This window comes from Talpa occidentalis, unplaced genomic scaffold, assembly GCF_014898055.3.
Source record: "Talpa occidentalis isolate TD23 unplaced genomic scaffold, MPIMG_talOcc4v2.1 talOcc4.19, whole genome shotgun sequence".
Taxonomy (NCBI): Eukaryota; Metazoa; Chordata; class Mammalia; order Eulipotyphla; family Talpidae; genus Talpa; species Talpa occidentalis.
In genome coordinates, this window is record NW_023601962.1 from 3,540,594 (window position 1) to 3,610,823 (window position 70,230).

A 70,230-nucleotide genomic window follows, 5' to 3' on the forward strand; every position below is an offset into this window, starting at 1 on the left:
CTCATCTGTCAATCACAGGAATGGCTTTCCCAGGTCTGGGAGAGCGAAGGTTCATGTCAGAGAGCTTTGCCTGGATAAAACAGAGAAAACAGTGTGCAGAAACAAAGAAAATCATAATCATGATCACTGGGCCTGCTAGGGGCAGGATCCATGATGTCCTGGCCCCTCGTTCAGCTGATGAAGTAGCGATCAGAGGGGGCTTTGCTGGTCAGATGAGCAAGCCCATGAATGTGTTGGAGGTGGGGGAGACACCTGAGTACACATGATTTCTCACAAAAATCTCTCTCTCAGACCTTCAACACTTTCTTTTGCTTGCTTTCATTCTAATGCCATTTCATTTTACCCATCCGGCTTTACATAATCTTAAGGCCCTTTCAGAATATCCCTCTTCCATACATTTCTTTTTTCAAACACACATACCTCACCTCACTTGCATTTACCAGACTTAGCAAAACCTTAGTTTTAGAAGGGAATTGAACACCATCTAAACAATGATGAAAAAACACAAATTTAAGGTAGATAGCCCCTGTAGCTTTTCGTTCATGTCCCAGTGATTTAATTGGCAGAGAATGGTGTCGAAAGCCTGCATCTGTTGGGCGATATTAATGTTTCCAATTTGGCTAAGGTCACCCTGCGGGGTTTGAATCCAGGGAGGAGGAGGGGTGGGTGGCCGTCTGGAGAGGATTTTTAAAAGGGGAAATTCCAGCTGGGCTGACACTGTGTAAGAATCCCAAGCTGCAAAATTTTGAGGTGACAATGCCCACTGCGGGACTGAGATTGATCATAGCCTAGGGCTTCCTGGTGTAGGAAGATGTGCAGATTTTCCAGCTGAGCAGGTCGTGTGGAGTAGGGCTGGTCTATGAATAAACTCTGTCCAGCTTGAAGAGTCCTGTTTGGATTCTAATATACTGGTCCCCGAGTCTTTCTTAAGGGGAGCTAGAGACCCTCTCTATCTGCTCCTTGCAATCTGCACATTTTACCACCTGGGCCCAAGCCTTTGCAAGAGCTCCTGCATCCTCTATGACATCCCTGTGCTCAGGATAGAGCAGCAGGTCTCTCCCAGCAAGGGGGGCAGTATGGTTCTCAGGGAACTGAGCCTATGATGGGGGAGAGAGGTCCAGGGTTTCCTGCCTCTGGCCCTGGGGCCTCTGACCCTGGGGCCACCCACACAGCCTCATACCCCTCCTGGGCCCTGTACCTGCTCAGCTCTCCCCAGCCCCTCCACACCCCACCACTCACCCGTTCTGCTCCCCTCCAGGTGTTTCACCAGTTCCGTGGCCCTCCTGGCCCTTCACCTGCTCTGCTCCAGGGACATCTGTGCTCCAGGGACATCGGTTTTGCCCAGATTTCTGTGCTGCAGTCCCGTGGGTCTCATGCTGCTCCTGGCCCCTGTACTGGGCCCAGTCCCTGAGCCTCTCCAGAGCCTCAACCTTCCCTGGTGTACTCCTGTTCATCATGGCCACTGAGTGGTTGTGCTTTGGGGGTGGGAGGCTTTTGTCTGGTGTGGTGCTATTTTTAGTCTTTGTTGCTCTGCAATTCGAATGCTGTACAGCACAACAAAATTCTAGGATAATATCTAATACCCTATCTCTGGCCCTGATGATTGCTGAAGGGGCCACTGCACTGGAAGGCCAGCCACGTCTTGGGGGAGGTCTTAGGGTGGTGCTGGAGGGCTTGGGAGCTGGACAGATTGTGTTGGCCCTGCTTTCCTGGTCCCTCTCCAGCTGGGGGCCTGTCTCAGTGGTGCTGCCGTGCTCCCCAGCGTCCCCAGCTGGAGGACTGACACAAAGGTGCTGCTGTGCTCCCTGGTGTCCTCCTGCTGGGGTCTGGCCACAGAGGTGCTGGTGTCCCTCCCAGGCGTCCTCCAGCACCGGGCCTAGCGCAGAGGCCTTCGGGGCGTCCTCTAACAGGGAGCCTGGCCCTGCGGCGGTGGTGTGCTTCTGGGCGTCCTCCAGCTCAGGGACTCCAGCGGAGATGACCCTGTTGCCTGGGGTGGCATCCTTTCCCCTCTTTTGGACTTCCTGCTTTCGCAGGATACCCGGCCTTGGGGTATTCCCCGAAACCTCAGGCTGCGGGAGGCAGTCCTTGGAATTGGGGTCACCAGGCTCCCGGAAGGTGACGCGCTTTGGCACCCGGAAGGTGACATGCCTGGGCCACTCCTCCCCCTCCTCCTCATAGTCCTCCTCCCCCTCCTGCTTCCTGGAGCGGAGGATCAGGTAGGTGGCCATGACCTCGTCGTACTTGTCAGCGTCAATGGCCTTCCGAATTTCCTGCCTCTGGTAGCCCAGGCGCTCCATAGCTTTGGTTATGGCCGGGTCCTGGGGGCTGAGCGATGGCTCGCCGAAGGGCAGGAGTCCCTCGCTCGTTTCTGCTACCCAGGCATGCTGCCGGATGCTCTCCAGGGTGCTGCGCCTCCAGGGGTCTGGTGACAGCATTTTGGACAGTAGGTCCTGGCACTGCTCCGTGAGGTAGTCGGGCAGCTGGACCCACCTGCCCAGGACGCGCACCCTGATTGCCCCGAGGTTTGGGCCCCTGAAGGGCAGTGTGCCGGTCATCATTTTATAGAACACGACGCCCAGGATCCACACGTCCACCTTGGGGCCGTTGTACTGCTGGCCAAGATAGACCTCTGGGGCCCTGTATTCTGGGCAACAGCAGCACGTGCTCAGCACCCAGTTGAAGCCCTGGACGCTGAGCCCAAAGTCCACCAGCTTGACTTTTCCCTATCGGGTCAGCAGAATGTTCTCGGGCCTCACATCCAGGTGCACGATGCCTTTGGCATGGCAGTGGCTGAGGGCCGCGAGGATCTGCTGAAAGAGCAGTCGAGCCTCGCTCTCGTCCAGGCGCCCACGCCTGCTCAGGAAGTCCTGCATGTCCTCCCCCTGCACGTACTCCATGACGAGCTGCAGCTCCGGCCCGGTGTCCACCACCTGGAAGAGCTCCACGATGTTCGGGTGGTGAAGGGCCTTCAGGCACCCCATCTCGCGGGCCAGAAGGTGGAGGTCGGGCAGCTCAGACTTGCGGACGCCCCTGATGAGCACCTTCGTGCCCGTGAGCGCGTGCAGCGCCAGCGTCACCTTTGCGTGGGAGCCTCGCCCCAGCTCCCGCAGCGCCAGGTAGCTTTTCCCTTGACGTCCCTGGACATAGCGCCTATGCACTTGACTACGCTGACTACCCTCACCAGCCCTGACTGTGCTCCCAGCCCTTGCGCTACCTCCGCTGACAACTGACTCTCCTACGATATTAACAAATGTACTATTAATCTAGTATTAATAGTACTCAAAAAGTATTCACTAACCTCACTAAATACTAACAATGCTAACTTAACTCCACCAACAATACTAACTTCACTCACCTTACTAGCAATATTAACTACACTACAAATGAATGAAACTACACAAACAAAAAATGATGAATGAGATGTAAATGTAAAAATATGATTAAAAACAAACTAATTTAAAACTAACCACTAAATTTAAGAATAAAACAGAACAACAAATCCCAATAGAACAAACAACAGAACAAACAACAATTAGAAACTAAAACCTGAAACAAAAAAACAAACCAAAATAAAATCCCAGAGAAACGACAAAGGGGAAGAAAGAACAAACAACGAAACAAGAACAGAAGGGAAAATGGGGGAGACCACTCGAAAAATAAAAATAAAAAAAACTAAAAACTGAAGTAAGAAAGTAAAGAATAAAGATAAAAATAAAAGCCAATAACAAAACAATAAAGGAAAATAAAAAACAAAGAAATAAAAGGAAAAAAAAGTAGAAAATACTATAAGCAAATACAAAAAAAAAGAAAATAAGGAAAAAACAAAGAAAGAAAAATAAAATAACTAAAGTAAATAGCCTAAACAAATAATTAAATAAATAAACCAATAAATAAACCAAAAGAAAACCAAATACCCCAAAACACACTCTCACTCTCTCTGTCAGCGTCCGGAGTGCACAGGTCACTGTCCAAAGCTTCCCGGCTCCTGAGGACACAGGCGCAGTCCGGGCGGGCCTGATGTAGGCGGTGCCGGTGCCGTCACAATGGCTCTTTGTGGCGTCAGAGCCAGAGGCCACAGCCATTGGCAGAGGGAACCCCCAGCGGTTTCTCAGCCTTAACGAAAAAGCTGCCGCTTAACGACAACCCTTGGAATGCCTGAGAGGCCCTTTCATTTGTCCTGAGCAATCCCGTCCTGGGTTTTGGCTTTTCAAGGCGTCCCCATCCTGGCCCTGCCTTGTGCAGATGCTTTACTGTCGCGCTCACACTGTGGAGAGAACAGCAAACAGGGGGCGCAGGCGGTTTGGCCTGTGCTGGGGAGCTGTCCACAGCCTCTGCCGGGCCCGGAGAGGGACCCACGTGGCGAGCAGACCTCTCCTGCCGTGCCCGCTGCTCCCCTCAGCAGTGGATTTCAGTCAGTCTGCCTGTTCTGTTCCCGGCTCTGTCTCTGGTGAATCCTCTCACCCTCCCGCGCATCTGGCCTGCACCCCGGTGCTTGTATAAATAAAATAAACCTTTAAAAAAAATTTTATTTTTAAAAAGGAGGCACAGTTACTAGTGTTGGAATGAACTAGTAAGGTTTAAATTCTAAATTTTTAAGTGGTAATTTCAGGATTATTTTTCAGCCTGTCTTTCTTTTTGGGGCTATAATTGTGTCATGGACTCTAGCTTAGTAGGAAAATAACATTAAATAATAATACTATATACCCAATAGTTCTTTTGAGAAGGAATAAACTAACAAATCCAATAGGTCATAACAATACCAATGTGCTTAAAAACGAAACAAAAATATTAGGAAATTCAGAACACTTTTTTTTTAGGTTGCTTTTCACACTTTAGCCAAAATAAAGTGATTTCATAGCGATAAATAACAGGAAGTATAAGTATCATTGTTTTAATTCTATGTATATTACATATATCAATATGTGCACTTACAAATATATTAATAAGTATCTGAAGAAGGAGATTTAGAGAAGAGAGGTTAATCATTTTTTCCAAGGTTACCTATATATGATATTCACTCAAAAGAAACAATGACTAATAATTGAGAAACTACACTGTACTTTTGTACAATTGATAGTGTTCTAGTGATCAGGATATAGAGAGAATGTTGTGGTAAAACTGACTTTTCAGTGGCAGGGAATAAAAGCAATATAAATAAGTTTTAAAATAATCCAACAGAGAAATAACAAATGGTGATAGGATCTGTACAAAGGATCGAAACAAACCAATTGAATTTTCAATACCATTTAGGATAACATCAAAATATGAAACCCTTCAGGATATTTTTAATAAAATGTATGCATCTGTAAAGCTATGAAAACATTATTCTTTAATGGAAATTATAATACTTAAATAAATGACAATATGAACTCTATTTACAGACCAGGATGCATACAACAAAGTTTGGGAGAAAGCACAATTGCAGAGGGGAGCACGGACAGACAGAAATGACTGAATCACCCTTCAGTAAGAAAAAGGAGGGCAGTGTTTCATGTGGACAAAGGAGAAGGGATTGTGAGATAAGGTCAAAGATATTCACAGAAACTAGTCACTCAGAACTTCCTAATTCAGGGTGATGGCCTGACCTTCATGATAATTGTGAAAACGGAGAGAGGTGTTGGCGAGTGGGGTGAATTGAATAGTTTGTGTTTGAGAAAATTCTCTTTGCATTGGGGAAACTAAATTGTAGGAGAACAAGAATGCAACAGGAAAACAACTGAGAAACTTGCAGTAGACAAAGAGAGAGGAGTGGGTCAGAGTGGTAAGTTGCTTAGGATGTTAGCTAATAGGGCTGATTTGGATGGATATAGAAAGTGAGGGAAAGACAGAAATTAAAGATGCTGCTAAAATTTCTATCCTGAGAAACTTGGTAGATGTAATTGCTATTTGCTTCCTTTTTTTTAAAATTTATTTATTTATTTATACAAGCACTGGGTACAGCCAGAAGTGTGGGAGGGTGAGAGAATTCACCAGAGCCAGAGCGGAAACAAAATAGGCAGAGTGACGAAATACACTGCTGAGGGGAGCAGCGGGCACGACAGGAGAGGTCAGTCACGCCATATGGCACCCTCGCTGGTGGCCGGGATCGAACCGGCTCTACAGACGCTGCGGGCAGCTTCGCAGCCCAGTGCTCATCCACTGCGCCACCAGGGGAGGCCCGATATTTCTATTCTTAATTTTGTTTGGGATTGCCACATTATTTTCCACGATTGCAACAATTGAAATTCCTAACAACAATCTACAAAGATATTTTTCTCTCCACACTTTACCATCACTTGTTTCTTGTCTATTTTGATAACCCTCTTAACAGATAAGAGATGATAGCTCATTTTGCTTCTGATTTGCTTTCTGAATAGGAGAGGAGAAACAAACGTTCATGGGCCTGCTGCCATCTCTGTCTCCTGTGGACAAGTCGCTCTTCAACATCTCTGTCCACTTTTTAATGGAGGTGTTTGTTCTTTTTGTGACGATTTTAATGAGTTCTTTATAAAATTTCTATATTAAGAACTTGTATGACATATATTAGTATTTTCTCCAAGTCATTAGCTTGTGTTTTGCTAATAGTGGTTTCTTTCACTCTATAGAAACTTTTTACTGAAATATTGTCCCATTTGGGGCCTCCCCGGTGGCGCAGTGGTTGAGCACTGGATTGAAAATCTGCCTCCAGCCTCTGCAGTGCCGGTTCGATCCCCGGCCACCAGACAAGGGTCCCATATGGTGCCCTTCTGCGCATGCGCAAAGGTGCAGTTCTCAGGGCCGCTGGTAGGGGGCGCTGGTGAGCGGGGGGGTTTTTCGGGGACCATCAGCTCCTTTGAGGGTGGGGTCACCTGTACCCACATGGGGAATGGGGACCCTCTTCCCCCTCGGGGAAACGGTCACTCTTCCCCATGAGGGACACCTGCACCCTCCTCTCGCACTCACACCAAAGGGTCGGGGTCAGTGTCAAGGGCGGGCAACCCCTGTTCGGCCCAGAGAACCGGCGACCGCGGCCTCTTCCCAAACTGCAGGCAGACTCGCTGACGCGGAAAGCCCGGGATAAACCAGCCGCAATCAAAGGGGAAGCTTCCTCACCTGGCCCAGCAGGGCTGATGAGCTCCAGGCTCGGCCCCGGGCCGGAGCCTGACACGGCCCACCAGTCTGTGCATGCGCAAAGGTGCAGTTCTCAGGGCGGCCGGCAGGGGGAGCTGGTGAGCGGGATGGTGTTTCGGGGACCCTCAGCCCCCTTGGGCGTGGGGGGACCAGTCAATCTTCACCCTAGGGGACAATTGCACCCTCCTCTCGAACTCACAACCCCAGGGGCCGGCCCCGGGCCCAAACACGCCCTAGACGAAGGGGCAGGGTCACTGTAAGGGGAGGGCACACCCTGTAAGCCACGGACAAGCGGCCTCCGCGGCCTCTTCCCAAACTGCAGGCAGACAGGCTGGCGCGGAAAGCCCCGGGCAAGCCACCACCACTCAAAGGGTAAGGGTCCTCACCTGGCCCAGCAGCGCTGATAAGCACCCGGCACTGGCCCTGGCCTGAGCCAGACCACGCTCACCCGTGTCTGTGCATGCGCAAAGTGCAGTTCTCAGGGCCGCCGGCAGGGGTCGCTTGTGAGCGGGGGATGGTTCGGGGACCCTCAGCTCCTTTGAGGTTGGGGGCACCTGTACCCCGATGGGGAATGGGGACCCTCTTCCCCCTCGGGGAAACGGTCAATCTTCCCCCTGGGGTCACCTGCACCCTCCTCTCGCACTCACACCCCAAGGGTCCGGCCGCACGACCGAACACGCCCTAGAGAGGGGGCGGGGTCAGTATAAAGGGCGGGCACCCCCCGTTCGGCCTAGAGAACCGGCGACCACGGCCTCTTCGCAAACTGCAGGCAGACTCGCCGACGCGGAAAGCCCGGGACAACCCAGCCCCTATCAAAGGGGAAACGTCCTCATCAGGCCCAGCAGGGCTGAAGAGCTCCAGGCTCGGCCCCGGGCCGGAGCCTGACCCCGCCCACCCGTCTGCGCATGCGCAAATGTGAAGTACTCAGGGCCGCCGGAAGGGGGCGCTGGTGAGCGGGTGGTGGTTCGGGGTCCCTCAGCCACCTTGGGCGTAGGGGCACCTCTACCCCCATAGGGAATGGGGACCCTCTTCCCCCTCGGGGGAACGGTCAATCTTCCCCCTAGGGGACACCTGCACCCTCCTCTCGCACTCCAAACCCAGGGGCCCAAACACGCCTTAGACGGAGGGGCGGGGTCACTGTCAGGGGAGGGCATCCTCTGTAAGCCACGGACAAGCGGATACCGCGGCCCCTACCCAAACTGCAGGCAGACAGGCCGGCGAGGAACGCCCCGGGCAAGCCATCACCACTCAAAGGGGAAGCGTTCTCACCTGGCCCAGCAGGGCTGTTTGGCCGGAGCCAAACACCGCCCATCCGTCTGCACATGCGCAAAGGTACAGTTCTCAGGAACGCCGGCAGGGGCCGCTGTTGAGCGGGGGGGTGTTTCGGGGACCCGCAGTCCCTTTGAGGTTGGGGGCACCTGTACCCCCATTGGGAATGGGGACCCTCTTCCCCCTCGGGGAAATGGTCAATCTTCCCCCTGGGGACGCCTGAACCCTCATCTCGCACTCATCCCCCAGGGTCCGAACACGCCCAAGAGAGAGGGGCGGGGTCAGAGTCAAGTGCGGGCAACCCCTGTTGGGCCCAGATAACCAGCGACTACGGCCTCTTTCCAAACTGCAGGCAGACTCGCCTACACGGAATGCCCGCGACAACCCAGCCCCAATCAATGGGGAAGTGTCCTCACCTGGCCCAGCAGGGCTGAGGAGCTCCAGGCTCCGCCCCTTTCTGGGGCCTGACCCCGCCCACCCATCTGCGCATGCGCAAAGGTGCAGTTCTCAGGGCAGCCGACAGGGGGCGCTGGTGAGCGGGGTGGTGGTTCGGGGACCCTCAGCCACCTTGGGCATAGGGGAACCTCTACCCCCATGGGGAATGAGGACCCTCTTCCCCCTCAGGGGAACAGTCAATCTTCACCCTATGGGACACCTGCACCCTCCTCTCGCACTCACACCCCCAGGGTCCAGCCGCGCGACCGAACAAGCCCTAGAGGGAGGGGAAGGGTCACTGTCAGGGGAGGGCACACCCTGAAAGCCTCGGACAAGTGGCGACCTCGGCCTCTTTCCAAACGGCAGGCAGACAGTCCAGCGCAGAAAGCCCTGGGCAAGCCAGCACCACTCAAAGGGGAAGGGTCCTCACCTGGCCCAGCAGCGCTGATGAGCCACCGGCACCGGCCCCGGCCGGAGACAGACCCCATCCACCCGTCTGTGCATGCGCAAAGGTGCAGTTCTCAGGGCCGCCGGCAGGGGGCGCTGGAGAGCGGGGGTGTGGTTCAGGGACACTCAGCTCCCTTGTGGGTGGGGGCACCTGTACCCCCATGGGGTATGGGGTCCTCTTCCCCCTCGGGGAAACTGTCAATCTTCCCCATGGGGGACACATGCACCCTCTTCTCGCAGTCACACCCCCAGGGTCCGTCCGCGCGTTCGAACACGCCCTAGAGAGAGGGGCCGGGTCAGTGTCCAGGGCGGGCACCCTCTGTAGGGCCCTGAGAACCGGCGACGGCGGCCTCTTCCCAAATTGCAGGCAGACTCGCCGACTCGGATAGCCCGGGACAACCCAGCCCCAATCAAAGGGGAAGCTTCCTCACCTGGCCCAGAGGGGCTGATGAGCTCCAGGCTCCGCCCCGGGCCGGAGCCTGACCCCACCGACCCATCTGCCCATGCGCAAAGGTGCAGTTCACAGGGCGGCCGCCAGGGAGCCCTGGTGAGTGGGGGGGATGTTTCAGGGACCCTCAGACGCCTTGGGCGAAGGGGGACCTCTACCCCCATGGGGAATGGGGACCCTCTTCCCCCTCGGGGGATCGGTCAATCTTCCCCCTAGGGGACACCTGAACCCTCCTCTCGCACTCACACAACCAGGGGCCGTCCCCGGACCCGAACAAGCCCTACGCGGAGGGGCGGGTTCACTGTCAGGGTAGGGCACCCCCGGTAAGCCACGGACAAGCGGCTACCGCGGCCTCTTCCAAACTGCATGCAGACAGGCCGGTGTTTCCCCGGGCAAGCCACCACCACTCAAAGGGGAAGAGTCCTCACCTGGCCCAGCAGGGCTGATGAGCCACCGGCACTCGCCCCGGCCAGAGCCAGACCCCGCCCACCCGTCTGCGCATGCGCAAAGGTGCAGTTCTCAGGGCCGCCGGCATGGGGCGCTGGTGAGCGGGGGTGTGGTTCGGGTACCCTCAGATCCTTTGAGGGTGGGGGCTCCTGTACCCCCATGGGGTATGGGGTCCTCTTCCCCCGCGGGGAACCGGTCAATCTTCCCCCTGGGGGACACAGCACCCTCCTCTCGCACTCACAGCCCCAGGGTCCTGCCGCGCGACCGAAAAAGCCCTAGAGAGAGGGGCGGGGTCAGTGTCAAGGGCGGGCACCCTTGTTGGGCCCAGAGAACCGGCGACCGCGGCCTCTTCCCAAACAGCACGAAGACTCGCAGACGCGGAAAGCCCGGGACAACCCAGCCCCAATCAAAGGGGAAGCATCCTCACCTGGCCCAGCAGGGCTGATGAGCTCCAGGCTCCGCCCCGGGCCCGAGCATGACCCCGCACACCCGTCTGCACATGTGCAAAGGTGCAGTACTCAGGGCCGCCGGCAGGGGGCACTGGTGAGCGGGGGGGTGGATCCGGGACCCTCAGCCCCCTTGGGCGAGGGGGACCTGTACCCCCATGGGAAATTGGGTCCCACTTCCCCTCGGAGTAACGGTTAATCTTCCCCCTTGAGGACACCTGCACCCTCCCCTCCCACTCACACCCCCAGGGGCCGGCCTTGCGACTGAATAAGCCCTAGATGGAGGGGAGGGGTCACTGTCCGGGGGGAGGGCACCCCTGAAAGCCACGGACATGCGGCGACTCCGGCCCCTTTCCAAACTGCAAGCAGTCAGGCCGACGCGGAATGCCCCGGGCAAGCCAGCACCACTCAAAGGGGAAGGGTCCTCACCTGGCCCAGCAGCGCTGATGAGCCACCGGCTCCGCCCCGGGCCAGAGCCAGACCCTGCCCACCCGAGTCTGCGCATGCGCAAAGGTGTAGTTCCCAGGGCCGCCTTAGGGGACGCTGGTGAGAGGGGGGTGCTTCAGGGACACTCAGCCCCTTTGAGCGTGAGGGCACCTGAACCCCCATGGGGAATTGGGACCCTCTTCCTCCTCTGGAAAACGGTCTATCTTCCCCCTGTGGGACACCTGCACCTCCTCTCGCATTCACACCCCCAGGGGCCTACAGCGTGACCAAACACGACCCAGAGAGAAGGGCGGGGTCAGTGTCAAGGGCGGGCACCCCCTGTTCGGCCCAGAGAACCGCCAACCACAGGCTCTTCCAAAAGTGCAGGCAGACTCGCCGACGCGGAAAGCCCGGGACAACTCAGCTTCAATCAAAGGGGAAGCGTCCTCACCTGGCCCAGCAGGGCTGATGAGCTCCAGCATCCGCCCAGGGCTAGAGCCTGACCCCGCCCACCCGTCAGCACATGCGCAAAGGGGCAGTTCTCAGGGCCGCCGGCAGGGGGCGCTGGTGAGTGGGGGGGGTGGTTCGGGGACCTCAGTCCCCTGGGGCGTACGGGGACCTGTACCCCCATGGGTTATCGGGACCCTCTTCCCCCTCGGTGGAATGGTCAATCTTCCCCCAAGGGGACACCTGCACCCTCCTGTAGCACTCACACCCCCAGGGGCTGGCCCCGGGCCCAAACACGCCCTGGAGGGAGGGGCGGGTTCACTGTCAGGGGAGGGCACCCCCTGTTAGCCACGGACAAGCGTCGACCGCGGCCTCTTCCCAAACTGCAGGCAGACAGGCCGGCGTGGAAAGCCCCGGGCAAGCCAGCACCACTCAAAGGGGAAGTGTCCTCACCTGGCGCAGCAGCTCTAATGAGCCCCGGGCTCCGCCCCTGGCCGGAGCCAGACCCCGACCACCTGAGTCTCCGCTTGCGCAAAGATGCAGTTCCCAGGGCCGCCGGCAGGGGGCGCTGGTGAGCGGGGGGTGGTGTGGGGACCCTCCGCCCCTTTGAGGGTGGGGGCACCTGTACCCCCATGGGGAATGGGGACCCTCTTCCTCCTCGGGGAAACGGTCAATCTTCCCCCTGGGGTACACCTGCACCCTCTCGCACTCACACCCCCTGGGGCCGCACGCCCGACCGAACACGCCCTAGAGAGAGGGGCGGGGTCATTGTCAAGGGCGGGCACCCACTGTTCGGCTCCGAGAATCGCCGACAGCGGCCTCTTCCAAAACTGCAGGCAGACTCGCCAACGCGGATAGCCCGGGACAACCCAGCCCCAATCAAATGGGAAGGGTCCTCACCTGCCCAGCAGAGCTGATGCACTCCAGGCTCTGACCCGGGGCAGAGCCTGACCCCGCCCATCCTTCTGCGCATACCGAAAGGTGCAGTTCTCAGGGCCGCCGGCAGGGGGCACTGGTGATCGCGGGGGTTGTTCGGGGACCCTCAGCCCCCTTGGGCGAGGGGTACCAGTACCCCCATTGGGAATCAGGAACCTCCTCCCCCTCGGGGAAACGGTCAATGTTCCCCATGGGTGACACCTGCACCCTCTCGCAATCACAACCCCAGGGGCCGGCCGAGCGACCGAACAAGCCCTAGAGGGAGGGGAGTGGTCACTGTCAGGGGAGGGCACCCCCTAAAAACCACGGACAAGCAGCGACCGCGGCCCCTTCCCAAAGTGCAGGCAGACAGGCCGGCGCGGAAAGGCCGGGCAAGCCAGCACCACTCAAAGGGGAAGGGTCCTCACCTGGCCCAGCAGCGCTGATGAGTCCCCGGCTCCACCACGGGCCGGAGCCGACTCGGCCACCCTAGTCTGCGCATGCGCAAAGGGGCAGTTCACAGGACCGCCGGTGGGGGGCGGTGGTAAGCGGGGGTGTGGTTCGGGGACCCTCAGCCCCTTTGAGGGTGAGGGCACCTGTACCCCCATGGGGAATTGGGACCCTCTTCCCCTCGGGGAAACGGTCAATCTTCCCCCTGGGGGACACCTGCAACCTCCTCTCGCACTCATACACCCAGGGGCCGGCCACGCGAAAGAACACGACCTAGAGAGAGGGGCGGGGTCAGTGTCAAGGGGCGGGCATCCCTGTTCGGCCCCGAGAACCGCCGACCACGGCCTCTTCCAAAACTGCAGGCAGACTCGCCAAGGCAGAAAGCCCGGGACAACCCAGCCCCAATCAAAGGGAAAGCGTCCTCACCTGGCCCAGCAGAGCTGATGAGCTCCAGGCTCCACCCCGGGCCACAGCCTGACCCCGCCCACCCGTCTGCCTATGCCCAAAGGTGCAGTTCTCAGTGCCGCCGGCAGGGGGCGCTGGTGTGCGGGGGGTGGTTCGGGGACCCACAGGCCCTTGTGCGAGAGGGAACTGTATCCCCATGGGGAATCGGGACCCTCTTCCCCTCAGGGGAAAGGCCAATCTTGCCCTGGGGGACACCTGCACCCTCCTCTGGCACTCACACCCCCAGGGGAGGGCCACGCGACCGAACAAGCCCTAGAGAGAGGGGAGTGGTCACTGTAAGGGGAGGGCACCCCCTGTAAGCCACGGACAAGTGGTGACCGCGCTGCTGGGCCAGGTGAGGTCACTTCCCCTTTGAGTGGTGCTGGCTTGCCCTGGGCTTTCCGCGCCGGCCTGGCCTGTCTGCCTGCAGTTTGGGAAGAGGCCCTGGTAGCAGCTTGTCCATGGCTTACAGGGTGTGCCCTCCCCTGACAGTGACCCCGCCCCTCCGTCTAGGGCGTGTTTGGGCCCGGTGCGGGACCCTGGGGCTGTGAGTGCGAGAGGAGGGTGCAGTTGTCCGCCAGGGAGACGATTGACCATTTCCTCGTGGGGGAAGAGGGTCCACATTCCCCATGGGGCTACAGGTGCCCCCACCCTCAAAGGGGCTGAGGGTCCTGGAACCACCCTGCTGCTCACCAGCGCCCCCTGCCGGCGGCCCTGAGAACTGCACCTTTGCGCAAGTCAGACAAGGGTGGGCAGGGTCTGGCTCGGGCCTGGGCCTGTGGCCCTCCCCTGGGGGTGTGAGTGCCAGAGGAGGGTGCAGGTGTCCCCCAGGGTGAAGATTGACCGTTCCCCCGAGGGGTAAGAGGATACACATTCCCCATGGGGGCAGAGGTCCCCCTACTCCCAAGGGGGCTGAGGGTCCCCGAACAAACCCCCGGTCATCAGCGACCCCTGCCGGCGGCCCTGAGAACTGCACCTTTGCCCATGTGCAGGAGGGTGGGCGGGGTCAGGCTCCGTTTCGGGGCGGAGTCTGGAGCTCATCAGCCCTGCTGGGCCAGGTGAGGACGCTTCCCCTTGGATTGGGTCTGGGTGGTCCCCGGCTTTCCGCGTAGACAAGTCTGCCTGCAGTTTGGGAAGAGGCCACGGTCGCCGGTACTCTGGGCCGAACAGGGGGTCCCCGCCCTTGAGACTGACCCCGCACCTCTCTCTATGGCGTTTTCAGTCGCGCGAACGGACCCTGGGGCTGTGAGTGCGAGAGGAGGGTGCGGGTGTCCCCCAGGGGGAAGATTGACCGTTTCCCCGAGGGGGAAGAGGGTCCCCATTCCTCATGGTGGTACAGGTGCCCCACCCTCAAAGGGGATGGGGGTCCCCGAGCCACCACCCGCTCACCAGCGCCCCCTGCCGGCGGCTCTGAGAACTGCACCTTTGCGCATGCGCAGACTCGGGTGGGCGGGGCCTGACTCCGGCTGGGGCCAGAGCCGGGGGCTCATCAGCGCTGCTGGGCCAGTTGAGGACCCTTCCCCTTTGAGTGGTGCTGGCTTGCCCGGGGCTTTCCGCGCCGGCCTGTCTGCCTGCAGTTTGGGAAGAGGCCGCAGTCGCTGCTTGTCCGTGGCTTACATGGGGTGCGCCCCCCGACAGTGACCCCGCCCCTCCGTTTAGGGCGTGTTCGCTCCCAGGGCCAGCCCTTGTGTCTGTGAGTGGGAGAGGAACGAGCAGGTGTCCCCTAGGGTGAAGATTGACCATTCCCCGGAGGGGGAAGAGGGTCCCCTTTCCCCATGGGGGTAGAGGGCCACCTACGCCCAGGGGGCTGAGGGACCCCGAACCACCCCACCGCTCACCAGCGCCCCCTGCCCGCGGCCCTGAGAACTGCACCTTTGCGCATGCGCAGTGGGTGGGCGGGGTCAGGCTACGGTCCGGGCCGGAGCCAGGGGCTCATCAGCGCTGCTGGGCCAGGTGAGAATCCTTCCCCTTTGAGTGGTGCTGGTTGCCCGGGGCTTTCCCCGCCGGCCTGTCTGCCTGCAGTTTGGGAAGAAGCCGAGGACGCCGCTTGTCCGTGGCTTACAGGAGGTGTCCTCCCCTGACAGTGACCCCGCCCCTCCGTCTAGGGAGTGTTCGGGCCGGGGGCCGGCCCCAGGGGGTGTGACTGCGAGTGGAGGGTGCAGGTGTCCCCTAGGGGGAAGATTGACCGTTTCCCCGAGGGGGAAGAGTGTCCCCATTCCCCATGGGGGTAGAGGTCCCCCTACGCCCAAGGGGGCTGAGGGACCCCGAACCACCCCCCCACCGCTCACCAGCGCCCCCTGCCCGCGGCCCTGAGAACTGCACCTTTGCGCATGCGCAGAGGGGTGGGCGGGGTCAGGTTCCAGTCCGGGGCGGAGCCTGGAGCTCATCAGCCCTGATGGGCCAGGTGAGGACGCTTCCCCTTTGATTGGAGCTGGGTTGTCCCGGGCTTTCTCTGTCGACGAGTCTGCCTGCACTTTGGGAAGAGGCCGCGGAGGCCGATTCTCTGGGCAGAACAGGGGGTGCGGGTCCTAGACACTGACCCCGCCCCTCTCTCTAAGGCGTGTTCGGTCGCGCGGCCGGACCCCGGGGTTGTGAGTGCAAGAGGAGGGTTCACGTGTCCCCCAGGGGGAAGATTGACCGTTTCCCCGAGGGGGAAGAGGATCCCCATTCCCCATGGGGGTCGAGGTCCCCTTACGCCCAAGGGGGCTGAGGGTCCCCGAACCAGACCCCGCTGAACAGCACCCCCGCCCGGCGGTCCTGAAAAACTGCACCTTTGCGCATGCGCAGAAGGGTGGGCGGGGTCTGGCTCCCACCGGGGCCGGAGTCGGAGCCAGGGTCTCATCAGCGCTGCTGGGCCAGGTGAGGACCCTTCCTGTTTGAGTGGTACTGGCTTGCCCGGGGCTTTCCGCGCCGGCCTGTCTGCCTGCAGTTTGGGAAGAGGCCGCGGTCGCCGCTTATCCCTGGCTAACAGGGAGTGCCCTCCCCTGACAGTGACCCCGCCCCTCCGTCTAGGGCGTGTTCGGGCCCGGGGCCGGCCCCAGAGGGTGTGAGTTGGAGAGGAGGGTGCAGGTGTCCCCTAGGGGGAAGATTGACCGTTCCCCCGAGGAGGAAGAGGATCCCCATTCCCCATGGAGGTGGAGGTCCCCCTACGCCCAAGGGGGCTGTGGGACCCTGAACCACACCCCCGCTCACCAGCGCCCCCTGTCCGCGGCCCTGAGAACCGCACCTTTGCGCATGCGCAGATGGGTGGGCGGGGTCAGGCTGCGGGGTCAGGCCGCCCCTCTCTCTGAGGCATGTTCGGTCGCGGGGCCGGACATTGGGGGTGTGAATGCGAGAGGAGGTTTCAGGTGTCTCCCAGGGGGAAGATTGACCGTTTCCCAGAGGGGGAAGAAGGTCCCCATTCCTCATAGGGGTAGAGGTCCCCCTACGCCCAAGGGGGCTGAGCATCCCCAAACCAGCCCCCGCTCAAAAGCGCTCCCGGCCGGCGGCCCTGAGAACTGCACCTTTGCGCATGCGCAGACGGGTTGGCGGGGTCAGGCTCCGGTCCTGGGCGGAGCCAGGAGCTCATCAGCCCTGCTGGGCCAGGTGAGGATGCTACCCCTTTCATTGGGGCTGGGTTCACCCGGTCCTTCCGCCTTGGCGAGTCTGCCTGCAGTTTGGGAATAGGCCGCAGTTGCCAGTTCTCGGGGCCAAACAGGGGGTGCCCGACCTTGACACTGACCCCGCCCCTCTCTCTAGGGCGTTTTCGGTCGCGCGGACGGACCCTGGGGCTGTGAGTGCGAGAGGAGGGTGCGGGTGTCCTCCAGGGGGAAGATTGACCGTTTCCCCGAGGGGGAAGAGGGTCCCCATTCCCCATGGGGGTACAGGTGCCCCCACCGTCAAAGCGGCTGGGGGTCGCTGAACCACCAACCGCTCACCAGCGCCCCCTGCGGCGGCTCTGAGAACTGCACCTTTGCTCATGCACAGACTCGGTTGGGCGGGGTCTGGCTCCCGCCAGGGCCTGAGCTAGAGCCGGGGGCTCACAGTGCTGCTGGGCCAAGTGAGGACCCTTCCCCTTTGAGTAGTGCTGACTTCCCCGGGGATTTCCGCGCAGGCCTGTCTGCCTGCATTTGGGAAGAGGCCATGTTCGCCACTTGTCCGTGGCTTACAGGTGGTGCCCTTCCCTGACCGTGACCCCGCCCCTCCATCTAGGGCGTGTTCGGGCCCGGGGCCGGCCCCAGGGTGTGTGAGTGCGAGAGGAGGGTGCAGGTGTCCTCTAGGGGGAAGATTGACCGTTTCCCAGAGGGGGAAGAGGGTCCCCATTGCCCATGGGGTAGAGGTCCCACTACGCCCAAGGGGGCTGAGGGACCCCGAACCACCCACCCGCTCACCAGCGCCCCCTGCCCTCGGCCCTGAGAGCTGCACCTTTGCGCATGCGCAGATGGGTGGGCGGGTCAGGCTGCGGTCCGGGGCGGAGCCTGGAGCTCATCTGCCCTGCTGGGCCAGGTGAGGACGCTTCCCCTTTGATTGGGGCTGGGTTGTCCAGGGCTTTCCGCGTCGACGAGTCTGCCTGCAGTTTGGGAAGAACCGCGGTCGCAGGTTCTCTGGGCCGAACAGGGGGTGCCGGCCATAGACACTGACCCCGTCCCTCTCGCTAAGGCGTGTTCGGTCGCGCGGCCAGACCCTGGGGGTGTGAGTGCCAGAGGAGGTTTCAGGTGTCCCCCATGGGGAAGATTGACTGTTTCCCCGAGGGGAAGAGGGTCCCCATTCCCCATGGGGGTCGAGTTCCCCCACGCCCAAGTGGGCTGGGGGTCCCCGAACCAGCCCCCGCTCAACAGCGCCCCCGGCGGGCGCCCTGAGTACTGCACCTTTGCGCATGCGCAGGAGGGTGGGCGGGGTCAGGCTCCGGTCCGGGGCGGAGCCTGGAGCTCATCATCCCTGCTGGGCCAGGTGAGGATGCTTCCCCTTTGATTGGGGCTGGGTTGTCCGGGGCTTTCCGAATCGTCGAGTCTGCCTGCAGTTTGGGAAGAGGCCGCGGTCGCCGGTTCTCTGGGCCGTGCAGGGTGTGTCGGCCCTAGACATTGACCCCGCCCCTCTCTCTAAGGCATGTTCGGTCGCGGGGCCGGACCTTGGGGGTGTGAGTGCGAGAGGAGGGTTCAGGTGTCTCCCAGGCGGAAGATTGACCGTTTCCCCGAGGGGGAAGAGAGTCCCCATTCCCCAAGGGGGTAGAGGTCCCCCTCCGCCCAAGGGGGCTGAGGGACCCCAAACAACCCCCCCCGCTCACCAGCGCCCCCTGCCCGCGGCCCTGAGAACTGCACTTTTGCGCATGCGCAGATGGGTGGGCGGGGTCAGGCTCCGGGGCGGAGCCTGGAGCTCATCAGCCCTGCTGGGCCAGGTGAGGACGCTACCCCTTTGATTGGGGCTGGGTTGTCCCGGGTCTTCCGCCCTGGGAGTCTGCCTGCTGTTTGGGAAGAGGCCGCAGTTGCCAGTTCTCTGGGCCGAACAGGGGGTGCCCGACCTTGACACTGAACCCGCCCCTCTCTCTAGGGAGTTTCTGGTCGCACAGATGGACCCTGGGGCTGTGAGTGCGAGAGGAGGGTGCGGGTGTCTCCCAGGGGGAAGATTGACCGTTTCCCCGAGGGGGAAGAGGGTCCCCATTCCCCATGGGGGTACAGGTGCCCCCACCCTCAAAGCGGCTGGGGGTCCCCGAACCAGCCCCCGCTCACCAGCACCCCCGGCCGTCGGCCCTGAGGACTGCGCCTTTGCGCCTGCGCAGGCGGGTGGGCGGGGTCACGCTCCGCTCCGGGGCGGAGCCTGGAGCTCTTCAGCCCTGCTGGGCCAGGTGAGGACACTTCCCCTTTGATTGGGGCTGGGTTGTCCAGGGCTTTCCGCGTCGATGAGTCTGCCTGCAGTTTGGGAAGAACCGCGGTCGCCAGTTCTCTGGGCCGAACAGGGGGTGCCGGCCATAGACACTGACCCCGTCCCTCTCGCTAAGGCGTGTTCGGTCGCGCCGGACCCTGGGGGTGTGAGTGCTAGAGGAGGTTTCAGGTGTCCCCCATGGGGAAGATTGACTGTTTCCCCGAGGGGGAAGAGGGTCCCCATTCCCCATGGGGGTCGAGTTCCCCCTACGCCCAAGGGGGCTTGGGGTCCCCGAACCAGCCCCCGCTCACCAGCGCCCCCGGCGGGCGCCCTGAGTACTGCACCTTTGCGCATGCACAGGAGGGTGGGCGGGGTCAGGCTGCGGTCCGGGGCGGAGCCTGGAGCTCATCATCCCTGCTGGGCCAGGTGAGGACGCTTCCCCTTTGATTGGGGCTGGGTTGTCCGGGGCTTTCCGCATCCTCGAGTCTCCCTGCAGTTTGGGAAGAGGCCGCGGTCGCCGGTTCTCTGAGCCGTACAGGGTGTGCCGGCTCTAGACATTGACCCCGCCCCTCTCTCTAAGGCATGTTCGGTCGCGGGGCTGGACCTTGGGGGTGTGAGTGCGAGAGGAGGGTTCAGGTGTCCCTCAGGGGGAAGATTGACCATTTCCCCGAGGGGGAAGAGGGTCCCCATTCCCCATGGGGGTAGAGGTCCCCCTACGCCCAAGGGGGCTGAGGGACCCCAAACAAACCCCCCCCCGTCACCAGCGCCCCCTGCCCGCGGCCCTGAGAACTGCACTTTTGCGCATGCGCAGATGGGTGGGCGGGGTCAGGCTCCGGTCCGGGGCGGAGCCTGGAGCTCATCAGCCCTGCTGGTCCAGGTGAGGATTCTTCCACTTTGATTGAGGCTGAGTTGTCCCGGGCTTTCCGCGTTGGCGAGTCTGCCTACAGTTTGGAAGAGGCCGCGGTGGCTGGTTCTCGGGGCCAAACAGGGGGTGCCCGCCCTTGACACTGACCCCGCCCCTCTCTCTAGGGCGTGTTCAGTGGCATGGCCGGCCCCTTTGGGTTTGAGTGCGAGAGGAGGGTGCAGGTGTCCCCCAGGGGGAAGATTGACCGTTTCCACGAGGGGGAAGAGGGTCCCCATTCCCCATGGGGGTACAGGTGCCCCCACCCTCAAAGGGGCTCAGGGTCCCCGAACCACCCCCGCCCCGCTCACCTGCGCCCCCTGCCGGCGGCCCTGAGAACTGCACCTTTGCGCATGCCTGGACGGGTGGGCGGGGTCAGGCTCTGGTCGGGGGCGGAGCCGGGGGCTCATCAGCGCTGCTGGTCCAAGTGAGGACCCTTCCCCTTTGAGTGGTGCTGGCTTGCCCGGGCCTTTCCGCGCCGGCCTGTCTGCCTGCAGTTTGGGAAGAGGCCGCGGTCACATCTTGTCTGTGGCTTACAGAGGGTGCCCTCCACTCACAGTGACCCCGCCCCTCCGCCTAGGGCGTTTTCTGGCCCGGGACCGGCCCCTGGGGGTGTGAGTGCTAGAGGAGTCTTCAGGTGTCCCCTAGGGGGAAGATAGACCGTTCCCCCGAGGGGGAACAGTGTCCCGATACCCCATGGGGGTACAGGTCCCCCTACGCCCAAGGGGGCTGAGAGTCCCCGAACCACCCCCCTGCTCACCAGCGCCCCCTGCCGGCGTCCCTGAGAACTGCACCATTGCCCATGTGCAGACGGGTGGGCGGTGTCAGTCTCCTGCCAGTGGTGTAGCCTGTGGCTCTTCAGCTCTGCTGGGCCAGGTGAGGTCTCTTCTTCTTGATTGAAGCTGCGTTGACTGGGGCTTTCTGTGTCAGCCTGTGTGTCTGCAAGTTTGGAAGTGGCTGAACTGGCAGCTTTTCTGTGGCTTACAGGGAGTCCCCTCCCTGACAGTGACCCCGCCCCTCTGTCTATCGCGTCTTCCTGCGCACGGCTTGCCCCTTGGTGTTTTAGTTCATGGGGTGGGTGCAGGTGTCCCCTAGGGGGCATAGGGCCCCGTTCCCCCAACGGGCTTGATGTCCCTGTTCCCCCTAGGTTGCTTAGGGCCCCGTAACCCCATGGGTGCACAGGGCCCTTGACCCCCCAACCACGGTTTCTAGACCTTTATTCCTTAAAAATAGAAAAGGGGAGGGCCTCCCTGGTGTCGCTGCGCTTGAGTGCTGGGCTTGAAGCTGTCCGGAGTCACTGCAGCACCGTTTAGATCCCCAGCCACCAGTGAGGGTCCCATATGGCGCGCAGACTTCTCCTGCCCCGCCCTCTGCTCATCTCAGCTGTGTGTTTTATCAGTCTGCCTGTACTGCTCCCACCTCTGGCTCTCGTGAATTGTCTCACCCTCCTGCACTGCTGACTGTACCCAGTACTTGTATAAATAAAAAAATTAAATCTTAAAAAAAATAGGAAAGATGCTTAAATCCTGTTCTTCAGAGGGGCGGAACAACATGGCGGCAAGGAAACGCTGCAAGTAAGATCTCACATTAAAAAAAAGTTAATAGGGAGGAAAAGCGGCAGGTCCCAGTAAGAGCTGGGAAACGAAGATAAACGGACGACTCCAGCAAACTACCCGAAGAAAAAAGTTACCATCAATGAGAACTAGAAGGGAGGAAAGCTCAAACCCTGCTACCCTCCCCTACCCACAAATTCAGCACTCTCCGATCAACAGAAATGAGAATAAATACAAAAAGACTAAAACAATTTATTATTTATTTATTTATACAAGCACTGGGTGCAGTCAGAAGCACGGGAGGGTGAGAGAATTCACCAGAGCCAGAGCAGGGAGCAGAGCAGGCAGAAGGACCGAAGTACACTGCTGAGGGGAGCAGCGGGCAGGAGAGTTCTGCGCGCCACGCGGGACCCTCCTCCGGTGGCCGGGGAGCAGCCGGGGATCGAACCTGCGCTGCAGAGGCTGCGGGCAGCTTCGCAACCCAGCGCTCAACCGCTGCGCCACCGGGGAGGCCCAATAGAACAATTATTGATGAAATTCTTATGGAATCACCAAAAACCCCTAATAGCCAAAGCTCAACTGAAATAAAAAGAAGGGAATGGAGGCATCACACTCCCAGACTTCAAACTATACTACAAAACCATAATCATCAAAACTGCATGGTATTGTAACAAGAACAGATACACAGACCAATGGAATCGAATAGAAAATCCAGAAATAAACCCACAGATTTATGGTCAACTAATCTTTGACAAAGGAGCAAAGAATATGCATTGGAGCAAGAAAGTTTGTTCAATAAATGGTGCTGGGAAAACTGGGTCGCTACATGCAAAAGAATGAAGCTTGACCACCATCTCACACCATACACAAAAACCAACTCAAAATGGATTAAAGAACTAGACATAAGACCTGAAAACATACAATACATAGAAGGAAATACAGGCAAAACAATACATGATATGTACATCAAAGACATCTTTACAGACATATCACCCAAAGCAGTGATAGTGAAGGCTCAGATAAACAGCTGGGACTACATCAAATTAAAGAGCTTCTGCACAGCACAAGAGACAATAACAAAAACAAAGAGAAACCCCACCGACTGGGAGAACATTTTTGCATACAACACTAATGATAAAGGACTGATCACAAAAATCTGCAAAGAGCTGATGAGACTCAACAACAACAAAAAAAATAATCCACTCAAAAAATGGGCAGAAGAGCTAAAAAGAAACTTCTCTGAAGAGGAAATGCAAATGGCCAACAGGCATATGAAAAAATGTTCAACATCACTTGTAATCAGGGAAATGCAAATCAAAACTACCATGAGATACCGTCTTACACCAGTGAGAATGGCACATATATTAAGAAAACTAGCAACAACAAATGTTGGCGAGGTTGTGGAGAAAAAGGAAATCTCCTGCACTGTTGGTGGGAGTGCAAACTGGTCCAACCACTATGGAGATCTGTGTGGAGATTTCTGGACCTACTAAACATAGAGCATCCATATGATCCAGCAATTCCACTCCTAGGTATTTACCCAAAGGGCACAGAAACATCAATTCCAAAGAGCACCTGCACCGCTATGTTTATAGCAGCACTATTTACCATAGCTAAGCTTTGGAAACAACCCAAAAGCCCAAAAATAGATGACTGGATCAAGAAGATGTGATACATATACACCATGGAATATTACTCAGCATTCAAAAAAAGATAAACACATGCAATTTGCAGCAACATGGATGGAGCTGGAAGGGATCATGCTCAGTGAAATAAGTCAGAAAGAAAAAGAAAAACTCATAGCAGGAATGTAGAAAACTTAAATAAGGAACCAGGAAAAAGAATAACTATAGGAAAGAAAATATTAAAATCAGCAAACAACTATGAACCAAAGTCACACTATGGGGGATGGGGGGCAGGGAAAGGAGGGATTGGGGTCAAAATAAGGGAGTTGCAATTGTATGGGGAATATAAAAATACAATTTAAATTAAAAAAATAGGAAAGGCGATATTATCATGGGTTACACAACTCCTTTTTGTACTAACAGGAAATGCAAAAGGTCCCTCTCATTTACCGCGTTCTTTAAGCATTTTTTAAATATTTATTTATGGAAGAAATAAATATTTATTTATTTATTTATTTACGGGGTATAGGCCAGATGTGCAGGATGGTGTGAGGATTCACCAGAGACAGAGCGGGGAACAGAACAGGCAGACTGACAATATACACTGCTGAGGGGAGCAGCAGTGTATATCCTCGCCCGCCAGTCGGGATCAAACCAACACAGAGGGTGTAGACAGACTCACATTGCGGCACTCAACCGCCTGCACCACCAGGGAGGCCCTTCTTTAAGCATTTTTTTAAACTAAGTTTTGCTGACAAGAATCTTGAGACACTGGCGGATTAGAATGAGTGGCAAAAGACTGAAATGCTCTAAGAATTTCTTGAAGCTTATTAGAGAGTGCAGGTGGAGGGTGCTGTAGCATCCTCTACTTGATTAAAAAATTCCCCACCACTAACCTCTGAAGAGGCCTTGCGATCAGGGTCAGACTCAGAAGAGTCCAGTAAATGTTTTTTAACACCCTCGTGTAAAGGGAGCACCAAGTTGTTCTTTATAATTGTTTTGAGGGGAAGTAGGATTATTACCCACAGGATGAAGAGCTTATTGTTTTAGAAAAGTTTTTTACAGGATTAACAAACTTACTTACTTATACTAACATAACATACTTACTTATTTATACTAACAAAGATTTTTAAGAGTGGGTTCGTCTTTCTGTAAAGGAAATTTAGTTAATTACCGGTGTTTGTTGAACAACACAATTTTTACCTTTTAAGAAAACACATTTAAACATTAAATATTAATACCCAATCTTAAAACCTAAAGACATGTATCTTTTAAATTAAACCATTGAATTTACACTAGTTTACCAAATTTAGATCATGATCAAAATTGGGGAGTTTGTATAGGTGCCATTTATAGTTCATCCTCCGGAGGTAGAAGACAAGGATAAACAGATATCTCTTGATTTTTATTTAAAATTTTGGCCATGTGTTAATTTTAAGAAGTCAAATTATTTATTTTTAAAGTTTTTTTATCTATTTATATACATAAGAACTAGGGTGTAAGCCAGATGTGTGGGGGTGAAAAGACCAACCTGAGAGTGGTGAGAACAGATGATCTACCAAAACATGCTGTTGAGGGGAGAAGCCGGCTGAGGCAGGAGAGGCTGGCTGTGTAATGTGGGCCAACTCCCCTGCCAGGATCTAACCCTTAATGTACTGGTCTGAGATAGCTCAACAGTGTTGAGACTTCAACCCCTGCATTACCAGGGAGGCCCCATATGTCAAGATTTTTTAACGAGATAGAAGTTAAAATCCTTATATAGATAAAGTGTTTAATTTTAACCATCACTTAAGACTGGGGGCCCAAGGTCACCAAAATTTTAAAGACAGGCAGTTGTTACTAAATTTGAGATGCTAAAATATTTTAGAGTTTGTATTTTTAAGAAATAATCCTTTGGATTTATATTGTTTTTGCTTTATTTTATTGAGACCAAACATTTTTAAGATAATGGAACACTTTTTATGGACCATGCATGGGGAAAACATGAGAAGAGAGGTTAAGATCTTTGATCTGAAGGGGTGTGAGATTACCACTCATGTTTCTAAGAGAGAGAGTAAAGATTTAACTGAAAAACTCACTGAAGAAAGTTAACATCACAGACTCAGTGTCTTTGGGCCTTTCACCAGGCTGATTATCATCACAGAGTCCGGCTCTGTGGGCCTTTTACCTGGCTGATTTAGAAGAAAGTAACATCACAGACTCAGAATCTGTGGGCCTTTTACCAGGCTGATTTGGAAGAAAAAGATAGGAAAGACATGACTGAAAACATCTTACCGCTTCGTTGCAGACTCTGGGTCTGTGAAGCCTTTTGGCCAGGCTTGAGAGGATGTCCAATTCCCATCTCCGGGCTTGAGAAGCAGGGTGTGGGGTCCCTGTTTGGGAGCCATTTGTTGCATCAGGCAACATCACACTGATAAAGAAATGGGAGTCGTGGAGCAGGCTTCATAATGCAGGATATTGCTGAAGAGCAAGATCCTGGCCCTTTTATTGGCCCACGGTATTGGTTGTGAGGGGGAAGAGCAAAAGGAGATTAAGGGCATGGAGATGATAGAAAGGGGAAGGGTGGGTGTAGAAGATTAGGGATTGTGAATCTGCCCTCCAGGCACTTTTTATCTACTTCATGACACACCCTAATCCCCAGCCATTGTTCTAATCTTATCGACAAGGCATTCCACTGATCAGCTTCTGGGGTCCCTTGTCAGTACATCGGTCCTCGGCCAGGGCGTTCCCGGCCATATTTCGTGATGTGTAAGTCGGGAGACCTGTTATGCTTCATTTTATTTTATTTTTTTGCAGATTTATTTACTTATGAGTACAAGAGCTCGGGTGCAGGGCAGGGATGCGGGGGTGGGGTAAGGGAATTCACCAGAGACAGCTCAGGGAACAGAACAGGTGGACTGACTGAAATCCACTGCTGAAGGGAGCAGCGGGAAGACAGGAGAGGTCTGTGGCTCCCCGTGGGTCACCTTCCTGGCTGGGGATGGAACTGGGGCTCCAGAGGCTGGGGATGGCTTCACAGTGTGGTGCTTAACCCCTTCCCCACCAGGGTGTTCCCTAGTCATGCCTATATGTCAGCTTCAGGTAAGGGGATTTTTAAGAATGGTTTAAAATAATCATCCTTCCCAGAAATTCAAGCCACTTTGTTTGCCCTTTTAATGACTAGAGGATAACGTAGGGTCACAGTATTTGGAGCGAGGAGAAGGCATTTGTCTGCATCTCAGTGTTTATTTGGGAGCCGCCCCTCCAGGGCCTGCATCCGGGGCCATTGCCTCAGGGAGTTCCTGCGTGCCCAGCCCTGCCCAGCGCACCTGGCTGCACCTGCGCTGCTACAGCACGTGCACGCTCGTTCAGGCCCTGCTGGCCCCTGACTCGGGGTGAGGTTCGGCTGGGGTAAGCCTGGTCCTTCAGGAACCCCGTAGGGGCGCCGCTGCCCCATTACCTGGGGAGCCGGCGGCGGGGAGCAGACAGGTGAGGCCCAGGGAGGGAAGGCGCTAGAGCTCTGGTTGGCGCATCTGGCCTGCACCCCGGTTCTTGTATAAATAAATAAATCTTTTTTTTTAATTAGCCTTTTTTAATGATTCCCAGGCAGCAGGCTTAATTACTGCACTTACCAGAGAAAATTCCTGGAGATCTAGAACAATTGGTGAGGAGAGGATGCCTCGGCAGTGCCTGCAGCATTGTTCAGGTGAGACCCGCCTTTAGGACCATTTATTTATTTATATTGTCTTAGGGTCTTCCCTTTCCCCAAGCTCATCTTTTTTTTTTTTTTCCTTTTCTTGCATCGTTGTTCATTTTTTTAGGTATTGGATTCTCCCTTCAGGGGTGGTCCCCATAGTGCTCCCACCAGAATAGCACCCGTGACCCATCACCATAATCCCTTGTGCTCTTCCCTCCCCTCTGTTCACCCCCTCCCCCCTCGGCGCTGGGGGCCTCAGCTCTTGGTCATCCTGCTGGGGTTGTCTTTTTCTCTACCTTTTGTTCAGTTTCTCTATATTTCCCACGTAAGAAACCACCTGATATTTCTCTTTCTCCTGCCTTACTGTGGCTAGCATCATCCCTTCCAGCTCCATCCGTATCACCACAAACAGCATGAATTTGTCTTTTTTGATCATGAGCAATACCCCGCGGTGTAACTGTACCACAACTCCTTGATCCATTCATCTGTTTTGTGGCATTTGAGTTGTTTCCATGTCATGGCTACTGTAAATAGTGCTGCAATAAGCACAGGAGTTCAGGTTTCCTGTTTTTGTTTTTGTTTTTGTTTTTTTTTTTTTGTCCCTTGGGTAGATTCCTAGGAGTGGAACTCTGGATCATGTGTAGACCCGTTTTCAGTGTTCTGAGGAACCTCCACACAGCTGCCCATAGTGGCTGGACCAGTTTGTGCTCCCACCAGCAGCGTCAGAGCCTCCTTTGTCTCCTCTGCTTCTCCAGCATTTGTTATTGCCAGTTTTGTTTTTGTTTTTTTTAATAAGGAGCATTCTCACTGGAGTGAGGTGGTCCCTCATTGTGGTTTTGATTTGCATTTCCCTGATATTAGCGATGCTGAACATTTTTTTCTATGCCTGTTGGCCATTTGCATTTCTTCTTCGGAGAAGTGTCCCTTAGCTGTCATGTGGTGTGCTGATATTTTCTCCCATTCAGGGGGTGTCTCTTTGCTTTGATCATTGTCTCTTGCTGTAGCCCCAACTGTTTACATTCTCCCTGGTTTTCCTTGCTTCTGGAGAAGAATCCTCAAAGATGTTTCTGAGGATCATGTCATTGAGTGTTGTCCTGTGTTTCCTTCTGTATATTCGATGGTGCCAGGTTTCACATGCAAGTCTTTCATCCACTTGAGTTGGTTTGTGTATGGTGTGATATAGCGGTCTAGTTCATTCTTTTGCATGTTGCAATCCAGTTTCCCCAGCACCATTTATGGAAGAGGCGATTTTTTTCCAATGTATATTCTTTGCTCCTGTGTCATAGGTTAGCTCACCATATATGTGTGCTTTTATTTCTGGGCTTAACTTTGATTCCATTGGTCTCTGTGTCTGTTTTTGTCCCAACACAGTTTTTATTATAACAGCTTTGTCATATTGTTGGATGTCTGGGAGTGTCAGACCTCCATTATTCCTCCCTTTTAGTCACAAATTTCGCTGCTCGAGGTTTTGTGATTCCATATGAATTTGAACAGTATTGGTTCCATTTTGTTGAGGAACACCATTGAAATTTTCATTGAAATTGCACTGAATCTGTAAATTGCTTACAAATAGGAAGTCCCATCTAGGATTGTTACTTTTTTCCAGTTATGGAACATTCATAAAACAGAGTGTTAACAAAAAATGTATGTGTTGGGCCTCCCCAGTGGCGCAGCGGTTGAGCGCTGGGTTGCGAAGCTGCCCGCAGCCTCTGCAGCGCCGGTTCGATCCCCCGCTGCTCCCGGGCCACCAGAGGAGTGGCCCACATGGCGCGCAGACCTCTCCTGCCCGCCCGCTGCTCCCCTCAGCAGTGTACTTCGTTCCTTCTACCTGCTCTGCTCCCCGCTCTGGCTCTGGTGAATTCTCTCACCCTCCTGCGCTCCCGACTGTACCAAGTACTTGTATAAATAAATAAATAAATCTTTTTAAAAAATGTATGCGTTATTTTCTGTAATGTCTAAAAAGGTGTTATTTTCTGGGGTGGAAATGTTGGTGAGGATATCCATTTTGTGGGGCCTGTGTGCAGTTCCATTTCAACATTGCTCAAATGGGTTGATACTAGAACATCTGTTGCCATTTTTGCTACCTTGAAAGTCACCATGTCACAAACAATAAAGGTCACAGATAGACATGGCAATAGCCGTCTGCTCTGTGTCAGTGACTTCCTTTCATTGACAGTGGACAAAATTCATTTAAAGGGTATGTTTTTAGCCAAACAGAAAATCCCCTTTTTAAAAAATGGGAGTTAAATATTGTTGGCATTCTTTGGTTCCTTGAATGCCTCTTGCTATTCCCAGTGTTTTTTTTTTTTTCTTTCTTCCTTTTCTTTGCACCCTCTTCATTTATGATACTTCTGACCTTGTGTAACAGAGTGGTCCCCAGGAAAGGGGGAGGTTCCATGTTTCCTGGCCCACCCAAGGGAGGGTGGAGCTGAGCAGGGAGAGAAGAAGCTGCAGAGGAGACTGAGGAAGGAAGCAGAATGGAGCCAGAAGGAGACCTGGAGGAGGCACATGGAGCCTAGAGACACGTGAAGAAACTGTGCTTGTCTTTTGGTCGTGGACGGGGTGACACAGATGTGGGTGAGACCCGTAGGGAGGTGACAATGGCAGCTTTTATCTTGATTTTGATTTTGCTCTTTTCCTTCCGGGCTTGTCTGGTTGTTTCTGACCCTTTTCTGTGGGTCCCCCAGGGAGATGCTTTAGACTTGTGGCAGGCTTTGGGGCCTTACTCTGGGCCAATCCCATTTGAAGGGAGTTTTACCCACGAGGGAACGGATAACTTTGGGTGCTTGATTTAGAAACCAGATTCTTTGCCTTTCCTGTATTGTTTCCTAATTGTATTAAAGTTCCTTCCCATTAAAGTCTCATGTTTTGTGTTAATGCGGTGGATGGCAGAACCCTATATAGAATAGGCAGGTTTGCAGGGTTTGGGCTGCCCCTCTCTCTGTCCTGTAACACTTGTACGGTTTACAAGTTTACCGAGAAATAAAACTGAGACACAGGGCAAGTTAGGGTAATTAGGCAGTTTTAGGGACACTGCAGGAGGGGACCTCGGAGAGTTGAGGAAGGCTTCAGAGATAAGGGAAGCAAGAGGAACGTAACTAATTCCACTAGGAAAAACAAACATCCCAGGACTAAGGACAACATTGTTAATGCTGGCCTTGGTTTCCTTCAAGTGATAAAGGGAGGCAGAGATTGGGGAAATGGAGAGTGGTTTAATTTATGGACAAATTAGAAGGGCAGCTGATTAACTTCAATGCAGGGATGCCCATCTGGAGGACTGGGCCATAAAGATAAAGATGCAACAAATGGGGAAAGACAAACCTGTTAGATAAGGAATGTGAAGATCCCCGCTAAGTAGCAAATTAAGTGAGACAGCCGAGAACTAACCAATCACAAAGAGACTGGTGGAGCTTTAGAATAATTAGGGAAAGAAGGTATATATTCTCTGAGACACAACTCCACTTGGGCTTCCTTGCCCCTCCCTGGCCTGGTTTCCTGGCCTGGGAGTCCCACTTTATTTCTGTTCCTTTTCTCCTCAATAAACTTTTTCTTTCTCTAAACAAACCTGCCTCTTCTCACTTGCTTGCCTGAGAGTCTGCGAAGTTCCTGCTGTGCCTTCGTGAGACACCAACCCGTGGGGGTCTAGTGGCTGGGACTCAGCGCTGCCCCTGCAGCCTGGGATCTGTTCCTGGCTGGGAGACTAGGCCTGACAATTCCGGTATCAAAACCACTGTTGAACTACCACAAGTGAATCAATAAAAATCTTGATACTGCCAGCTTTCCTGTCAATGATGGAACCTCTGCTGAAATAACCATGTTTTCACTTGTAGGATGAGACAGAAAATAAAAGTGTTCTGTTAGGCAGGACACTCGATTTATATCGATCTGTGACAAGTTGACTTGGAATACAGGATTTTCAGTCTATTATGTTCTATATTTCTTTTTGCAAAGGCAATGAAATAATCACAGGAAGGTTTTATCAGTTATTTCAAATTTTGTTTTATGGAATGTCATTGATCCATTCAAAATTTTGTCTTTTTCTTCCCATAGTTATGCACAACTTTCAGGCCTCTTGTATTTATTTTGTAAAATTTTTATTTATTTATGCATACAAGACTGGGGTTGTAGGCCAGAGATGCAGTGAAACTCTTCTGAGGGGAGCAGCAGGCGAGACAGGAGAGGTCTGCTGCACCATGTGGGCCAGCTCCCAGGCTGGGGATGGAACCTGTACCACAGTGGCTGCCAGTAGCTTGATAGTGCTGAGACTTATCGCGAGTGGGATTAATTGGCTTCAGTCAGAAGTTGGCTCTCAAAGAGAATTTTATTACTGTATTGTTCACATACACACACATTCACATAGGCAAGGCAACCCGAAGTTCCCAGAGTAGCTCTGACTGAAGACAGTAGCCACGACGTGTCTTAGCCGGGCCTTCCACCCAGGGGAAAGTCCTCCGGCTGTGGAAGTCTCTAGGCTTGAGGGCCCAAAGTCCGGATGGTCCCTAGGATGTTGAGCCGGTCTGCAGCATGTGCTGCTGTCAGAGAGCAGGCCGCCGGTTTGTGGGAGGAAGAACCGGGGAGTGAGGCTTGGTTCATGGTGTGCCAAACTGAGGATTGAGGAGAGGTTCTGGCTGGAGAACAGTCTGAGTCCAAAGAGGAGCAGCAAGCTGGACTCGGAAGAGGAGCTTCTGGAAAGTCCTTAGCTCAGAGCCAGGTTTGGGACTGCTCAGAGACTGCTTCATGAATCCACTCCTTTTATGCATCCTTATCAGGTTCAGGCTCAGGCACCATCTATTTTCATCATCTTTAACATTCAGGATGTGGAGGCAGCCCCATGCACTCACGGCGCTCGCAGACACCTTAGCCTACTCTTAGTTTCACTCTTAGCCTATGTATTTATAGTGCTTGTAAGCTTTTTATGTTGATTACATGCTTAACCCCTTGCACTCGGAGGGAGATCCCAGACCTCTTGTATTTGAGGCTGGAAGGGTCTGGGCTTTGAATCAGTGCCTTATTATTTTCACTGTTTTTTTTATTTTTACCTATAACTAGATGAAACTTGTTGATTAAAACAATAAATATTGTAAAAATTGAAAAAGGGTAAAATGTGCTCATTTGGACTGACAAATTAGTTCAAGCTAAAAATTGAAAAACTATTGATGGAATTCAGGTGATGGGGTTCAGTGTGGGGGGAATTCTTGGATCCTCTGACAAATCATTCAGTAATGTTCCCTTTCATCAGCACATGGCAAGGTGATTGAGGAAAAGAGAGCAGGAGAGAGAGAAGTCTGCACAGACTCAGATAGGCTCTGAAAGAACAAAAGCTGCATTTTGCCAGGGTAAGGGGTGTTCTTTCATAATGTTCTGTGATGGAATGAGTGTGGAAATTATTGCCTTGGGGTCAGAATGGGTGGGTCTTCTAAGTTTGATAATCCTCTCTGCCCCCACCTCTGGCTGGTCATCTTTTCTGACGACACCTTAGATTGCTGGAACCTTCCACAGGTGGGTTAATAAAGATTTATATAGATTGCCCTTATGATATCTCCCTCAGTAAAAACAAAAAACAACAACAAGGTGAACTTGACATTAACTGATATGCTGCTGCTCTTCCCACACCTGCTTTACTATCAGGAAGACAATATTTTCACCCTTAGAAATTTTTCTATAACTGCAACAGAATTTTTAAGGCTTTCTTTAAAAAAATTCTATGGTGGGCCGCCCTGGTGGCGCAGCAGTTGGTTGAGCGCTGGGCTGCGAGGCCTGCAGCGAGGGTTGGATCCCCAGCCATCGGGCGAGGGTCCCACATGGCACGCAGACCTCTCCTGCCATGCCGGCTGTGCCCCTCAGCAGTGTATTACATCGGTCTGCCTGTTCTACTCCCCGCTCTGGTTCTGGTGAATTCTCTCACCCTCCCCCGCTTCTGACTGTACCCAGTGCTTGTATAAATAAATCTTTTTTAAAAATTCAACTATTTCTTTTAATACAGACACACACATATATGTAATATCCCAAATGCTAGTATCTAAATCCAGAGTCCCCGCAGAAGGGCGATACCGACTTGTTCTCTTCTCCGAATGAGCGAGAATCCCTATTTCAGCGGGTTCTTGCCTCCACGTCATTCTATCTCCCCATCTTCAGGGCTCTGACGTCACACACTCCCGCTCCCTGCTCCCCCTCTGAGCGGCCCCCCACGGCTCTCGGCTCTCCGGGCTGCGTTCCCTCCTCGCCCGGCCGACCGCCCCTCGGTCCCCCCTGCGCCTCCCGCCGGCCCTCGCGCCTCCGCCCGCCAGTGTCCCGCCTCGGCCGCGCGCGCCGCTGCCCCGCCCCTGGGCACCCCCGCGAGCCTCTCCTTCTCGGCCTTGCCCCGCCCCCTGCGCGTGACGTCCCGTCCCTACGCGCTGACGCGGGAACGGCGGCGGGAGCGGAAGTGGCTGAGCCGCGGCCTCCAGCCGCGCCCACCCAGGCGGAGCGGGCCCGCTGGCCGTGGAAGGAGAAGCCCCGGGGGCAGAGTACAGGAGGCGGGGAAGTGCGGGGAGAAGCTGGGCAGGTCAGGGGAGGGTGAGGACGCCTCCCTGCCCGCGGCTGACGGCCGAGCGGTGAGTCAGGGGACCCGGGGCGGGGCGGGCTGTGGAGAGCTCTGCGCGGGTCATTGGGGTCCTGGAGGAACATGGGGGTCAGGACATTCCCGAGTGTGACCCTGAGGGTGCGCGGCGCCCCTGAATGAAAGCGCATCCCCCGTGTTTGCTCCCAGCGCCGCCCTGCTGCACCGATCAACCCCCGGATGGGTTTTCTGGGCTCTCCGTTCTGTTCCATTGATCTGTGTGTTTTATCTCTGTGGACTTAGGACATAATTTGGAGAATGTAAACTTTTCTGGGGCTGACATCCCCCTCCCCACGCCAGGTCCAGCAGGCGGGAGGGCAGAGCCGAGTCCCAGTCTCCCGGGGTGCAGGTTCTTACCCAGTAGGTTGCGTGGTGCCTGGGGCTCTGCATTTCTCACGGGGTCTGAGATGCTGCCCGTGCTGGGCCTGGGCCCACGTCTGAAGGGTGAGGCATCACTTACCTGTTGTGCAGCTGATGTGGCCAATCAGAGCCTGGAAGAGGGAACTTTGACACCTAGAAACTGCCTCATGAGGCGACTTCAGACTCCCCTTGAATAGAACCAGGCTTTCCTGAGCCTTGAGTGACCAAGAGCCACACGGCTGCCACACTCTGGCTACAATGTCTGCTTTTCCAAAATGGGTTTGTAGTCACCATTTCAGTGTATTGAAACCTGTGACCATCTCTTTATCACTAAAGGACACCCCCGAGATTCCCACAGCAGGGATAGCTGGATGCTATCACCAATGGGGATGGAAGGTCCTTCATGGGAAATCATCTGAGACACTGAAGGGCCCGTTCCTAAGCTCTTGAGGTCTTTTCTCTACTGATACCTGGCCCTAAGAGGATCCCTCCTGTATTAGAGCGTGAATAAGCCACAATCACTCATTCTCCTGGGAAGTGGATAATTTTGTCGATAATTTTGTCGATAATCTACTTTTTAATATTTATAATCTGTTAAACTGATATTACCTCCTCCATCATAAATCCTGTTATGCTTGCTTTGGAGAGAGTTGAACAGGTCAGGGAAGGGGAAAGAAATCGATGTTTATTGAGCACCTGCTGGAGATTACCTGACCCTGTGCAACAAGTTCATTACTTAAGTTATGTGATCTCACTGATGGCACTGTACAGACATTATTCCTGCTCCGTAGTTGACAATCTGAAGGTCCAAAGGAGACAAGGAACTTGTGTTAAGATCATACAAATAAGGACAAAAGTTGGGGATTTTTGGACTACATATTTTTGGCTAAATCAGAGAGTGTCAAATGAGGCTAAACTATAAACCCCCTGAAGGCCAGCAGGAGGGGAGGAGTGTGGGCAACCCTGTCCATCCTCAGAGCAGCTCCGTGGGTGTTGGGCTTCCTCCTTCATAAGGAAAGAGCCTCAGGTTAAAATAAAAGTTTAATGTATAATTGCGTTACATGCAGATGCTGTCTTTAATGTTGCACATGATTTCCTTAATAGTTTTAGAAATAGCTCTAATCCCAAATGTGATTGCTACTCATAGGAGACTGCATTTCAAAATAGTGTTTTCTGTAATTATTCCCATACAGCAGGCTTAGCTGCTGTACCTCCCGGAGGGAATTCCTGGAGATCTACAACAATTGATAAGAAAGCAATGCCTCAGCAGTGCCTGCAGTATTATTCGGGATAAGACCCCCCCCTTTGATTGTTAATGATTTGATCTATCTCATCTATATAAGAGGGAAACACAGTAGAAGCAGTGACTGGTGTCCTCAGGATGTTGGTTTTCATGGTGATTGTTTTATTGTTCATGTTTCCTCTGTTGACAAGTTTTTCAGTGAACTTGTGTCATTTTGTGATTAGATTTTAAAAAGGTTATTTACATAGTTCTAAAGTTTAGATTCTTGCACATTGCTCTTAGTAATTTTCAGTATTGAAGAGCACACATCCATTCTCTGAAATGATCTCGATTATGTTTGTCATTCCGATGAACCGAATGTGAAGTTGGGTGTGAAGATGTATGTCCTACTTTAACAAAATGCCCTGGAAAGCGAGGCAGCGCTCCCGCCTGCCTGTGACTGTGCAGGTGTTTCTTTTCACAGACCTTTTGCGTTTGCAGCTCTCTCTGCCCGCTGGTATCTGTGCACTGTCCTGTACTCACCTTCACTTTTAAATTGTCCTTTGGATATAAACAAAATACAAAACAATTTTCTGGAGATAAAAATAGGCCTATTTCATCGTGATACATGTTCTTAAACATATTGTGACAAACGTTTCTCTATCCCAGCACCAGCTGTGATCACCTCCTATCTTCATCAGGTTTGCCATAGTGGGGGTAAGGCCAGCTCCAAACAGCAGCCTTAGCAAAATAAATTTCTTTGCTTTAATAGGCGTGCTTACATTGCACCAAATAAAAGGTGGTGCAGGCACACCTTGAAGATATTGTTGGTTCATTTCCAGAATACCACAACAACCCTAATATTGCATAAATAAGGTCATTACTTTTTTGTTGGTTTCCTGGTGTGAATGAAAATTGTTTGCTCTATAGTGTCGTCTATTAAGTATGCAGTAGTATTTTGCCTAACGAGAAAATAGCCTAATTAGATATCACCAAGACATGAGGTGAGCATATGTTTTTTGGGAAATGGCGCTGCTGGACTTAGCCCAGTCCAGGTTGCCACACACCTTCAATTTGTGAAAAGCAGTATCTGATAAAGCAAAGCAAGCAGGATGGGGTGTGCCTTTATAGACACTTCTGAGAACAATCCTTTGGGTTTTAATAAAGTATACACATCTGGATAAGTGGACTTCAATTTAATGATGATGTTTATATGTAACTATTTTTTTCAGCGGTTTTGTCAGCACGGGAGGGTGTGTATTCTTTTCCATGATAGAAAGTACTCTGAACACTCAAGATAGTGAACAAGGATTAGCTAAATGCCTACAGTCTGCCAGGGACTGGGCTATACACATAGCCTCTTTAGAATTTATTGTGGTCTTTTAAAAATGTCAAAAACTTATAGCTATCATTGGTTGAATCTCAGTGGTAAGTAAAAATAGGGAGTTTAGTTTTTATTATGCTATTGAACAGCTACAGAGGAAGCACATATGACTTGGCTTCTGCCTAAGTTCTTCCCCAGGCTGTAAATCCATGTAGACGTCTGCAGTGAGGTAGCCAGTACTCCCTGCCACCACACTCTGATCCTTTTGCTCCCCAAACTGGACATTACTGTTGACATTCGGGATCATGGTACCATTGCTGTGCTTTATTGCTTTGAATCATTGGTGTTTTGTTATTTATTTTTTTAAAACATTTATTTATGCACAAAAGATCTAGGGCACAGGCCAGAGAAGCTGGGGGTGGGAGGACTCACGAGAGACAGAGCAGGGAACAGAACAGGCAGACCAATTGAAATACACAGCTGAAGGTAGCAGCAGGTGAGACCAGAGGTCTGCCTCGCCAGGTGGGCCACCCGCTGGCCGGGGATCAAACTCACGCTGTGGAGGCTGCGGACCCACTCATAGTGCGGTGCTCAACCCCCTGTGCCACACCAGGGTGGCCCTAGATTTATTTTTTTAATATTTTATATAATTCTTACAACATTCCTATTTTTATTTTTATTTATTTATGTATGCATTTTTATTTATTTATGCATACAAGAACTCTACCCATTTCTAATTCAAAGTTTGTTTTTCTTTTTGTTTAAATATTTATTTTTGTGTAGAAGATCTGGGGTGCAGGCCAGCAGTGTTGGGTGATGAGAGGATTTACCAGGGACAGAGTGGGGAGCAGAACAGATGGATCTACTGAAATACACTGCTCAGGGGAGCAGCGGGTAATACAGGAGAGGTCTGCTGTGCCCTCTGTGAGTCAGCTCCCTGACTGGGGATCAAACTTAGGCCATATTGTGGGCCATTGTGGTGATAGTGGTGAGACTTAAGCCCTGGTCTACCAGGGAGGCCCTCAAAGTTTGTTTTGATGTTGAATAAGCATAATTATTTGTTGAGCTCATTTAATGTTACAGAATACTAATATAGATGTTCAAAAGTTAGTTTTGAAGGTGCACAAAAAATATTTTCATTATGGATCTGATGGTGGGTATTGTCTCAGGGGCTTGTAAATGTTATCTCTGAGACCTGTGGAATTGGTCATATTCTTTAGATGCAGACTTTACTATTTGAGGCCAATTGAAAAATTGGCATTTTTTTTTAATTTTTTATTTTTATATTCCCCATACAATTGCAACCCCCTTATTTTGAGCCTAATCCCTCCCCTCCTGCCCTCTACCCCCCCATAGAGTGTTTTTGTTAATTTTGATTTTCACTTTCTTATAGTTATTCATTTTCCTGGTCCCTTATTTAAGTTTTCTAGATTCCTGCTATGAGTGAGACCATCCGGCATTTTTCTTTTTCTTTCTGGCTTATTTCGCTGAGCATGATCCCTTCCAGCGCCATCCATGTTGCTGCAAATTGCATGTGTTTATCTTTTTGGAATGCTGAGTAATATTCCATGGTGTATATGTACCACATCTTCTTGATCCAGTCATCTATTTGGGCATTTGGGTTGTTTCCAAAGCTTAGCTATTGTAAACAGTGCTGCTATAAACATAGGGGTGCAGGTGCTCTTTGGAATTGATGTTTCTGTGTCCTTTGGGTAAATACCTAGGAGTGGAATGGCTGGATCATATGGGAGCTCTATGTTTAGTAGGTCCAAAAATCTCCACACAGCTCTCCACAGTGGTTGGACCAGTTTGCACTCCCACCAACAGTGCAGAAGAGTTCCTTTTTCTCCACACCCTCGCCAACATTTGTTGTTGCTAGTTTTTTTTAATATGTGCCATTCTCACTGGTGTAAGGTGGTATCTCATGGTAGTTTTGATTTGCATTTCCCTGATTACAAGTGATGTTGAACATTTTTTACACTTGATCTTAGCCAAAAGGCCGAGAAGCTATGTTGAACATTTTTTCATATGCCTGTTGGCCATTTGCATTTCCTCTTCAGAGAAGTTTCTTTTTAGCTCTTCTGCCCAGAAAAATTGGCATCTTTGATAGAATGGAAGATGTAGTGATCATTTAATTTTACATTAAATAATTTAGAATATTATAATAGCTAATATTCAGAATCATCTAGAATAATTGGAGAGCTGAGTCTGTGTGGGTGACTGTGGCATTATTTTCTCTCTGAGTCCAGTATAATGTATGTGCTATTGCTTGGAAATCCACAGTGGCCACTTTGTTTTGGTGGGTTTCGAGTGAACCTCCTCTGCTGTTTGTTCCCAATATTTGGTGTTGAGTTTTCATGGTTTCCATATTGTGGAAAATGAGCTAAGGTCATACATGTAACAACACTAAAAGTAGCCTTTCACTTGGGTCTGCAGGTAATGAATTTTGTAGAACAACTTGTAGGGTGCTTATTCATCATTAGTGTACATGGAAAAATGGTGACATTTGCAGTGGCAGGTGCCTGTTTTCCTTAAGTCCTGGAAGAGAACAAGAAGAATCTTTACAATTCAAAAATTATAGTTTTGGGATCAAGAATTTTTATACAAGCTAAGCAGGCTGAGGTCTGAGCATCCCTAACATACAAATGCTACGTCCATGTTCAGGGAAGATATTCTTTTCTGTTTGCAGTGTATCTGGGTGTTTCTGCTGAAATGAGTAAGTCTCATGTGGCCCTGTGTGAACCACCGATATTAAAGAATCTGTAGACGGTACCTTAGTTAGGATTGCAGGAAGATCATCAAGGGTTAGAACGAGTGCTCATCGTGTATGTTCACTTCAATGTCTGTAATGAAACCTTGCAGGTTTCACTGATTAGGGATGAAGAAGGTTGTGGCTGACACCCCAGGCTGCCAAAGCTGCTGCAGCCTGTGTGCTCATGAACAAAAGGGCACTGAGAAGCCAGTGTCTTGTCTTAAGTACCTTCCTGTGTGGAACTCAGAACCCCAAGGAAACGGGTGAGTGTCTGAGTTGATGCCTGGTGAGCAGCAGACCAGGTCAGCTTGCCAAGGAGCGGCCCTCAGCCGTGTTCCTCTGACACCTTGGGATCACAGAGCTGTAAGCAAGAGGCAGGTCTGGAGTTGTGGCTGCCTAGGCCTTTTCCTATCAGAATAGCATCTGACAATCATATTATTTACTCTCTCAATGACATCTTTTCGAAGTGTGCTTGCCTGCCGTGCAGAAGCTCTTTGCTATGCTATGAAGTTGAGTTTGTACCTTGATTCTTCCATCCCCTCGACAGATCAGGTGGGCACTGCTGACGCCTCTCCCCTGGGGTGGCCACTTCCTAGTCCTGCCAGTTGCTCTTCCTGCTGTTTGCTCAGGTTGTCTCCAGAGTGTGCTGACTCAACACAAGTTTTTTTCATTAGTCCCATGTGTCTTCTCCTTCCTCCCTTGTTTGGGGTGCTACAAGGATACAGAAGTACCTTCCTCCAATCCTATCATCGAGACATTCTCCGTGGCGGCAGTAGTGACTGGAATAGGGTGAAAACTGATTGTTGGAGACAGAGGAAAGGCTTTGTGTGTGTGTATGTGTGTGTATGTGTGTGTACGCGCACGCGTGTGCAGGTGCGCGCGCACGAGCGAGCAGGCGAGTGAGCGAGCGAGAGAGATATGTATACATATAGTGCATCAACAGATAGTTACCTGTGGCATTAAAATTTCCTGATGATTAGGGCAAACAGCTGCTTTTTATTTCTTTCCCCTTTTATTTTACTTCCTAAACTTGAGATAGTTTAATTTTTTCATTTGCTAGTACTGCCGAGCTAATGTTCCTTTTTGAGAGTCTAAAGTATTTATTGCTTGTACATAATGGAGCTTTTTGTGTCCTTGGTTCTACTGCAAAGGTAGCATCAGAACCTTGAAGAAGACTGACCGGTAGACAGGAGGAAACGCTGGCAAGGGTGAGGGGAAGGATGGACTCTCGTTCACTCCCGAGGAAAGAATCGCTGCTCCACCATTCCGCAGAGAACTGTGGGCTTAGGCTGTCTCTGCTGCCTGTTGTAGTAGTTCTGTATTTTCGGGAAATGACATGAGGAAATGCTGAAATACGGATAAAAATCTTTACGCTTGACCCTGTTACCCAGCACGGAGACCCTCGGGGGCGGGTGAGGATCCCTGCGTGTCCATGTGATGAGGTGCAGCCCTTAGAGGGGGGCAGAGGGAGAGGGACGCTGGAGGGTCCTGGGGGAACTAAGGCAGAGAAGCGCGGCCCCGGAGCAGGCCAGCGGCATGGCCCGCGGGGGGCAGGGGGCACTCTCTGCGCCCCGCCCCCTGACCTGGGCTGGGCTGGGGGGGGGGGGGGGGCGCGGGGGAGGCGGAGCCACTGGACCCTGGAGACCCAGGATGAGAGGCTACCATGTTCCCCTGGCTTCTGGCCACGCCCTCTTCTCCTGGCTGGCGCGATGGCGGGGACACACAGCGCCCTGACTGCAAAGGGGGGTCTAGGCCCCTGCCGCGCCCCCTGAAGGGGCGCTGAGCTGGGAGGGGGCTGAGAGGAGCTCTGGGGATGGGTCTGCTGGCTTGGGCCTCGCCTGGATCCCCGCACGGGTGAGGCTCCCCACCTGGGTCACCCTTCAGGCCGGCCCGTGACCCCTGCTGGCGCCCATTGGGGGCTCCCCGGGCGCGCCGCGACCCTGGATGGAGGGACAGTGATCCCCGCTGCCCTGCGGCTCCTGACGGACACCTGTGATAAAGGCCAGGGAGTGGGAGGAAGCACATCTGGGCCAGCATGGACTCCCCCTTGCAGCCCCTGGGAGACCCAGGAAAACAGTGGCCGCCAACATGGCCTCGGCCCCTCCTCAATAACATCTTCAACTGCGGACGCTGCGGAGGACGGGGGTCAGCCAGGGCGGGGGTGGCGCCACGCGAGGAGCCGCCACCTCTGAGAGGGGTGGAGAGGTCGGGCAGCGCACGCAGGTGAGAACCCGGAGCCCCCGCCCAGATGGGGTGTCCCTGTATTCCCAGAATGTGTCTTGCAAAAGGGCAACCTCCACCCGCCCGCCAGAGCCCCCCATCTGGTTCCAGAAATGCCCAGTAAGGACAGTCCTCCTGTCAAAGAAGCGCCTTGTAGAGCCCGAATATCCTCCCCACGGCCCACACGGGCTCACACCCCGCACCTGATGCATACGCCCGCGGTGTCAGCCCAGCCTCCGGTAAGCAGCAGGTTGAAATCTAACCCGTCAGCTCCCCCTGATTTGCTGTCCTCCACGGTCCCTACCTGGTGAAGAGGGGAGGCCGCGTGCCCCTCACCTTCCTGTGCTGGGCCTGGCCGCCAGGCCCTGCTGGGTGCTCAGCCTGCTGCCCAGTGAGTATATTCCCCAGAAACCCTAACTCCCCTTCAAGCTTAAGTTTTTTTTAAGATGTGGTTTTATTTATTAATGCGTACAGAACTGGGGTGTAGGCCAGAGTTGGGGGTGAGAGGACTCCCCAGAGTGGGGAGCAAAAAAGGGGATCCATTGAAATACACTGCTGAGGGGAGCAGCGGTCAGAAGGGGGAGGTCAGCTGCACCATGAAGTCAGCTCCCTGGCCGGGGACAGAACTCAGGCCATCGCGGTGGGCGGTTGCAGTGGGAGCGCTGAGGCTTAACCCCTAGGCCACCAAAGAGGCCCGAAACTTGATTTTTTTTTTCCTGTTACTTGATGCTGACATTTGATCTTTTTTTTCATTTAAGATATTTTATTAGTAATGCCAGGAAGCAGAAAGTAAATTATTTTAATAAAAGAAAGACCAAGTACTTGTCACCTCGTCGTGTTGAAGAAATCCTCTAGCCCGGGATGGAGCCAGCCTGCCCAGGGTGTCAGGTCAGTCGGGGTGCTCCTGTTGCCATGAGTCAGCGCTTCACCAGAAGGGCAGCTCGTCCACGCAGCCCTGGCCTGTTTTTATTTCCCTGGTCCTTGATCTTTAAGATAATGTCAGATATTGGGGATCCCGGCCAGTCATGCTCTATGTCAGTACCGCCACTTCCATCTCTCTGTATACTTTGTCTTTGGCCAGTTTCTTAGGAAGTGTGTCCCACCCTCCTCACCTCCAACCCACTGATGGTTTTCCCCTGAGTAGAGGACGCCAAGCCCACTTCCAAGTTGTCTTCATACACGGGTGGGCCACCTCCCAGATGCTGGGCGCCACTGTTTGTTAGCTTCAGAATTTGTCCATCTCATCCAGATGGCTGACCTTGTCTGCATATAGACGTGCGTCGTGATCTCGGATTGTGTGTTTGTGTGACCCAGGATGTGTCTTTTTCCTGACCACAGTTCCTGTCTGCTGTGTCTGTTTTGATTTCTTCTCTTTCATTTTTGGTCCTGTTTATTTTGATTGTTCTCCCTTTTTTCGTTGTGAGTCTTGCTAGAGGTTAGTACATTTTACTTATGTTTTCAGAGAACCAGCTTTTGGTTTCATGGATCTGTTGGACTGTCTTTTATTTCTATTTCAGTTAGTTCTGCTTTATTTTTTGTTATTTCCCTTCTCCTACTGCTTTTTGGGTTTTTTTGTTCTTTTTCTGGTTCTTTGAGATGGGAGATCAGGGGTTTGTTTGTTTGTTTGTTTGTTTGTTTGTTTGTTTGTTTTTCTTGTTTCTTGATGTGGTCCTGAGTTATTCTATACTTTCCTCTTAATACTGCTTTTGCTGTTCCCCAGACCTTCTGAAAAGTTATTTCCTCATTTTCAGTTATTCAAGGCACTTTTTAATTTTTTCTTTGATGTCATCATGAATGCAGTGGTCACTCAGTTGCGTGTTGTTCCATTCCATGTAGAGTGGGGGTTCCATGCTCATTGCATAGTTGACTTCTAGCTTGATGCCATTATGGTCAGAGAACACCCTGGTATGATTTCAGTCTTCATGTGCTTGTTGCTGTTTGTCTTGTGACCCAGTACGTGACTGATCCTAGAGGATGATCCGTGTGCTCTTTGAAAAGTGTCCTCCTGTCCTCCCTTCCTTGCTAGCCCCATGTTCCTTCGCTCCTCCTGCCCCCACTTCTATACTGTCGCCCTTTCTTCCCCCTCCCCCTAACGGTCCTGAGAGTCTCAGACTCAGTGTGTTGTCAAGGGTCCATTTACAGTTTGTCTCTGTCTGATTCTGTGTTTGGTTTGTCTAGACTCCACATGTAAGTGAGACCATCCGGTGTTTATCTTTCTCCTTCTGGCTTACTTTGCTTAGAGTCATCCCTTCAGCTCCATCCATGTTGCTGCAATCGGCTTGAGTTTATCATTTTTCTATCACAGAGTAGTGTCCCGTTGTGTCTACAGGCCCCATCCTGTTCCCCCCATCTGTCCTATGGCATATAGGTTGTTTCCACATCTTGGCTAGTGTAAATAGTGCTGCAGTGAGCATAGGAGCACAGGTTTCCTTTCAGATTAGTGCATTTGTGCTCTTTGGTTTTTTTTTTGTAAGATTTATTTATTTATGCATACAGCAGCTGGGGTGCAGGCCAGAGGTGTGGAAGGCACAGTGACAGTACAAACCAAGACAGAGTGGGGAGCAGAACAGCTGGGTCTACTCAAGTACAATGCTGAGGGGAGTGGAAGGGAGCAGCAGGGAGAGAGGAGAGGTCCGCTGTGCCTAGTGGGTCACCTCCTTGGCCAGGGTGATTTGTGCTGCAATGGCTGCGGACAGCTTCACAGTGCTGAGACTAACCCCTTGCAACACCAGGAAGGCCCCACTTTTGTGCTGTTTGGGTAGATACCGAGGTGTGGAACTGCTTGGTCATGTGGAAGATCCATTTTCAGTCTTTTCAGGCATCTCCACACTTCTTTCCATAGTGGCTAGACTAGTTCACATGCCCACCAACAGCATAAGAGGGTCCTTTTCTCCACATCGTCTGCAGCACTTGTTGTTTGTGTGTTTTTTAACTGTGGGCCATTCTCACAGGTGTGAGGTGGTGTCTCGTGATGGTTTGGTTTGCATTGCCCTGAAGATAAATGAGAAAGAGAATTTTTTCATGTGCCTGTTGGCCATCTGCATGTCTTCTTTAGGGAAGTGAATGTTTAGATCCTTTTTCCATTTTTGATTCGGTTGTTTTCATTTTGGTGATTTGTATAGGTACTTTGTGATCTTTGATATGAATTCTTCATCAGAGGTAGGGTGTGCAGGTGTGTTCTCACATTCAGACGATGTCTCTTTGTTTGGGTCACTGTCTTTTTTGCCGTACAGAAAACTTTTAGTTTAATGTAGTATCCATTGTTTCCTCTCTTCTTCATATGTTTGTGAGATTGATGTTAGGGAGCGTTTTACATAGGTTTTTCTCTATATGTTTGATGGTTTCAGGTCTTATATCCGAGTCTTTTATCCATTTTGAATTGATTTTCATGTGTGCTGTGAGGTTATGATCTAGTTTCATCATTTTACATGTGGCAGTCCACTTTTCCAGCACCCTTTATTGAAGAGGCTTTCCTTGTTCCAGTGTATGGACTTTGCTCCTGTCTTATATGTTAATTGTCCATAAATGTGGTTTTATTTCTGGGCTCTCAATTCTGTTCCATTAGTCTCTGTGTCTGGTTTTGTTCCATTGCCATGCTGCTTTAACTTCTCTGGCTTTAGCATATAGTTGGAAATCAGAAGTGTGATACCTTCATTTCCCCCCTTTGATATCAGGAAAGCTTTGGCTATTTGGGGTCTTTTGTGTTTTCTGATGAACTTCATTAATCTTTGTTCTATTTCTTTGAAGAACGCCATTGGGATTTTTATTGGGATTGCATTGAATCTCTAAATTGCCTTGGGTTGGATGGCCATTTTGACAATGCTGACTCCTCCAACCCATGAGCTGGGTATATCTTTCTGTTTATTTAAAGGAAGAGGGATGGAGTACAGATGATCCAGGGTCTGTGGACCAGGCTAAATTTCAGTCTTTGTCCTTAGAGTAATGTATAGCAACATAATCCTTGTTTTTAGCTTTCACAGCATTTGCAGGATGAAACTAAGAGTTTCTTGTGATTTTTTTTTTTATTATTAATTTTTTTTTTTTTTAAAGATTTATTTATTTATTTATTTATACAAGCACTGGGTACAATCAGAAGCGCGGGAGGGCGAGAGAATTCACCAGAGCCAGAGCTGGGAGCAGAGTACGCAGAAGGACCGAAGTACACTGCTGAGGGGAGCAGTGGGCGGCAGGAGAGGTCTGCGCGCCATGTGGGACCCTCCTTGGCCGGGGATCGAACCGGTGCTGCAGAGGCTGCGGGCAGCTTCGCAACCCAGCGCTCAACCGCTGCGCCACCGGGGAGGCCCTATTATTAATTTTTTTAAGATCTGGACTCAAGCCCATCTCTCTTCTTTCTTTCTTTTCTATTTTTTTTTTTTTTTTTAGACTTATTTATATAAGCACTGGGTACAGTCAGAAGCGCGAGAGGGTGAGAGAATTCACCAGAGCCAGAGCAGGGAGCAGAGCAGGCAGAGGGACCGAAGTACACTGCTGAGGGGAGCAGTGGGTGGCAGGAGGGGTCTGCGCACCATGTGGGACCCTCCTCCTGTGGCCAGGGAGCAGCCGGGATCGAAACAGCACTGCAGAGGCTGCGGGCAGCTTCGCAACCCAGCGCTCAACCACTGCGCCACCAGGGAGGTCCCCTCTTGTGTTTTTTAAATAAGAATGTCTCATCCCATGCTCCCCCCCCCAGAAAACTTTTCCTCATATGAATTACCTCTGCATTCTGCCAGTAACTTTCACATTGTGCACAGGAATATAATAAAAATGAACATACGATTCTGCCTGACAAACATAAAACCAAAAAAAGTATTTGGGGATTGAATTTATTGAATAAATAAGATTAACTGAATGTTGATGGAAGAACAGTTAATAGTTTCTTGAAAAGTATATATTTTTTATATATATGTAAATAAAAGGTCTATTTTCTTCTGAATAACATTGAAAACATATTGATCAAGGTAATATATAAACATAATTAGGAAATTTCTAGAAGAATCCGCGGACCAGCACAGCAGTAGACAATGAGGCCGTCTCAGGGTTGAGAGAAGTGCGCAGGGTGGTCAGGGAGTCGGCGAAAGAAATGACACACAGACACACTTCTAGAGAGTGAAAAATCTGAGTGTAACTTTATTTGAGTTAATGGCCAGTATATATATGTTTTTCTAAAGGCATAGGATCAGTTATCAGTGAACTAAACCAGCTGGCTCATAGGTTTAGCTTATCATTGACAGGGCAGTGATCTACGTCCGAACTTACATCTGGACCTAGTGACATTCCTGAGTAGTCAGGCTAATAATATTTCTTTTGTTCTATGTAATTACTTTTTTGTTTTAATAACTATTCACTACCACTAACTTATTTTACCTTTTATAATGCAATGCTTTTTTATTAACATCAAAGCTATCAAAGCTGAGCACATAACCTAGAAATTACTAACCATTCTACTATTACACAGAGTTTTGTAATGTTTCATTTGAGTTAGTCCAGTTATTAGATTACATGTGTTTTTTAATCAGCAACCAATGACCTTTTTAGACCAGGAAAAAGAAAAGATTTTAGTAAGGAAAAAGAAAAGATTTTAGTAAGACAGTTGCTGTAGAATAAAGTTTGTGGGCCTTGAGAAAGCGAGATAAGGTTCCGTGTGGTCAGCATCCCTTTTAAGTCTGGTAGTTGTTATCTCTTGGCAGGCATTCGGCTTCTCTGCATGTTAGGGAGTTTGCTGTTCTCCCCCTGCGCGCATGGTTCCTTGCCCACGCCGGACCTCAGGGACCATGGCAACAGCCATTAGCCCTGAAGGTCACTGCAGGGTGGAGGTGCAGCATAGTACCATTCAAAATTCACAGTTCTTGAGATCACGGGGTCATATCTTTCTCAGTCTAGTAAAAATATCACAAATTGTGTATATCATTTTGGTAAGGTTTTAAAGAAGTCATCACACAGGCATCATTGAGCAAACCGGAATCTATTCAACAGTACTGAGCAACACATTCTTATTTCTGAAATGCCACATTAGATATATGAAAATTATCAATATTTATATACAAAGAAAAGTGATAGAATTTGTGATTACTGAATAGTCTAAGTCATCAGACTCATCCAGATACTTCTTTTACGTCTGAGAGAAATGTGTACTGTTACGGAGCATCGGATAAAATCCAGCTGTACTTTAATCCCTTTCAGTCTATCCTCACAGAAAATATTGACTCTTTTCCTGCAGACATGCAGCTGTCAACTATCCAGCTATGGGTCTAGATTTGCATTACACTTTTATTTCCTACCTGTTCCTTTTCATCTAAAACACTTGTCCCATGAAACAGCTTTCACTGTCTGAATATGAAGGCAGGAAGTGCGGTGTCATCAAACCTGTTGGATAATGTTCATGGGCACAACAAATAATATCGGCTAAATTTAAGGGGATGTATTTCTGTTTTTAGAAATGGTAAAATCACTACTTATCGCCATGCATTGTTAATGTCATAGTTATCATTCCAGTAAAAATTTCATTTCGTACCAATATGTATGACATTCTGCCCGCCCTCCCCCCCAAGTAAAGTCTTTAACACATTGAAATACCCACAAAGTATGTGCACTTGATTGAAAAGTAGGTGAAGTTACAGAAGCTCCTAGGGAGATATATAGACTGGGATTTCTGGAAATCTTAAAGATTTGTAAGCAATAGCAGAAAGTATATTTATTGTAAAGATTAGTGAAGACCCACAAGATTGTGGTGATCATTAAATCCAAATGCAGCAGTTCAACAGAATAAAAAATTCTTTCTTATGAATTCTTTCTTAGAACAGTTCTCTTGAACCATTTTTTTCCTGCTTGGTCTTGTAAGAATACTAGCAACCTCTGGCTCACAGATCAATTATCCTAGATAATATCATAGTATATTACATCAATTCTTTGTATGTGGACTAAGAGGTCATTGAGAAGAAACATGAGCTTCTTATCATGTCCAGAGGTAACATCTGTCACATTTGTTCACTTTGTATTGGGAAGAATGAGTCACATGATCACTCATAACTGCACAGGAACTGTGAAAGCTACTTTTGCATCACTAATTTCAGGCTATAACTATTATGGAATTGAAAAAGGATTTATAGGTAGCTTCTTGTCTTTAATATAGAGAAATATTGCTATTCAATTGTTCTGAACATAAGAGGGTGTTTTTGTTGCAGGTTTTGTGGGGTTTTTTGGTCTGTTTATATTTTGCCTGCTCAATTGCTCAATTTTCTGGCCAACTAGGTACATATAAAGCCCCAAAATGCAAATTAACTCATATTGGGAACAATAGAATGAAATAAATCTGTAAAAACAAGGTCAGTATATAGAGCTCATCTCACTAAACAGAGGAAAGAATTGAACTCAATATTCTATATCCATGTAGAAAATGCTTGAATTAAGGTGAATGCTTGAATTAATAAGGTGAACAGATTTTTGACTTTGAGATTCATGTAACATTCACAGTGATGATACCCTAAAATGTCATTTATATTTGACTGCATTACAAAGACCCTTTATATTTTTGTGTACAGTGAATAATATTCTCAATTCTGAGTCTTATAGGAACATCCAGGGAAAAGAAATAATGCCCCAGGCAAACATGCATGAACTTAATTAGCATCATAGAGTAAATGCCACATTTGGCCTTACATGGTGGCAGCCCTGTATGAGTCACTGAAATGGCTTTAAAATGGAAATGTTTGCTGATAGCCCCTGACGTATTCATCTTTTTCTCCCAGCAGAAATACTCAGTGAGTACAAAGGAGATTAATTTTTTAAGATTTATTTATTTATTTATACAGGCACTGGGTACAGTCAGAAGCACGAGAGAGTGAGAGAATTCACCAGAACCAGAGCGGGGAGGAGAACAGGCAGGCTGAGGAAGTATACTGCTGAGGGGAGCAGCGGGTGGCAGGAGAGGTCTGCGCACCATGTGGGACCCTTCTGGCAGCCAGGGATCGAACCAGCACTGCGGAGGCTGCGGGCAGCTTCACAACCCAGCACTCAACCGCTGCGCCACCAGGGGAGGCCCACAAAGGAGACTATTTTACAATAATATACACATTCATTTCACAAAGCAAAAGGAAAGTAAGAGGGCTCATTTGCATGTCTGGACCTGGGATTTCTTGCATAGCACTCCAACAATACACAAGAGTCTTGCCAGGTCCACATACCAAAAGCTTTCCCTATGGTCCTTGAGCCCCAGAAAATAGGTGATCTTGGCTCTCTTTTCCTTATATAATAAGTTTCTTCTTTTCTGGATTTATCGGACTGCTTTCTATGGAAATTTTCATCTTTCTCCAATTTCTCTCTCTCTTGTCTATAGGTAGAGTGTACCAATGATGTTCCTGATGCTGGTTTTCATGGAAAGTCTTGTAGAGTTATCCTTTCAGAAGGCTCAGGTAACCGCACCAGGATGAAGTCCAGATCCCAGCACCTCTTAACAAGTTTCTGTCATGGACTGTGCATATGTGGGGATGGACCCAACTTACATTTCTGGAGGACTGTAGTGCAAGGAGGGGATTGATACCGGAATTGTCAGGCCTAGTCTCCCAGCCAGGAACAGATCCCAGGCTGCAGGGCAGCGCTGAGCCCCAGCCACTGGACCCCCACGGGTTGGTGTCTCACGAAGCCGCAGCAGGAACTTCGCAGACGCTCAGGCAAGCAAGCGAGAAGAGGCAGATTTGTTTATAGAAAGAAAAAGTTTATTGAGGAGAAAAAGAGCAGAAATAAAGTGGGACTCCCAGGCCAGGGAACCAGGCCTGGGAGGGGCAAGGAAGCCAAAGTGGAGTCGTGTCTCAGGGAATATATACCTTATTTCCCTCATTATTCTAAAGTTCCACCAGTCTCTTTGTGATTGCTTAGTTCTCGGCTGTCTCACTTAATCTGCTACTGAGTGGGGATCTTTACTTTCCTTATCTAACAGCTTTTTCTTTCCCCATTTGTTGCATCTTTAAATTTATGGCCCAGTCTTCTGGATGGGCATCCCTGCATTGAAGTTAAACAGCTGCCCTTCTAATGTGTCCATAAATTAAACCACTCTCCATTTCTCCAATCTCCGCCTCCCTTTACCACCTGAAGGAAACCAGGACTAGCATTAACAATGTTGTCCTTGGTCTTGGGATGTTTGTTTTTCCTAGTGGAATGAGTTACTTTCCCTTGGTTGTCCTTATCTCTGAAGCCTCCCCAAATTCTTCAGAGGTCCCCTCCTGCACTGTCCCTGAAACTGCCTAACAACCCTAGCTTGCCCTGTCTCAGGATGAAATAACACATTCAGAATAGAGATAAAATATACGGGTCACAAATATCCTAACCTGCAGGATTCTCCTACAGAGACAAGAGAGTAAAAATGTTCTTCCCAAACAAAAGCTGAAGAAGTGGTCCACTAACAAATCTTCCCTGAAAGAAATGTTTAAAAGAGATCCCTTGTATAATTTAAAGAGAAAAGAAAAAAAAAAAGAAAAAAGAAAAAGCTGAGCAGGGAAGTAGAACCAGACAACTAAAGTGAAAGTGGCAGTAGAAGATCCTCTATAGAGCTCAACAATCCAAAGGCAGAGAGAGGCCATCCAAAGGCAGAGAGAGGCCAGCCAAGATTGCACAGTCCCCAGGAGACCCGTCTGAGCCCCCAAAATAAACACAGGCTCCTGGCTCAAGGCTGAATATTACACCAAACCACAGGACAGACACAGGGATGTCAGAGTCTGGGCCAAAGTGTATTGTGCTGCACCATGATGTGCAATGAGAAACATTCTATGTGGAGCCGAGAGCCTTCATTTTTCTCACAATGTATTTTGAATAGCAGCTGCTTTGTAATGTTTGCACTAGGATCCATTTCCAGATCTGCAGGTAAATGATGTTTTAGTCGTGCTTTTATTTAATTTTTTTAAGATTTATTTATTTTTATACAAGAACCAGGGTACAGGCCAGATGCACTGGAGGGTGAGAGGATTCACCAGAGACAGAGCGGGGAACAGAACAGGCAGACTGACGAAATATACACTGCTGAAGGGAGCAGCAGGCAAGACAGGAGAGGTCTGTTGCGCCATGTGGGAGTCTCGCCAGCCGACCAGGATTGAACCGGCGCTGCAGAGGCTGCGGACAGCCTCACAGTGCGGCGCTCAACCACCTGTGCCACCAGGAAGGCCAATTTTTACTTATTTTTTTAAACAGATTTCTTTACTTATGAACATAAGAGCTGGGGTGCAGCCAGAGGTGCGGGGGTGGGGGTAAGGGGATTCACCAGAGACAGAGTGGGGAACAGAACAGGTGGACTGTCTGCAATCCACTGCTGAGGGGAGCAGCGGGGAGACAGGAGAGGTCTGCGGCACCCTGCGGGTCACCTTCCCGGCTGGGGATGTGATGTTGGCACCAGATGACGTGACGAGTCCCTTCATGGTCGCCAAAATGTTGTAGGTTGTAGAGTGTGTGCGGGTCCCGGGGGTCACTCTGGGAAAGGTGCCCCCAGAGCTCCCATTACAGCAGGACACAGCGAGTTCCCCAGCCACGTTTCTCCACGAGACAGAGACACTAGTTACATTAAAGGGCAGATTTAGGGCCTCCCCTGCTGGCACAGCGGTTGAGCGCTGGGCTGAGGGGCTGCCCGCAGCCTCTGCAGCGCCTGTTCGTTCCCTGGCCGCTGGCGAGGGTCCCACAAAAAAACAAAACCAAAAACAGGGCAGGTTTATGAGGGAAAGGGAAAGGGACAGGTTTTGCTGAAAGAGGCCTGCATGGTTGCAGGCGGGCGGCCTTGACAGGTCACGGCAGGCAGGAGGCTGCTGCCCTGCGGAGGGAGAGAGTTGGTGAGAAGAGGCACCTGCATAGTCACGGGTGGGCAGATGGACGGCTGCCCCGAGCCCGTGCAGAGACTGCCCTGATACAGCCCTTTTCTCTTTGGGAGGGTCACTCCTCCGTGGAGTGGCTGCTTGTTGCTGATGTCGGTTAACAGGCAACACTAGAAAGGGACCAGAGATTCCAGGGTGGGCCCAATCTCCATATCCTTCCCCTCAGGCCTGTGCGCCACTCCCTAGCGCATCGGATCCTGCTCACGTCTCCTGCCTTGTGACAAGGCACTGGCGTCTAAGGGTCCAACCTCCACAGCTGGGTTAATGGTCCTGTTATTCCCCTCGACCCCCACCTCCTCGCGTGAGTCAGGTTTTCGTCACGTGAGGCCTCCCTTTCCAGTCTTTCCATTCTTGCCCTCCATCAGATGGAACACGTGCAGCAGAGGCTGCAGATGGCTTCACAGTGCTGTGCTTAATCCCTGCGCCATCAGAGAGGCCCCACGCCTTGCTTTTATGTCAGCTTCAGGTAAGGGGATTTTTAACAACGGTTAAAAAAAATCTTCCCCAGAAATTCAAGCAACCTTGTTTGCTGTTTTAATGACTTGCGGATATTTTAGGGTCTGGCTGCGGCAGACACTGTCGGTGAAAGGCTGGAAGTCCTGGAGCTTGCAACAGACCTGCCTGTGCCTTCTGCCCCAGCCCGCCTGCCCCAGCCCACTGTGACCTGCTGAGACAGGGCAAGCTAGGGTTATTAGGCAGTTTTAGGGACAGTGCAGGAGGGGACCTCTGAGGAATTTAGGGAGGCTTCAGAGATAAGGACAACCAAAGAAATATAACCAATTCCATTAGGAAAAACAAACATGCCAGGACCAAGGACAACATTGTTAATGCTGGTCCTGGTTTCCTTCAGGTGGTAAAGGGAGGCGGAGATTGGAGAAATGGAGAGTGGTTTAATTTATGGTCACATTAGAAGGGCAGCTGTTTAACTTCAATGCAGGGATGCCCATCCAGAAGACTGGGCCATAAATTTAAAGATGCAACAAATGGGGAAAGAGAAAGCTGTTAGATAAGGAACGTGAAGATCCCCCTACTCAGTAGCAAATTAAGTAAGACAGCCGAGAGCTAACCAATCACAAAGAGACTGGGGCAGCTTTAGAATAATGAGGGAAAAAAGGTATATATTCCCTAAGACACGACTCCACTTTGGCTTCCTTGCCCCTCCCAGGCCTGGTTCCCTGGCCTGGGAGTCCCACTTTATTTCTGTTCTTTTTCTCCTCAATAAACTTTTTCTTTTTCTAAACAAACTGCCTCTTCTCGCTTGCTTGCCTGAGCGTCTGCGAAGTTCCTGCTGCGGCTTCGTGAGACACCAACCCGTCGGGGGTCTAGCGGCTGGGGCTCAGCACTGCCCTGCAGCCTGGAATCCGTTCCTGGCTGGGAGACTAGACCTGACAATTCCGGTATCATTGCTCATTAGCTGGAGTTATGTTGGGACAAGGCCTGGGGGTGGACTAAAAGTTTCAGGAAGTGACTGGCCAGGAGCCTGACTTGTGCCCCCCAGATGACCAGGTGAGCTCTTAGAAGTCTCCTGCTTCTCTACTCCCTGCTTGCTTCAAGTTGCAAATGTGCCCCTGCTGGGGCCATGGGTACTCTGTCGCCCAATGGCTCAGGGCTCAGACTTTGGAAAAAGATCACCTCTGGGCCTGCGGGATAAATAAAGATGAAATTTTTCCATAACCTCTCACAATCTAAAAATCAAAAGGTAGAAGGTCCTAACTCTAAATGCAAATAAAGCGAGATGTGTTAAGAATTGTATATAAAACAGGGCCTCCCTTGGTGGTGTAGGCGGTTGAGCACAGCGCTGTGAAGCTGTCTACAGCCTCTGCAGCACCAGTTCGATCCCAGCTGGCCAGAGAAGGTTCCACATATGGCACAGCAGACCTCTCGTGTCATGCCCGCTGCTCCCCTCAGAGTGCATTTCAGTCAGTCAGTCTGCCTGTTCTGTTCCCCACTCTGTCTCTGATGAATCCTCTCACCCCCCACATCTCTGGCCTGTACCCCAGTTCTTGTGTGCATAAATAAGTAAATCTTAAAAGATTATTTATGCACTCAAGAACTGGGTTGTAAGCCAGACATGGGCGTTGTGTTAGAGAGGTTTCACCAGAGACAGAGTTGGGGGCAGAACAGACAAACTGACTGAAACACACTGCTGAGGGGCGCAGCCGGGAGACAGGAGGGGTCTGCGCGTCATGTGGGCTGCTCCAAGGCCGGCGGGATTGACCCGGCGCTGCGGAGGCTGCGGACAGCTCCACAGGCTGCGCCCAACCCACTGCGCCACTGGGGAGGCCCTAAAATACATTTTCAATGGAAATAGTAATTTTAATTTTGGAAATGACCTAAGGAAATGCTTTCAAATTCTGATAAATCTGTATGTGTAACAATGTTCAATAACACTTTATTTACAGTAAAATGATTCAAAACTATCCAAATAAAACCCCCCAATATACACAAAATTAAATGTAAAAGCTAGATACAGTAACACTGAACAGTCTTTAATGGCGTGGAAAGTCCTTATGTTAGTGTTAAATGTTGAAAGTGGAGAATCCTGGCAGTGCTGTGATCCCACCACAGAAGAAACATATTAATGACACACCCTCTCCTTACCCCTCACCAGTGAGGAGAACACAAGGTGAACACCTGCAGGGAGCGCACTGTGACACCACAGGGAGAGTCAACAGTCCAGCCGCATCCAAAATGTGGACTCGTCTTGCCTTCACACTGCTGAGTGACATCCGACACAGAAACAACATGATTAATTTAAATATTAAACATCACACAAAGTTAAAATCACATGTTAATGATACAGACACCCCCGCCCCCCCGCCAGACACCCCGGGCACCCGCCCTGCCCTCCCGCTGCTGGGCCTGGGGCGGGAGGGGGCTCAGCCCGGAAAGCTTACAACGTGTGCCCCAAACGCCCCCTTAACCCTGCGGGAGTAAAAACGGCCCGCGGGACAGAGGGGAGCCCGCCCGGGGGGCGCCCTCTGGGTCCCGAGGAGCCGGAGTGAGCCCGGGGCCACGCGGTTCACGCTCAGGGACGGGCCCGCCCGTGCGCTCCTCCCGGCCCAACATAAGCCCCGGAGCCCCCGCGTCCATCCCTTCCTCGCCGGCCCGAGTTCCCTGCGCGTGGCCCCGTCCCCGCCTCGCCAGCCCCACCGCGGCCCGGCCAGAGAGTCCATGGCCCCGAGAAGGACGCAGCATCCTCGCCCGACGCGGTGAGCGCGGCCGGGAAGCGCCTCCGCTCCCGCCGCCTCCTGAGTCTCCGGGTGCGGGACCCCGCGCTCTGCCCGAGAGGGGAGAGGGGCGCGCTGGGGGGCCCTGTCGGCCTTGGGGAGCCACCGGTGAGCGGAGAGGATGGGGAGAAGGGGGACGCGGAGGGCGGTTGGGGGGCCCTCCCGGCAGCCTCTCTCGCGGCTCCTGCTCCAGCCGCACATCCGGCGCCGGTTCCTTCCGTGTGGGGGCCCCACAGAGGCGGGGTTCAGGCTCCCCCCCAGGGCAGGAAGTGAGTCCAAGGGGTCACCTGCACCTGTGGCCCCGGTCTCGGGGAGGGGGGGGGTCGCGGCCCTTTCGCGCCCACGGAGCCGCGTCCGGGGAGAGCGTCCTGCCCAGCGCGGCCCTCGGCGTCCAGGATCCCGCGCCAGGGCGGGGCTCCGGGGAGGGGCTCCCCTGATTTCCGGGCTCGGGGGCCACGAGCCTCCCAGCCCCCACTATTGGCCCCGGAAAACTGAGCTGAGGGCACGGCTGCACCTTCGTCCCCGAAGCAGCGCCCGCCCGGCCAAGGAGACTGACCCGCCCGCCTCTGGCGCCTCCGCGCCCCAACATGACCTGGTGACTGTGCCGAGAGCCCGCGCGCGCCCGCGGACCTTCCCTGCACCCCTCGCCCCTCCTGCCCGGCCTCCTGAGCCTGGGGGGTCCCGCGCACTTGCTCAGGCTTCGGTCCCACTAGTGGACTCGGTCTGGGCGGCGGCGGCGGCTGCGCTCGTGTCCGTCAGTCCGTCTCGAGGGCGACCCCGGCCCGCCGGTGGCCTCGTCCCGTCAGTGGAGGCCCGCGGGGACCCTGGGGCTCACCGGGGAAGAAGCTTCTCGGCACAGACGCCGCGCTCCCCGCGTGGGCCAGTCCCTGAAGGCGCCGCCCCGTACCCAGGACAGACCCCGCGGCGGGCGCGGGAAGGAGGGGGCGGCGGGGCGAGAGCTCGCTGCGCATCGAGACGGTTCCCGGGCACCCCTGGGCGCTTCTTCCCCCGGCGCCCCCCTATTCTGCCCCCTCGGGGTCCCGCTGGCGGCGAGCCAAGCGTGCGGGGCTGCAGGCGTCGGGGCGCGGGCGGGTCTGTCATCGTCACCCGTGCTCGAACTGGGGAGCCCCCGACGTTTGCGGGGAAATCGCTCGTCCCAGCGGTGGGGAATCGGCCAAGCCCGCGAGGTGACCGGCGAGGGCTGGACGCGCAGCTGGGGCGCGCGAGGGCCGCGTCTGTCGGGCGGAGGGCGCCGAGGGCCGCTGTGTGACTCGGGGTCTGCGCCTCCGCCTCTCTGGTCCTCGCGCGGGCCCCGCCCCCACGGACACGCCCCGCTCCCGGCCCGCCTCGGGCTTCTGGGAGTGGTAGTCTCGGCGGGCGCGGCGCATTCTTGGATGTTGTAGTTCCCGGGCAAGGGCGCCTCCTGGATGCGTCGCCCCCCCACCCCCCGGCCACGCGCCGGGACTGGGGTCTCCGGGCCGAGGAGAAGCGGCCCGAACTCGCCGCGCCACGCGGAGGCCGTCCCTATCCCGCGGCGCGGGACCCGGACGGGGAGGGCGCGGCTGCGCGAGTGCGCGTCTGTTCCCTCGGGGTGCAGAGGCGGGGCGACCCCCAAGCCAGCCCCTTCCTCCCCTCCCCCGCCCGCCCGCCCGTCCGTCAGTCCTCTCCCCGACGCCCGCTGCTTCCCCCGGGAGGAGAGGGGTGCAGCAGGAGGGCGCGGGGGCCCCCACAACGGCCCGCGCCCGCAGCGCCCGGGGCCCTGCGCGATCTGACCCTCGCCCGCGTGGCCGCCGCTACCCGGCGCCGCCCCGCCCGGGCCTGGGCCCCGCTCCCCGCTCCGCTCGCCGCCCCGCACCGCCCCGGCCAGGGCCCCGCCCCGCCCCGGCCAGGGCCCCGCCTCCCTGCGCGCGCCCCCGCTCCGCCAGCTCCCCACGAAGCTGCTGCTCCCGGGACGAAGGGCACCGGCTCGGGTTTCCCTTTTCTGCCCTGCAGGTCCGGAACCGAGACTGCGGCGGAGCCGCCGGGAGCGGGACGGGACGCACGGGCTGCGGCCCCGAGGCGGAGCGACTGGCCGCGCCGGCACCTCCCGCGGGCTGGAGGGTGAAGACAGCGCGGCGGCGGAGTCGGGAAGCCCTGGAGGCGCGGGGGGCGGGGGGGTCGGCCCTCCAGGCTCAGCGGCACCACACACCGAAGGACCCCCCCCCCTTCCAGAAGCCGCCGCCTTCGGGGCGCCCCGCTGCCGCAGCACCGGTGGCCCACTGGGCGCAGGTCCGCCGCGGCCTCCCTCGGAGCCATAATCACAGCAGGACCCCAACATCATCTCACCGGTCACAGCCCCGTGCTGCGCAACTTGTGCAGTCTAAAAATAACCAGCCACCCCTCCCCCGGGCACCGAGCTCCCACCAGGTGCTAAGTCCCCCTCAGAGGCACCGAGTCCCCCCAGAGTCCTCCCAGGGCCCCCCCCAGGCACCATGTCTGTGGTCCCCTGGCCGCCTCTGCCCTATTTCCCCGTAAGTCCGGGTAAGCGAGGGTTCGTGTGAATATTCGCTCATTTGCCTGAATGTGCCCCCCGAGGGGCGGCCCCTGGGGATCCCGTTCATTCTCTGACACCTTACACATGGGGCACCCCGAGGTGCCCACAGACTGGGCACAACGTCAACTGACGAACTGCCCTGTGTCTAGGACAACAGGTCTACACAAAAATCCCACGTTTAAAAAAACGAGATTTTCCAATTATACTGAAAAGTGTAAAGTGTGGTGCATTCCCTAATCCAACATCTTTGAAATTTAAAACATTACCAAGAAAAACAAGAGTTTACTAGGCTTTGTAACAGATAAATGATTTTAAAATAGGTCATGGAAATGTCTGTTTCCAAATTTATTTTGAAATAAATTATAAGATCTGACCTCGCTTCGGTGGTAAATACCTTTGCTTGCGTGTCTAACCAAAATCATCTCCTAAACAACCGCAACGTCATCCCAACAGAATGAATCTCTTCTTATCCCTGTACAATCCATATTCAGGTTCCCTTGTTCCACCCCTAAAAGTTTGAAAAACATGATTTATTTGAAAATAAGTTAAGCACCAGGGATCTGCGGGTGTATATCTGGAGGAGGAGAGTCCAGCCCGGGGAGGCCACTCAGCTCAGCTCAGCTCAGCCAAGGAACCAGGGACTGTTGGACTTTTTGCTTCCGTTCTAACATCACCTGCACTGGCCCTGGCACACAGTAGGTCCTCAGAAAACATCAGGGGAAATGAGGGCCTGAATCTCCCCTGTACTCTGGATGTCACCCGGGCTTCAGCACACAGTGGGCCCTCAGGAAGAATAAGTCCTGGGGTGAAAGGATGCAGGTGAGCATCCACAGCACTAGCCCTGGGGGCCCTCCAAGTCAGAAGGCAAGCGTCCCGGTTCTTAGTAGCCCGCTGGGAGGGCCCCAAGGAGCCGCCCCGCCGGGGAGCCTCCCCAGGACCGTGCGCGCAGCTGCGAGGCTCGGCGTCAGAGGAGGGTCCTGGTACCCCCAGCTGAGCCGAGCCTTGAGGACACCTGCGGGCGCGGAGGGCGGCCCTGTCCCCAGAGGCGCTCGCGCAAAGGTGGCCGCGCAGGCGGAGCGACCCCAGGGGAGGGCCCGAGGCCACCGCCGGCGGCCGCCCAGCAAGAAGCCTGACCTCGGGGCCGCCCCCAGCCCCCAGGCGGGCGCCAGACACCCTCTCCCCAATTCCTGCCGACGGGGAAGGGACTCCCCGCCGCCTCCGCCCCCGCTTCCCAGGTCCGAGGCCATTGGGTCGTGTCCTGCGTCCTCGCGTGGCTCGTGCTGGTGCGCGCCGACCCCACCGCCTCGCCTCGGCCGCGTACCGTCCCGGTCTCGGCGTCTCCCCGGGAGCGCGGCCGCTGGGACCAGCTAGAGCCGCGCGTGAGGCGGAGCCGGGCTGGAGTGGGGGGCGTGGGCGCCCCCTGACGGCCGCGTAGATGGCGCCTGCCCACCCCCCACGCCCACCCGCGAAGGGGGTGGATTTGGCGGCGGCGCCCGGCGCGCGGTTCCGGGAGGCCGGAACAACTGGAATCAACTGGAAATTGCAGATCAACTGGAAATTGCATGCTGCATGGAGACCGCAGTCTCCAAACGGACAAACGGAGAAAATGAACCACACCTTAAAGAAAACCTCGGCGAAACTGTGCCAAGAAACACAGCTTCGTTGGGACCAGGTACTATCCCTTGCCCTCCTTCGCATAAGAGTGGCACCTAGAAGTGGGCTACAATTAAGCCCCTTTGAAATTGTGTTCGGAAGACCCTTCCAGGCCTCAGTTCTAAAAGCCAATCCGGAAATAGCTCAAGATTGCAGGATCACACAATATGTGAAACACATCCAGGAGGTTCTGGCAGTAATTCATAACTTTGCAAACTCAAGGATCTCTATGCCTCCTGATCAACCATTGCATCCCTTCAAACCTGGAGAGCAGGTCTTACTGAAGACCTGGCAGAGTGGGGATGCCCAAAACCAGCTGTCAGAAAAATGGACTGGTCCATATGACGTTTTGCTAAGCACACATACTTCTCTGAAACTTGCAGGTATAAAACCCTGGGTACATCATTCCAGAGTTAAGAAAGCGCCAGAAGGAATTGACCCAGAGACGAAGTCCCATTGGTCTTGTGAACCCATTGAAGACTTGAGATATTTATTTAAGAAACAGAAAGAAACTTGAATGTTACTGACTTCTTTTCCAGTTATTGTTGCAGGTTACCCAAGAACTCGTTTTTTTTTTTTTTTTTCTGAAGAAACCCTGAGAAAAAAAACTAACATGCTCTAACCAATCTCTTCCTTTCAAAGTTTAGGAGATGTGAAGTAACATCTAGGATCATGCATATGCTGACAGTATTTTTTTTTTACATAGAAAGGTTTTTAATCTTGATTTTGTTATTTCCTATCAACTTTTGTTTTTTTTTTACTTTGAAGTTTTTTTTTTTTCTGCTTGTTTTTTTTTTTTTATTGTTACTTTGGCCTATCAGACAAACTGCAGTTGTATGGGATATCCCATGTGTGATGAATGGTAACTAAAGAGCTCTTTGTGTCTATATGTTGTCTGTCTGTATGTCCTTGTGTCTAACTGTCTTGACCTCCAGTGATCAACAAATTGGTATACATAGTGCCCATAGATGTTGAAAAAAAAGAGTCTCCAGTTATGAGAAAAACAAAAAGTTATGGTTTGATTGTCAACATTGTGCTACTGAACTAAGCCGGTGCCTTCATAGAGATTGAATATTGTTGTTTCTGTTAATTTTCTGATATTTATGGCAAAGCTTCCCAGAAATCTAAATTCAAGTACAAATTTGGTAGCCTGTCATTTGACTGATGCAAGGAAATTTTGTGGAACCTCAGTAGAGCTCCTGAGACACTCCACAAAGCTTCTCCTTTTCCTCCTGGGAAGGCATTACATGAATTTGTTCTATTTGGCTTTTACCTAATGAAGTAAAACTGGAAGGGAAGCATTGTCACTTGGGAAAATGGTAAAACTTTGGTATGTACAAAATGTTAACATTAGTATCTGGTATGTATGTAGATTGTCAATGGTGATTGTCACCTTGTAATATTATATAATTCAATTGTTTCACATCTACAGAAATTATTTCTGGAAATTTAGGGAGAAAAGGTCTCAACAGATTCCTATTGATGGAACTGTTGAGAGTAAAAAACTTTCCTACAAAGGACTGAATAGACCTGGAAATACACCTGACATTTACTAAGGTTTCTTTGACATAATACTGGAAATTTTTTATGCATTCTGTCCTGAATCCACGAAGTTTTTGTTTTGTTTTGTTTTGTTTTGTTTTGAGTAACCAGGATCTGCAGAAAGGTTGCAATTTTTTTTTCCCAGCAAAGCTAACTTGTCACATTTTCTCTCCCCTTGATACCAACACAGCATACAAATAGTGGTAGTAATTTTTGCTACTTATTTCAGAGTCTGTTTTTGCATAACTTCCATAGGGATTTTGTCTGTTTTAACAAAAAAATTGGACGTGAGTTTGATTGTGTGGCTCTGTGTGGAGTTCTTCCAGAAAGTTGAAAAAGAGCTGAACCAAGAAGAGGAGAACCTGTTTGCCTTGTTTGTGGGGTTCCAGAGACCTCCAAAGAAGGTGAGGAAGCTTGCCTCCATTGGCAGGACTGGACAACCCGGCCAACGAAAATGCCCTGGTACCCTCGAGAAGAGGAAAGCCCAGGTGGAGTCTGATGAGACCAACTTTATACCTGAAGCATACATCGACTGGATGCCACCGGTTCGCTCTGATCCTGTATGGAATATTTCAACAAAGCCAGCTAAAAATTGCTGTTAGTTATTTCTACCCTGTGATTTTATGCAAAAATAGGAAAAATGGTTTAAAAGTAGATTTAGTTTGCAAACTTTTGCTTTGCTGTTAAAAGTTTGGGATCAAGGTTGAGAAAATTTGTGTTTTTACATCAGTTGAACCATTTTAAGATTTTTTTTTCCTGTAATTTTTGCATATCTGCTGTCTTGTTTTGGCTAACGCCTCCAGATTTTTTTTTTGGCTTAAACTGATGAACTATTTTTCCTGGAGTGGAGGACTTTTGCTTTCCACAATGGACAAATACCTGGAGAGACTGGTTTTCTTTCACACTGGAACCTGACAAAATGTTCATCTGAGACTGCATCCCAACCTCCATATATTCGATCTTCATCACCATGGAAATGGTGGCAACAAGTGAAAGGGGGGAATTGTTAGGGGGAAAAGGATGTCCCAAAGCAAATTCCATATAGGCTTTGTGGACTCCACCCCCACCCCAGGTCAAAGCCAAAGACACTGGGGAACTCCAAATCCCATCACCACCAAAGGGAAGGTGGCTGGGACCTGAGGGTGGGGTTAAGCAGCCAGGTGGATACAAAAGGCAGACACGTGGGCTTTGGGGGGCTCTCCATTTTTGGCTCTCCGCCAGCTCGCAGCCGTCCGCCAGCTCTGAGAGTGATTTTGGGTTTCCAGGTCGTCGGATCGGATAGGACACATTAAAGACTTTATTTCCCTATTTTCTCCCTGAGTTGTATATTTTCCTTATTTCTTTTTCTCTTGTAAATAAACCTTTTATTAACCCTTTTGCGTGTGTCTGTAGTAGAGTATTCATAAGTCCCTTCAAAGCGCGCAGGTGAGGACCCACAGCCAGGAACCCGTTTAATATCGGGGTTGCTCTATAACACTTTAGGCCTCCTTCCCTTCTCCTTCCACGGCATCTGCCCTTGGGCTGTTGGGGCTCCCCGAGATGCCCACAGGGGCTGTGCATGGACCCTGCCGGACAGTCAGTTGTGCTGCCTGTTTGAGTCACTGGGACAGCTCAAGTATTTATCCATTTGCGAAAAAAAGTTACATCCTCGCCTCAAACTATTCAAAAAAGTGTGGAAGGGCCAAACTCAAGGCTGGGACTTAGGCTGCGGCACAGGAACGGGAGCATCTGCGGGGGTAGGGAACGGGAGCACCTGCGGGGGGTAGGGGGAGCCCAAGAAATCAGAGCTAGGCCTTGGCCAAGACCCCAGACTCGAGCCCTGGCGGGGGCGGCAGTCCAGGGAGGCCCCTGTGAAAACCCCTGGGCGCCGGGAGGGGGGAGGGACGGGGACGCGGGAGGGAGCGCGCTCTGCACTTCATGGTCACAGGGAAAAGGGGGGCTTTCCCTGCCATGGACGGCTTTGTGGGAATCTGGCGGAACTGGGAGATGCGAAGGGCGGTGACCGGTGCGCGTCAGGTCCCGGCTGCGCGGCTTTCGCTTTCCCGGCGCGGGCGCGATGGCTCCCGCCCCCATCAGGACGGGAAACTGAGGCACGGAGGTCGACAGGCCCCAGGCCCGGGGGAGGGCGCAGTAGTAACAATGGGCGAAGCGGGCCCCTGACCCGGCGGTCTGCCCGCCTCGCGGGCCCGCCTGCCACACCCCTGCTCCCGCCCTCCCCCGCTGAGCTGCGGACCCCAGAGCCGCCCCGGGAGGCCACGACGTCCGGCCCCTGCGGGCGTCCACGCGCGGTCCTGGCCCACGCCCCAGTGTGGCCCCAGCGCCCACGCGCCGCGACCACAGCCCCCCAAACGGAGCCGCGGACCGGAAGGCCCCGCAGTCCCCGCGCCCGCTCCGCCCCGAAGGGCGCACGCTCCCCGGGACCCGGGCGGGGACGCGCCCCCTCCCCTGCTGCCCCGGCCGCCCGGCCTCCCCCGTCCCGCCCGCGCCCCCCCCGCGCCTGCGCACCCGCGGTGGCTGCGGCGCCGGCTCCGCAGAACCCGGCCTGGGTCTGGCTGGGGAGGGGAGTCTTCGCGGGGACCCGCGGGCGGCGGGAGGGGCCGGGACGGGGGCGGGGGGCCACGACGCAAGTGGCGGGAAAGCAGGACCCCTCTCTCCCCAGGGGGAGCCGAGCCCCACCCGCCCCCAGCTGAGTCGCCTGGACAGGCTCAGTCAAGCCACACAGGAGCTCAAGCGAGTTTCCTGCGCCCCGGGACTGGGGGCGAGGCACAGGCAGGAGAGCAGAATACCAAGTTGAGAGGGGGGAGCTGGGCAGCCTTGGGGTGTGTGTGTGTGGGGGGGGCAGCGACAGGTGGAGCTCAGCCTGGAAGGGCCCGAAGCAGAGATGAAAGGACGTTGCGGGGAGCTTTTGGGGTGGGGTGAAGGGATTTGGGGCTACTAGGGCTCCGTAAATGGCAAGAGGCCCATGCCATCCCCGGGGAGAGGCGGGAGCCAGAGGGAGCTCAGGAGAGGGTTTGGTGGAGAAACCTGGGGTCAGACCGGCCTCTAGCACCGCAAGCCTTGCTAGTGGGGACACGTGGAGCCGCCTCTCAGGGACAGTCTCCCCTTCCCTCTGTCAGGGCGCCGTGGATAGGGGGACCTTCGGTCCCCCCAGGCAGCGTGGCTGTGGCAGGACCGTGTGACCGTGCCCTCTGCCAGGCACCCTGGACATGGCTTGTGTATTTATCTGTCACCCGGTCGCATCCTCCTGGCATCGCAACAGCTAGGCAAGTGCCAGGCCGAGCCATCCCTGGGCCTAATCCTCGTCCTGCAAGCGGGGGAGCCCCCCCCCCTCAGCCGTTGTCACCCCCTCTTCTGTTTCAGGGCTTCCTGGAGTGGCCCAGAGCACCCCAGCAGACGGCCATCGTCCTGGTGGTGTGTGTGCTCTCCCTGTTCTGGTGTTGACTGGGATGCCCTTGGCGCTTTTCCTCTGACCATGGTGGCCACTGCCGCCAAGGGTTCTGCGCGTCGGGGAGGAAGTGACCGGGCTAGCAGCAGGACAGGCCACTGAGGCTGACCAAGTGCCCTCTCAACACCCGGGACATTACTTTTGTTGCGTTTAACCTTTTGGGGAGGCTTTGCACCCGTGTCCCTGAACGAAGTCATCCTTGATGCAAATGTTTTCTATCCCACTGGGAGGGGGCAGGGATTCGCCCGGTGGCCCCAGCTGGAGGTGCAGCGGGACCTCACAGAAGGTAGACAGAGGTAGCTCTGGGGGTGGACAGTGCTAGTAGCTTCCTGACCTGTGTCCTTGGGACGTAGGATATTTCTCCAGATACTGAACCCCCTTCTTGTTTCCGGAGGAGTCTCTTGTCTGTTGAATTCGGGGTCATGTGAGGACTCACTCACCCTTTTATCTGCTTGTAAAGAGTCGGTTCCTTGACATTTGGAAAAAGGCCTCCGTTGAGGGATCACGTCCTGGAGCCAGGGAGGGCTGACTCTTGGCTGCCGTGTATCTGTTGCTTTTTATTTATCCTCATGATGGATTTTGTTTTTTGTTTTTTTTTTTTTTAAAGATTTATTTATACAAGCACTGGGTACAGTCAGAAGCGCAGGAGGGTGAGAGAATTCACCAGAGCCAGAGCGGGGAGCAGAACAGGCAGAAGGACCGAAGTACACTGCTGAGGGGAGCAGCGGGCGGCAGGAGAGGTCTGCGCGCCATGTGGGACCCTCCTCCGGTGGCCGGGGAGCAGCCGGGGATCAAACCGGCGCCGCAGAGGCCGCGGGCAGCTTCGCAACCCAGCGCTCAACCGCTGCGCCACCGGGGAGGCCCTCATGATGGATTTTGTTGCTAGAAAATCCTCCCACTCAGCCATTGCCATGTTTGCCTTCATTTTTACCATGTTACCCTTCCCTTTTTGGTCGATTTGTAAGTGTTGGATTAGTTGACTCTGGCTTCTCCAAAGAAACAGCATCAGGATGGATTTATATCCATTTCCCTCCAGCTTTGCGATGTTTCCCATTATTAGCTCTTGGGTTTGAAAAAATGTGTTTCTACTCCTCTACTCCTCGTGTCAATGTGGAGGTTGAATCCTTTGTGTTCTCTGACTACAGATTATCCAGTGGTAGAACCAGCCTCGGCAGCTTCCTGAAGTTGGATGCCCCGAGTTTTTTATGTCACACCGTCCTGTTTCTAACTCATAATGGCTGGACTGACTCAAAAAATCATTTTCTTGATTTCTGGCTCTGTGGGAATGTGGCCTCTCCACCGCTTTCCCAAGCTTTCTGGAAGCCTTGGCTGCGGCCTGCCTGGATCACGACCTGTGTGTGTGTGTGTGTGTGTGTGTGTGTGTGTGTGTGTGTGTGTGCATGGGCGTGTGTGTGTGAGACGTGGACATTTGAGGGTGATTTTCCATTTGTAGAATCCCAAAGTTGGCTTATGACACTGCGCACGCCTTATTTTGGCCCGCCCCTGTCCCAAGCCCATGAAGGTAATGGGGAAAACCTGCGAGGATGAGTCTATTTTTCTAATTTTTGCTCTCTGAGCTCAGCAGCTGTGACTGGACATGGAAATAGAGCGTCGCTCTGCCGAGAATATGGGATTCACGCAAGAAATCCCAAATAAATGGTGAAAGTGAGACCCTTCATGTCACTTTGTTACAACTTGACTAGGATTCCAAGGCCTTTTAATGCTATGCTAGAGAAATGAAGACATGCAGGTTTGAAATGGGGGGGTCTCTCCCCATCGTGCTCCTGGGGTGCAGTCACTCCAACAAAAAGGGGCATCTAAAGGGAAAGGACACAAATCTGAATAGGGTCACTGTATCCGCGTGGCATAGCGTCCTGTCCCACCCCACCCCGCCCCTTCCCGTCCCGTCTTGGCGTCCTGCCCCCGTGTCCTGTAGCTCCCCGCCGCACTCTGCCCCGCCCTGTCGCGTCGCGTCCCGTGGAACCCTGCCATGCCCCGTCCAGTCTGGCTGTGCCCAGTCTGGCTGGGCCCCGCAGTGTCGCTTCCTGTGGAGCCCTGCCATGTCCGGTGCCTCACTACACATTGTTTCATTTGCAGCACCACCTGGTGGCGGGCAGGAGTGGGCCATCTGGTCGACCCACCTGAAGGCCTGCGGGCCCTGGGCCGGCCAACTGGTCGACCTCAGCAGGGCCCAGCAGCAGCCGCGGCCCCCTCCCCACCGGCAACCCAGTGAGGAGGAGGGGCCTGGGACCCAAGCGGCCGCGTGTAGGTTCCCCCAGGAACCGACACAACTGGCCACCTGTGCCCCGGACTCGGGCCGCCCACATCCCACTCCCTCAGGGGCGTCTCCTGCCATCCAGGAAGGAAGGGGCAAAGCACCCCGGAGCTGCAGCAGGAGGATGGGGCCGTTCCTAGCGAGCAGCCCCTGCCAGGGGGCGAGTGGGCTGCGGGCCTGACTGAAGGCAAGCACCAGGGTGGATCCTTGTTTCCTCATGGGCACCTGGGCACAGGCTTCCCTCACACTGAGCAGGGTTACCCACCCCCCCAGCTTCTGGGGCTCCAGGGTTTAACAGCCAACTCACAAGAGCAGCGTGTGTCCCAGCGTAGACCTCAGGCGCCGCCCGCGGGTCCAGAGCACTCCAGGCACACATGCACCTTGGCCATAACACAGACAAGTCCAGGGCCCACCTCCTGCCAAGTGTGGTGGGGCACCTTGCCAACAGGGGGTACAGCCACAGCCCCCTGGTAGCATAGGCACAGGCAGCAACCCCCAACCACATGTTGCTCTTTGGAGTGAAGCATCAGGACAGGGGGAACCTAGGGAGTCAGGCCCCCTCAACAGGAACACATGAGGAAAACAGGCCCCAAGCCACTGGGGCAACGCCACGGAGGCCACAGGCAGGAGCTCAGAGGCATGGAAGCCCCCCCTCCAACCCAGATAGCCCAAGCCCCCATCTCTTCCTAGCCCTGCTACACCACAGTCAGCCTAGGGAACAGCCCCCCAAACCATGGGCTTGGGTACGAGGCCTGTCCTCACCACAGCTCGGGGCTCAGGGGAGCCAGTTCTGCACCTGCATTTGTGCTTGAGAACACCATGTAGCCCCACAGGGGCCACCGCAGACAGCACACCCTCTTAAGAGGGGTGGTGGTATGGGCTGCAGCTCAGGTCCCAGCAGCTTAGGACAACATGAGGCCCCTTTGCTCTATTCCAGGCAGGAGCCCATGGCTCACTTAGTATTGACCAGGGGCCCCACATATGGGACACAGTGTAGGCACAACCCACTGCACCCGCAACCAGGTCTTGGGGAGCCTGCAGGCAACATGGAGAGCTGCCCCGTAAGCACCCGCCCCCAGTGCTGCTCCCAGACCAAAGCACTCACCCACAGCCCCCGTGGCCTCTCAGAGCCACCTGGACCACGCTTGCCGCGGTGCTTGTTCCCCACTTGCCACGAGTCCATCTGCCCCGGCAGTCTCACCCCACTGATGAGCAGAGGCAACCCCCACAGGGAGCACACAAGCATAGCAGAGTCAGCCCAGCCCACACCATTGCTTGGGGTTAGGGTTATCACAGCAAGTAAAAAGGGCGCTTTCTAAGGTGCCATAGGAGATGCAAGGGCCTGCAGAGAGGAGCCACCACCCCTCAGAGCCCACCACTGACAGACCAGGCCATGGCCCCCAGCCCCCCTCAACATGGGCAAGGCACCCCTGCCACCACTGCAATGGGGCTGAAGCTAAACACTCTTCCAGGGGCAGTCCAGTAAGGGCAGCACAACCCTGGGGCACACAGCACCAGGGGACAGAGCCACTGAGGTGGATGGGGCCAAGCCCTGGCATCAGCCCTCCATGACTCCAGGTGCCCTCTCGTGGAGGCTTCAGCAACACCAGCCCTGCAGGCACAAGCAAGGGCTCCCACAGCCACCCCCATGGTTGGCCAGCCTCTAAAGGCAGCTGGAGCCTGAAGCTGCCCCAGCACCTCTGGGGCATTGCCTGTCATGGCCCTCCACTGTCTTGAGAGCCGGAATCCCATGTCCAGGCTGCAGCACTCACAGGGGGCAAGATGCCAGCCCAGGGGCCTTGTATACAGGGCTCAGCCAGCACTTGATGTGCATCAGGGAAGAGGAACAGCCATCTGGGGGCTCAGAGCTTTCTCTTCCTCTTTACCTAACAGCCCCCACTATGTGACAGCAGCACTGACCCATGCACACAAGGCAGGGCTCAGCACACAGCCAACTGCTTGGACAAGAGCCTTTGGCAGTTCAAGCACCCCCACTGCCCACCCAAACTCAGGGAGGCTGCAAACCTCAGTGATGGGGGCAGTGACCCATCAGGCAACACAACACTCAGTCACCATGAGCTGGATTTCCACCTGCCCACCAGGGGCACCTCCCCTATAGGGCCCAGTGGAGGGCTCCACTCTACAACCAGCCACACAGGACCCTAAGGGCCCCAGCTCCTGGGGCAAGCAGTACCATGTGGGAGATGGGTGCTGCTGGCCACCACCCAGAACTCCAGGCCTCTGACACTTGCAGGCAACACAGGTTCAGCCAACCCCAGGCCCCCATGGACCTCCAGTTACCACCTTTGCTGGATCTACTGTGACACTATAGCCCCCATGGGGCTGTGGTGGCCTGGGCACTGCCCACAGGCAGGCACTCCTGGAGCCCCACCAGCACCAGCTGCCCCCACAGGCCTCTCTTGCACACTGGAGCTGGCATCTCCTGCTCCAGCAGCACCACACAAAGGCTGCCCTCTAGCCCAAAAACAGCCCCATGGGTCCAGGTGGCTCAACACACTGGCTCTTTCCAAAGTGAGGGCTCCAGGTAGCATGACACCCCACTGAGGGTGTATCCAGCAGCCACACCAACCATGAGCTGCCCAGCTAGCAGCCACAGGTACCCACAGCCTGAGGGCCAAAAAGACTGACCCCAAGCACAAGACTTACCTCAGGTCCCCTACAGCTTGAGTGCTCGGTGAACATCAGTTGTAGAACACAAGGGCCCTCTTGACTGCATCCCAGGTGGATAGTTGCCTTGGGAGGGAGCCCAGAGACCCTGGCACAGTGTAAGCCAAGAGCCAGGTAGTGGCCAGGGCAGCACAGACTATGGCCAGAGAAGACCAAGACAAGAAAGGCCACAGAGGCCCGGAGGGCCCAACTCTGAGGCTGTATATGCACAGGGGGGTCAGCTCATGACATTGGCAACTGTATGACTGACCCTCCAGGAGGGGAGGGCAAGCTCCCTGAGGAGCCACACCACTGAGGTGTGCAGCTGTGGACACTCCCCCAAACCCCAACTTGGTCTGAGGCCAGCACCACAGCAGGCAGGGCCACAGGGACACAAGGCCAGGGCAGCACCCGCTGCTCCTTTCAGGGCATCAGAACAGCGAGGCACACTGGAGGCCAGGCCCTGGCCTTGTGTAGACAAGCAAACAGGAGCACAGAAGAGGAGCAAGTCCTGAGCCATTGGGGCACACAGTAGAGGCCACAGGCAGGGGCTGAGGGCCCTGGAGCACACAGAGGCATAGCCGCAGAACACATGCACCCGCCAGGACACCCGCCTCCTCCCAGCCCCAGTGCTCCACATTCACGCATGGGGAGCAGCCACCAACAAGGGTGTTGGCGCAAGGTCTGACCCAGCAGCAGCCTCAGG

General features: G+C 53.2%; 1 long non-coding RNA gene across 10 annotated transcripts; it reads left to right on the forward strand.

Annotated features, from left to right (window-relative positions):
- Positions 1 to 33,281: 33,281 nt before the first annotated feature.
- On the forward strand, positions 33,282 to 57,475 carry LOC119250968 (uncharacterized). 10 transcript variants are annotated; one of them, XR_008552758.1, is made up of 5 exons: positions 33,282 to 33,449; positions 42,091 to 42,220; positions 49,665 to 52,645; positions 52,737 to 53,685; positions 57,402 to 57,475. It is a non-coding gene; the product is annotated as an uncharacterized LOC119250968 (long non-coding RNA). The 10 variants fall into 10 exon arrangements; XR_008552757.1 differs by lacking the exon at positions 57,402 to 57,475 and adding an exon at positions 54,791 to 54,978; XR_008552759.1 differs by lacking the exon at positions 57,402 to 57,475 and adding an exon at positions 54,795 to 54,978.
- Positions 57,476 to 70,230: the final 12,755 nt, after the last annotated feature.